Source organism: Meriones unguiculatus, chromosome 16, assembly GCF_030254825.1.
Source record: "Meriones unguiculatus strain TT.TT164.6M chromosome 16, Bangor_MerUng_6.1, whole genome shotgun sequence".
Classification (NCBI taxonomy): Eukaryota; Metazoa; Chordata; class Mammalia; order Rodentia; family Muridae; genus Meriones; species Meriones unguiculatus.
This window is the reverse complement of record NC_083363.1, coordinates 18222782-18293193: the sequence shown is the minus strand read 5'-3', so window position 1 is coordinate 18293193 and position 70412 is coordinate 18222782. Positions and strand designations below refer to the sequence as shown.

The 70412-nt window shown below is 47.3% G+C and overlaps 2 protein-coding genes and 3 long non-coding RNA genes across 6 annotated transcripts; 3 read left to right on the top strand and 2 right to left on the bottom strand.

The window, feature by feature from the left end:
• Positions 1–25273: 25273 nt before the first annotated feature.
• Positions 25274–31934, top strand: LOC110547603 (uncharacterized). The gene is made up of 4 exons (XR_002476359.2): positions 25274–26268; positions 26349–26531; positions 28072–28172; positions 31468–31934. It is a non-coding gene; the product is annotated as an uncharacterized LOC110547603 (long non-coding RNA).
• Positions 31935–34056: 2122 nt separating this feature from the next.
• Positions 34057–48485, bottom strand: LOC132648360 (uncharacterized). Its single transcript, XR_009586748.1, has 3 exons — positions 48218–48485; positions 40846–40916; positions 34057–34312 (listed from the first exon to the last, which is right to left on the bottom strand). It is a non-coding gene; the product is annotated as an uncharacterized LOC132648360 (long non-coding RNA).
• On the top strand, positions 41030–47886 carry LOC132648222 (uncharacterized). Its single transcript, XR_009586593.1, has 4 exons — positions 41030–41115; positions 44600–44681; positions 45051–45166; positions 47546–47886. It is a non-coding gene; the product is annotated as an uncharacterized LOC132648222 (long non-coding RNA).
• A 129-nt stretch (positions 48486–48614) lies between the features above and the next one.
• Positions 48615–55196, top strand: Egr2 (early growth response 2). 2 transcript variants are annotated; one of them, XM_021635250.2, is made up of 3 exons: positions 48615–48720; positions 51308–51416; positions 52762–55196. In XM_021635250.2, the coding sequence occupies exons 1-3, from the start codon at positions 48622–48624 to the stop codon at positions 53997–53999; spliced, it is 1446 nt and encodes a 481-aa protein (XP_021490925.1). In that variant the 5' UTR covers positions 48615–48621; the 3' UTR covers positions 54000–55196. The 2 variants fall into 2 exon arrangements, with proteins under 2 accessions (XP_021490925.1, XP_060225401.1); XM_060369418.1 differs by lacking the exon at positions 48615–48720 and adding an exon at positions 50899–51207.
• A 2378-nt stretch (positions 55197–57574) lies between these two features.
• On the bottom strand, positions 57575–61942 carry Ado (2-aminoethanethiol dioxygenase). The gene has a single exon (XM_021635251.2). The coding sequence runs from the start codon at positions 61644–61646 to the stop codon at positions 60876–60878; it is 771 nt and encodes a 256-aa protein (XP_021490926.1). The 5' UTR covers positions 61647–61942; the 3' UTR covers positions 57575–60875.
• Positions 61943–70412: the final 8470 nt, after the last annotated feature.

The following is a 70412-nucleotide window of genomic DNA, read 5'->3' as shown; positions in this document are numbered from 1 at the left end:
ACACATACACACACACATACACACACACACGTGTAAATGAAAATAAAATAAAATAAAAAATTTGGAAGTGTTAAGCTGGGGTGAGAGAGATCCTAACTTTCTAAATACCATGCTGTGACTTTTGCAACGACATACTTTCCCCCACCCCACTGCCTTCAACAGCCATTTTGTCAAGCTTATGTCTTAGAATGGTAATGAGTTTGGCTGTAGCGACAAGGTAGTGGGCTTCAGGGTAGTGAGAGTCACCTGAGGTCCCCAGCCTAGAAAGAGCATGAGAGGAAGAGAGAGAGAAGCCCTCGGCTGCTGGGAAGGCAGCACTGCAATACACCAACTAGCTTACTTTTTCTTCTTGTTGCATTTATAAGGTGCCCTGGCAAGAGCATCTTAAAGGAAGCAGGGTTTATTTAGCTCACAGTTCAAGTGTGCAGCTCATCGTGGTGGGAGGTCAGAGCAACAGAAAACTGAGGCAGCTGTCCCTACCCCATACGGAGTCAGAAAGCACACGCTGATGAATGCTTCTGTTCAGCTTACTTTTCCCTTTCCACACAGTCCGGTGCCCCCACAGTGGGCAGGATGCCCTACTTTAATAAACGTAATGGCGACAATCCCCCAAAGGTATGCCTAGAGCCTCGTTGCCTAGGTGACTCAATGTGTCATCAAGTTGGCTGTTTGAGAGTAACCATCGCATGGACAGGCTCCTCTCCCCGCTGTTCCCAGCCAAACAGCCACAAGCAGAGGTTTGAGGCGGCTTCAGCAAAGGGAAGAGTACACAAGGGAAGGAGAGACAACAGTGGCCAAGGCCCTGAACTTGCTTAGGCACACCTGAGGGGAAAGTGCTAACACTGCAGCTGCCACCGTCCTACTGTTTGTTAAGCAGTGCTGTGCATTTATTATGCACCTTTTGTGTAGCATTTGACAGGCCCCTTTGCCTCAAGTCACAAGCATAAGCTAAAAGACTTGAAGATGTCATCAGGCCTGTGAAATGGCTCCCTGGTTAAGGGCACCTACTGTCCAACCTAATGACCTGAGCTTTATCCCCAGAGCCCACATAGGGGAAGGAGAGAGCTGACTCACAAATTGTCCTCTGCTTGTGATACAAGTGCACTGTGACACACATACACATACCACACACACACACACACACACAGACACACACACACACACACGTACACAACATTCCTGCTTACTTCAAACATTTCCATGTCTGGCTTGTGCTCTCTTTTCCAGGATCATCTCAACTCCTAATGCTGAAGCTCTGGCCAGTGCTGATGTTGAATTCCATCTGTCTGTTCTTCCCACCTTATTCTCCTATGTGTTCAAAGGATGACTTCCCTTCTTCCTCATCTTTCCTTTTCAAATACCATCCTTTATTGCACTGTCTGTTTCTTTCTCATCTGGTCTTGCTATGTAGCCCAGGCTGTCCTAGAACTCACGGTGATCCTTTGGCCTCATGAGTTCAGGGATTACTGGTGTGTGATATCATGTCTAGCTTCATTCATTCTTCAAGGATAAGTACTCCCACCCACCCTCCCTCCTTCAGGCCTGAGCCTTGACCTTGGACTCTGGTTATATACTTTCACCATCTTTGTCTTAGAATAACTTAAACATTTATGTCTCCTTTGCTATTAAAAAAAATATATGTGCATTGGTGTTTTGCCTGCACATGCATCTTTGTGGGGGAGTCGGATCCTGGAATTACAGACAGTTGTGAGCTGCCATGTGGGTTCTGGGAATAGAAGCCAGGTCCTCTGGAAGAGCAGTCAGTGCTTTTAACCAGTGAACCATTTCTCCAGGTTCCATTGCTAATTTTTAAACTCTGAAAGTATATTGTGTTTTGAAACCTGACATGGAATCTAGGTTGTGTAGTGACAAGAAAATGTTTATCCAAGGAGAGGAACGATTTCACAAACGCTGGCACCTCCGAGGGAACGGGAAGCCTTAGATGAACCACAGTAATCATATAGATCCTGGCTGCCAAGTGAGTGCACAGTGACACTCGGAACAAGCGGGATTCTCCCACAGATGCGATTCCTCGGGTTTGGGTTGTTTTTCCGTGTGATGTAATGTGCTCAGAGCAGTTCCTCAGAAACTGCCTTCTGTTTGTTCACAGCTTCTTCAGACCTTCTGGAGGTAAACACCCCTGGCAGCCAGCACAGAATGTGAGCAGATGGGGAGGCAGGCATTTGCTTGCTGCTTGGCTTTGAGAGCTGTGCCTTTGCTCACGCAAGGGATCCGTTTAATAAATTCACTCAAAGCAAGCGGGTGTGATGGGGGAAGAGAGGACATTATGTAAGAGACAAAGTGAATATTCAAAAACTCCAGCTCCTGGTCAGATAGGCCTCAAGTCTTCTCATGTGACATAGAAGGCTTTTTTGTTAGAATTTTTCTTTTTTTTTTTTTTCAGAAAAAAAAAATGTAAAAAACATTTAAAGACAGGAGTTTCCTATGTAGCCTTGGATGGCCTCAACTCATGCTCCCTGGCCTCAGCCTCTAAAGTATTGGGATTCCTTACAAGGGTGCTCCTTGGGAGTTTTGTTCATCACTGCATATTACATCAACAGACTGAGCTTCAAGGAGCTCAGTCTTCCAGAAGGTTCGGCCTTAGGATGAAGTGCAGTGGAAACAGGACTACCAGGTGAGTGCAAGTCAAATGTGGTCTTTAAAAACAAACCACGAACTCTAACATAGATCCTGAGAAGTGGACTGTCTTAGTTAGGGTTTTATTGCTGTGAAGAGAGACATCATGACCACGGCAACTCTTACAAAGGAAAACATTTCATTGGGGCTGGCTTACAGTTCAGAGGTTTAGTCCATTCTCGTCATGGTGGGGAAGCATGGTTGTGTACAGGCAGACACGGTGCTGGAGAAGGAGGTGAGAGTTCTGCATCTGGATCCTCAGTCAGCTGGAAGAGACCTCAAAGCCTGACCCAATGAGGATCTTCCTCTGACAAGGCCACACCTCCTAATAGTGCCATTCCCTATGAGTCTATGGGGGCCATTTTTATTCAAACCACCATGGGGACCTGTCTCAAGAGCTACAAATGGAACACATCTGAATGGGCAGCTTCCAACTCAGCTACCTCACCCCGGCCCTCTTGCATCCTCTCTGAGCCTCCCTACCCTCAACCAATATCCTCTTGCTCCACTCTTGATGGCACACACTGGCCTGCCAATTCTGAACCTTGCATAAGTGAATCTTTCAGGGTCTTTTAAAGACATTAAATTACCAAGTACAAACAGGACAGGCCACATGTGGAAACTCAGGCATTTAGCAGTGTGGCTAGGGAAGAAGGGGACAAGAAATAGAAAACATGGCTGCCATGTGTCTGTGGAGCCATCAAGATGCTGTTGTTGGAGAGTTAGGATGCGGTGACAATTGTGCTGGCACAAGCCATCAAAGCTATTGATTTTTTTTTTTTTTTGAGTCAGTTGATGATTCATTTACTCCTTCCTCGCAGGCTGACAAGGCACGATGCAGAAGTCCATTTGGGCTCAGCATGTGGATGGCAAAAAATCCTAGCGGATTTCCAAGCTTCCAAATGCTGCCACACGGACAAATTGGGCTGGAAGCTGTCTGTGTCTGTCTGCTCTCGTGAGAGCATACTTCCTCTCTGGCGAAGCCCACGTGGTCACAGAACGAGGAGCCAGCCTCTGAGCAATGTTGGAAGACTGAGGGCCACAGCAGGGAAGGGCAACCCTCGGGATGGAGCCGACATCTTCTGCTGAGGTACCAGCATAACTGCGGTACCACAGAAGCTAAAGTGGGGGAACCCTTTGTAGGTTTTGCCCATTCCTACCTCCAAGGGTGCATTCCTAGCTTCTCTAGCTGAGGAGGATAAAATAGGTGGCTTGACAGAACAGCGTGGCTTAGCATTACTAATTATTTTTGTCTCGCCGTTTTCCAAAGGCTAGACTTGAAAACCAAGGTACTGCCCGAGCCGTGCTTGCCCGGAAATATGTAGGAAAGAATCTTCTATCCATCGTCAGTTTTGATTGTCCACCTGTCAGAATTTAGAGCCACTTAGGAGGCACACCCCTGGAGTGCCCATGATAGTGTTTCTAGAGAGTTTTAACCGAAGAGAGATCCCGTTGACCGAGGTCTCCAGCTGCAAAAGAGAAAGCAAGCAAGCCAAATGCCAGCATTCCTCTGCTTCCCTGCCGGGTGCAATGTGACCAGCCGCCTCACGCTGCTGCTGCTGTACCGTCCCCATCACCACGGACTGTGTCTCTTAAACCAGGAGCCAACACAAGCCCTTCCTTCCTCCAGTTGCTTTGCTAGGTATTGTTGTGAATGGTACCACACCTTCCTGGCCTGTCCCTCACTTCTGGGAGCTGTCAGCCCTCCTTGGTTTATACCGCCAACATTTTTATCCTCTGACATTCTTGTCTTTTCCCAGGTGTCTGATCAGCATCTCTTATCTTCCCGCAAGAACACCCGTCACTCTGGTCTGAACTCAGCCGATTGTGTAAGCGATGGCTCTATTTTTGAATAGGGTTACATTCCTTGGTATTGCGGTCAGGACCTCACCCAGAGGCCAAATGAGGCTCCTGTTTCATAAGGTTTGGGGGGCTATGGAGCTACAACCGGAGATTGTCCTTCAATGGGTGTTTAGTGCTTTACTTTCTCCTAGACTATGAAGCATCACTTAGGATTGGGCTGGCATGAGGCCTCACTCCTTGCAGCAAAGAGGCCGAGTAGTAAGAGCTCTAGGGTTACCTCAGAATGGGAGGGGCGGTCGGCTGTGTCATTGTTTAGTTTCTCCTCTGCGGGGTCATCATAATAATGCTGTGAGTGAGGGCTAAAAGAGGCAGTTTAGCCGGGTGTGGCAGGGCCAGCCTGGGCTAAGAGGAGTAGGAGATGTGCCTTGGCTGCACAGTGATTTCCTGTGTCAAGCAAGTAGTCAAAAAATGAGTTAGTTTATATGTCACGTGTTGAGCTCTGTACCTAGATATCCACTTGTCCCTGCATTCTCAGTGACGGAATTACAAGTAGGCATACCACAGCCAGCTTTTACATGGGTGTTAGGAATCAGTTTTAGGTCCTCAAGCTTTCAGAGAAAGTACTTTATTGACTGAGCCCATCTCCCTAGCCTCCTGGCCCCAGTTTTCCAGTTTTAAACTTATCTCCAATGGATGATTCTATTTTCTTTCTCTTTCTCCTTTCCTCTCTCCATACCCCAACATACTCCATCTCCTAGCTCAGGATAGCCTTGAATTTACTAAGAAGCTGAGTATGACCTTGAACTCCTGATCCTCCTGCCTCCACCTCTTGAGTGCTGGGATAATAGACTTTGTAGTCTTTATGGCTTTATGAAGTGCTGGGATTTGTTGCAGATTAGTTTAATTGTGTTGAAGCTAGCCTGATGGGTTATGGGTCACATATCTGAGGTTAAGGTTAACACAAGGGTGGAGATTCCCATAAGAACATCAGTGTGGGTTAAATGGTTGGAGAAAGAGCTTGAAGCACACTGTCCCCTGAGTCTGCATTGTATCCTAAGGGTGCCACTTACTGACTGGTTTCTGCACACCAGACATTATTGTAAAGTCTGTGTGAGTTTAAGTTCATTTGGTCTTCCTAACAATCCATTGAGTTAGATGCTGTTACCTGCCTCCCATTGTAGATGAGGCTACTGAAACCTAGAGAGATCACGAGATGTGCTGGCGGAGTTGAAATGGTAACTATGGCATGTTGGCTATCCCAGCATTTAAACTAAAGCCCCCAGTGAGTCTTCTGGATCTGGACCCAAATGCCTGTCTACAGTGGAGCTCTGCAAGGCGAGCCATGCTCCTTAGACTCAAGTCTATCTACTGTCCCCACATTGAACCTGCTTGGGACAACTTCAGCTGCAGAGGCTAGAATTAGTAAACAACCTTGTGTTATGCCGGATGGAAGCCAGGGCTTTGACTGACTCTTCTGTTAGAATTTCAGATGGCCTAGCCCTGGGAGCAGAAACAGAAACAGCAAAGATGGAAAAGTGACACCAAAAGGCCAGCTCAGCCTAGCTATTTTGGCAGGGATTTTTTTTTATATTTATTCATTTGCGTGTGTGTGTGTGTGTGTGTGCGCGCGTGTGCGTGTGCGCGCGTGCGCATGTGTAGGAGAGCACATGCCACTGTGTGCGTGGAGGACAACTTACTTTTGCTTTTCTCCTTCCTGGGTGTAATATGTAGGTGTCAGGCTGCCAGCCAGTGTTGGTGGCAAGCATCTTTACCCAGGGAGCCACTTTAAGGTCTGAGGAGAGATTTTGAAAACCATTAAACACCTTGGGCTTCGTCTTTATAAGTTGTGGAATCCGATGACAGTGCTGAAACTAGGTTGCATGACATGACCAAATCCTTAGTCTAGAGTGACTAGTAGGAGGAAAGCCAGGGACACTGATTGGTGGGTGCTGAGGAGAGCCCGAACAAAAAATGATAGCGTGACTAGTTGAGCAGGACTATGGGCTGCCCTCCTCATAAAGATCTGGTTTACCTTCTCCAGAAACCTAAGGAGATGAAGGATTCGAACCACTTCCCCTCCTGGGAGGTGGCTGTGCACTGTCAATGATTGACAGATCCTTGCCAGGTGAGTAATGACGTAGTCAGCGCCACTGTGTGCCAGCCCTGTGCTGAATGTTTTACCTACACTCTTAGCTGTAGTCCTCACAACAGCATGGTGAGACAGCTGGCACATTTCACAAAGGAGGAAAATGGAGCCTCGAAGAAATGAAGCAACTCGCCCTAAGACAGGAAGCCCATGGCACAGTGGAGTTGCACACATGACAAACGGATGCAAGAGTTCATGCTCTCTCCATGATGCAGTATTGTCTTGCCAGAGTGAGATGCCTCCTTGAGAATCCTTTTATTAATGCATGCACGGAATTTACACCCTTACCATTTTTCACTTTGCGACTGACTATTTGCCCGGCTCACTTATCTTTCCACAGAGTTCTATGAGTCACTTTTCAGGTTGACTACTCAGATCTGGAGCAAATATGGGCATGGACACAAGAAGAAGGCGGGTAAATTAGGGATTGGAGAAGTCTACCACCAATGAACCGACATGACCAAAATATGTTCCCCCTCTATATTCCACCTACTGTGATATTTGGGGTGACAGTAAAACCATCACCCCGTTTCTCAGAAAATAATGAGTGCTCCGCCAATTAGACAGTTAATGCACAGAAACCTTTAGGCATCAGGATAGGCATTCTTCTCTAGGAAGACACACTGTGGGTGAGGAGAGTACAGGGAAATCCCACCGGAAGACCAACATTACAGAATCCATGTGCTTCATGTGGCAATTTCAAGAATCAAGTATAATCAGCATTTCCAAGAGGGATATGCCAGCCACAGGTGGTTCCTGGATGACCACTGTTTGTTCTAATTTATTTACTTTTATTATTTTTAACTTACATCTAATTTATTAATTTGTTTGTTCTAATTAATTTACTATTATTATTATTATTATTATTATTATTATTTAGTGTACATTGATGTTTTTCCTGCATGTGTGAGGGAGTCGGATCTCCTGAAACAGTAGTTATAGATTGTTGTGAGCTGCCATGTGGGTGCTGGGACTTGAATCCACGTCCTCCTGGAAGAAAGAGCAGCCAGTGTTCTTAAACGCTGAAGCATCTCCCCAGCTCCTCACTGTTTGTGTTAATATGCACTAGAAAAGCACAAGCTCCTTCCATCTCTGTGGTTTCACAGACATTATTGCAAAGAATGGCACAAAAAAGTAGAGATCCAATGAAAGCAGCAAACAATACCTTTGCAGGTGGCTTGAATACTTGACTAGAACAAAAAGCATAAAGGTGACAGATAAGCTTCGTCTTTGGGAAGCATAACTTTATGTAACTAATGTCAATGCCTGGGTCTTGTATATATAGTGCATGCTAAATACTCATCCTAGTATCAAGGACCCGGACAGAGCATACACTTACTCCTCTAAAGCAGTGGTTCTCAACCTGTGGCCGTGACCCCTTTAAAGGGCTCGATAGCCCTTTCACAGGGGCAGCCTGAGCCCATCAGAAATATCAGATATTTACATTATGATCAGGACAGCGGCAAAGTTGCCGTTATGAAGTATCAAGGAACATCATTTTATGGGTGGGGGTTAGCGCACGAGGAGCTGTATTAAAGGGTCACAGCATCGGGAAAGCTGAGAACCGCTGCTCTAGGAGCAGGGGAGTGGGCCGTGAACTGGTGTGGGCATCTGTATTGATGAAAAACAGATGTGCTCAAAACTGCCATGAGATCTCAGTGACAGCAGCAAGAACGATGCCTCTCACAAGTGCCACAGCCGCACAGCGCAGATGTCTCTCTGCTTGCGTCCTTCCCCAATGTCCATGCAAGATGAAGCCGATCTCTGCCTTCTTCCTTCCTCCCTCCCCCCTCCTCCCCCCGTCTTCGGTCTCTCTCCCATGTTTTACAAATTGCCTGCCCGCAATATGAGACTCCTAAGTTATCCAGGTGTGTGCCACAGGGCACTGGGAAGATAAAGAATGTGTATGTGCCCGGGACAACAGCCTTAACTGGTAAATCAAGTCTGTTCTTCTCACCCCAGTGATTTCCTCTTTAAAATTCATCGTGGAGGAAGTTGTGCAACATGTGTTTTCCATTCTGGCTAGGGTTACTCTAGCTCACTCAACTCTGAGTAACAAGTGGTCCTCTTCAGCACAGTGAGGCCTTCTGACCATGAGGAGGGAAGGGGCCAGAGTACTGTGTGATGGCTCATCAGCTGCAATCAACACAGTGACCTTCAGAGGACCAGGGTGTTGTATTGTTATCAACACTCTTGAAGGGGGGTAGGTATCTGTTATGAAAAGCTGTCATATAAAAGGCTCTGGGGATAAAACAGAGACACCATGTCTCTTTCCTTGAGGACTATGGATGTGAGAACATTTATTCCAGCCAAGGGAACAGAAGATAAGGACAAGAGAGACATAGAGAAAGGGTCGTTTCTGACATGGAGCACACAGGAAAGGGGAGGGTTGAGCTCTCCCAGTTGAAAGCCTAATCAGATGAATGGCTCAGTCAGCATACTAGACTGGAGGTCCCTTTGTGGGATTTCAGTAGTCTCATGTGGAGGTTGGGGCACAGGTAGTCTGGAAAGGCAAAGTGGTGAGGAAGGCCAGGATGTGAAGAGCAGAAAACACGTGCTTCATTTCCGAGACAAGCCTGGTTTGGGTGCATGTGTTAGACAAAGCTGTGATATGGTGTGCTTTAGGGAGCCAGTGGATGACAGACTTGGAAGGAAGACTAAATGACCAGGAAGAAGAAGAAGAAGAAGAAGAAGAAGAAGAAGAAGAAGAAGAAGAAGAAGAAGAAGAAGAAGCCATTGGCATTCCAATGGGATTAGTGAGAGTGATCTCTATATTTTCTTTGGGGGACATCACTGTGGCAGGTGTTCAGCTCATGGGTTGGAGGAGGAAGAAACTGGAGATAGGAAACCAGTTGGGCGACTATTGCAAGGGCTGGGTGAGAGCTCATGAGGACCTCATCAAGGCTGTGGCCATCAGCATAGAAGAGAGAAATGATGTGAGATTTGGGGACTAAATCAGGGCTTGACAACAAGTTTGACAGAGAATTACAAGAAGGATCTCACGTGAGGGTCAGAGGGGGGTGGATGTGTCATAACCAAGGCTTAAAGGAGACATTTGAAGAATTAAACAAACTAACTGAAAACATATGTATCCCCTCATAGGAATGTTGACCCCTAAGTGTATCTTGAGGATACTGTAATGCAAGAGTATTACAGTAATGGTAGATAGTGGTGTTCTATTCTGGTTTTGAAAGGAGGGCAAGCAAACCTTAAGAAGAAAGACGGTGGAGAGTGCTTTAAACACACTGTCATTATGGAGGATTGGGAAATGAGCATTCTTTGTACTTGAATTTCAGCGCTTGCCAAGTCTATGATCAGAACTCTCTGACTTCATATTCACTCCCTAGAATGTTCACTAAGACCTATAGTCAAAACTTATCAGATCAGAGCCTCTTGTCGCAGGTCCCTGATCTCTGACAGATGGTGGGCAGCTAGGCTAGCCATCCTTCCATTCACTTATCCACCCCATCCCATCCATCTATCCCATCCTACTCATCCATTCAAGCCTCCCTCCCTCCCCATCCCTCAAAGACCTATTACATGCTCACAACAATGATGCACCAATTCTAGACATAGTTCACTATTGACATTATAGCAGAAAATAAGAAATATAAAATCCCTTCCACCTTGAACCAGCATACCAGAGGTGGAAGAAGGTAAAAACAGATGAGCAAAAGCTAATGGTGGATGGCAGTGTCACAGAGAAGAGGCCAAGATGGAGAAGGCGAAGATTGTCAGGTGAGGAAGTTGCTGTTGAAACAGGGCGCCAAGAGCAGCTTCTCCGAGAGAAAGACATTTGAGAAAGAAGAAGGCCATGGGCAAATCCAAGGAAGAGTATCCCAATGTGAGGAGGGGATGCTGAATTGAACCCATGGCAAGAATGTTTGAATAAGGAGTCCAGTTGGTATTCAGCAGAAGGAGGAGTGCCACAGGGGACAGGAAAGCATTGGATAGCTAGGTCCATCCTACATAGTCCCTTCTCAGCCAGGTTCTTCTGGAGACACTCTCTGAATTCCATAGAGTGGTCCGAAAATGGAAGATTAGAAGATGCGTTAGCTGACTGACTTTTGGGTGGGGCTTGCTTCGAAAAGAGCGGAGTGAAGAACCTGGAAGGAAGGGTTTCCTGCTGAGAAGCCTGGGGCACCTCTCCCTTTAGTGGAATCAGTCCGCGTGATGGTGCTTCCCCTCCCACCTGTGCGGTGGAGGCTGGCAGGAGGCTTGGGTCTTCCTAACAGCCTTCTCAAGGCTGATTCATTGCAGAATTACTCAACATGGATAGATTCTAAAATAAAAATAAGTTCCTTTAAGTGACTCTAAAAATGTCCCCGTGTTCTTTGAGTGCTTGCATCACAGATTGCATTTAGTTTATAGCTTCCTTGCTTTCTTTCTTACACCAAACTGCAAGGTGGGGCTGGGAGAAGGAGACTCACACAGGCTGAAGCCCGGCGAGTTCTATACTTAAATCCCATCTCCATGGCAGCCCGACAGCCCCCTGACCATGTGGAAACTGCGCACGCCTTGAAGAACAGCTTTAGATCTTTCTGCTTCTGCTTATCTAAGAGTTTGCTTTCATTTATGGAGAATTTAGTCTATCCCCCTCACGGCTGGTTACCATCAAGGTGGGAAGGGCGGCATTTTCCTTTATCTCTTTGGACGGGACAATGCGCTTGCTCTTCTAGCCGGGCTTTTTGAGCTCTTGGAAAAGACGGACAAATGCCGGGCGGGGGAGGGGCGGCAAGGAGAGCAGGCCTTGCCCGTGGTGGAGTCTGGGAACTTGTACATCAAAAGATCAACCCTCCCTTTAAAGGTGGTGTCACTATTCATGAACCAAGTGGTGAATGCCTGAGAAGGAACACAACCACGTGTTGTCATTCAAAGATAAAAAAGCCCCAGCTAGTTCCTCTCCCCTCCCCCAAACTAACCGGGAGCCCCCTGTACAAGGAAGGAGGAGGCTCTGACTCCACTTACTCTTACTGTTTATAAGCAACAGGCACGTTGTCAAAGGGCGTGCTAGTGGTCTACTTTTAGAGAACAAGCTAGTACCAACCACCTTTCTATTAATTTCGTATCATCGTTGATGAGGCAGCCTTGCCCCAGCCCTTAGCACAGATGTGTTTAATCTGAGAATGTACATTCTGAGACAGGCTCCAGTTTCTAGCAATCCATTAAAATATCTCGATTGATTGCCTGTTTTCCTGGTATAAACAGACAGTTACGTTAGGAGTCGGGGCATGAAGCTCCTTAGTCAAAAGGACTTGAGAAATGCTGTATTTATACACGATTGAAAGGGTTTTCTTTTCTCTTCTACAAGGTTCCCCAGGACTGTTAATGTTCCTTAATGGTAAAAAGGAGATAACACACTCACGGCCCAAACTTGGGTCATCCAATCCCTTTTCATACAGGGAGATTACATGACTGGTCCAGCATCAGAGCTAGAAGTCAAAAGGCTTGTCCTCTTCCAGCTCTTTCCATTTGCCCAGAGAAACACAGCATAAACAAATCTGAAAGCAGAGGTAGTCATGAATCATGACTTCGAAGGAAAAGTAAATGTCAGCTTCAAAATGTCAGCAGGTCAGTCTTGAGTCATCCCGGAAGCCTGAGTGGAAGGTGCCCAAGATAGCGCAGAGAAAGACCAAGAACCCGAGATCAAGAGCACGTTGAGACAGTGAAACTGTAAGAAGGTGAGATATGAGCAGGGAGTCTGGCAGTTTGGTGTCCATACCCAAATCTCTGTGAGATACCACACAGCACTGGAAATGCAGAGGCAAGCGAGAGTACAGAGATGAAAAGCTGGTCCTTGGTCTGGTAATTTGGAATTCTACCTTGTAAGTGTTTTTGACAACCTTTTGTCTCCTTGGTAACTTCCGCTTGCCCTCACGAGGTCTCGATCCTGCCAATCACAAATGAGAGAGCCAGCTTGTGGGTACAACTTGTAAGCTCTGCCCTGTGCCCGGGACCAAGCACAAGAGAGAAATGATGGGTTGAATCAACACTTTGAGGCTTTGAATTTTGCTGTATGTGGTGGGGGGTGGGGGGCGAGAGAATAGGAAAGGAGTTGGTGGTCCTTCTGGGTTCAACCAAAGTGGATCCAAGGTAGGCATGGGGCATGGAAGAGGTAAAGGAAGAGGCAAGGATGAGAAAGGAAGGCCTAAAGAAGTTTCTGTTTCTCCTATTTTATAAAAAGTCTGATAGGCAAAGAGAAGGTTTGACCCCTCTCGCCAGTACCTTGTAGGAACATTCAATGACAAAAAAGACTTTCTCAAGCTATAAAACAGAACGTTGGTCAGGCCCTCCATTAAAATCCCCAATGCTGAGATGCTTGTCACTGGGCTAAGGTCCTCCAAGATCAAGCATGGTGGGTTCTTTCAGTTACTTTATACACGTGGTGACCAAAATATCCTGACAGAAGCAACTGAAGGAAGGGTTTGTTTGGCTCAGAGTTCAAGGCGACAGTCTCCCATCCTAGTGGGAGCAGGCATGGTGGCAGGAGGACAGGCAGCTGGTGTCTGAAATGTTATAATTTTTAATTGTTGATGATCAGATTTGAAGTTAAGAATGCACAGGACATGATTTAATGAAGTTTCTGGTTTTGTGTTGGGCCGAATGTGGCCCTCAACTGATTGGGTATTAAAGACTGAGAAGCCGGAGCAGGCTTTGACCCTACTTCCTGGCATCTCTTCTCTACAACTGCCCAGGCTTTCCCTTTGGCCAACTCTGAATCCAAACTAGAAACCAAGAAACTACTTACACTCAAAAGATTGAAAACGACAGACATTATCTCTTACTTTACCTACCCATGAGTCTTTATTCTGTGTATAAAAGAATAAAATGAAGTGAGAAATATAAAATTCGGTTAAAAAAAAGAAAGAAAGAAAGGACAGGCATGGTAGCCCATACCTTTAGTCTTGGAAGGTAGAGGTAGGAGGATCAGGCGGTCAAGGTCATCTTTAGCTACCTAGTGCGTTCAAAGCCACTCAGGGCTACAGGAGATCCTGTTTCAAAACAACTGCAATACAAGTTGGGAAAAAAAAGAATTTTCGATAAAAATCAATATAACTGCACTCTCAAAGAAGCCTACTCTAAAATGTGGATCTTATAAAACTGCCTTGGCATTGGCTCATCAACTGACAACCCCATGCTCTAGCTAGAATTAGCAAGAGGGAGCAGCGTCCGAGAGAACTCTTTATGCTTATCTGCTGAACCTTCCTTAATTCTCTAAAATTAATTAGTAACTGCTGTGTGACTATAAGCCTTAGAGGACTTCTGCCCAATGACGTAATCCATCTCAAATGTTACACACACACACCCGTATATCTATATGTATATATCTCTATATATAATGTAGTCTGCCTTAACTATGCTGACAGCAACTAGTTTGTTTTTTTCTGAACAAAACTCAGTGGGTTCAATGTTTTCTCAAATATCCGTTATTGAGACTTTGAGTACTAAGTCTGAATACCTACAGAGAGTGCAAAGGTGCTGGTAAGTGAACCAGAGGTATTTCAGGGTTTCTGTTAGTGCACCTGCTGACATTTGCCTGTCTGTCGTGGTGATCTCACAGCAGGGCGACTTCACCCTGTTAAAGGAAGGCTGCAATCCTGACACACACGGCACAAAACCACTCCGGGGTACTCAATTTTGTTTAGTTTTAATTTGGAAATACATCCCCCTTGCTCACTGGGCTAGTCAGTTCCAGTTTAACTAGGTCTTAAGGACATGCCATTTACTAAAAAGAGATCATTGCACAAAAGTAAAAGAACAGCAACTTTGAAAGAGGTTAGTTGTTCTCTCTCTCTCTCTCTCTCTCTCTCTCTCTCTGTGTGTGTGTGTGTAGGTATGCAAGAACATGTGAAGGTGTGCATGTTAGAGGTCAGAGGTCAACAACAGGTATCTCCCTCAATCACTTCCCATGTTATTTTTTTTTTTTGTAATTAAAGTTGTTTATTATGTTTATCTATTTGTTTGTATGTGGACGTGTGTGGGTGTGCTTGTGTCACAAACTGGGGTCCAAGGACCACTTTGGGATTTTCTTGCTTTCCATCATGTGTGTCTTGAAGATGGAGCTCAGGCCCTCAGGCCTGGTGACAAGCGCCTTTCCCTGCTGAGCCATCTTGCCAGCCCCACCTTACGTTTTGAGACAGGGTCTCTCATTAAATCAGGAGCTTCCCAGTTGACTAGAATGGTTACCTACCAAGGTCCAGGCTCTTCCCCCCCAGCAGTGGCCCTACAGGCACTGCAACGCCCATCTTTGAACGTTTAAAAACACTCACTTCCTTTATGTGTACCAGTGTTCTGTTAGGCGCATACATGTAAACCACATGTGATCCTGGTCAGTGCAGGGCCAGGAGAGGGCATCAGAGCCCCTCGAACTAGAGTTACAGATGGTTGTGAGCTGCCATGTGGGTGCTGGAAACAGAACCCACGCAGCCAGTGCTCTAAACTGTTTTATTGTCTCTCCTATCCCAGGGCCCAGCTTTTTCGTTTGTTGTTTTCTACAGGGTGCCCTCTATGTAGCCCCAGCTGTCCTTCAACTCACTATGTAGAGCATGTTGGCCTTCAACTCACAGAGATACATCTGTTTCCGTCTCCTGAGTGTTGGGGTTAAAGTCATGCACCACCAGGCCTGGCCCCAGCTTTTTAAAAAGTAGGTGCACGCTTTGAACTAAGGTGAGCATGCTTGTTCAGCAAGAACTTCACTGACCACATCTCTATGGCCCCTGCTTGCTCTTATTCATAACTTTTCACCTGAATCCAGTATTGGTGACGGGTTCTATTTTGACTCATGTAAGGAATAACTGTGCAGATACAGATCTCAATAAGAGTGGATATGGCTGTGACATTCTTTCAGTTTTCATAGTTTGAAATGAAAGTGAAAATTGTTTTTAACTTTTGTACAGTTAGAAAAAAACCTTTTTTTGTTGTTGTTAAACTTCAACTAGTAAGGGCATCATTTAAAGTTGTGGAAGCACTTCGCTCAAGACTAGAAATAACTCCAATTAGAAGCATCCATTTTATTTGGTTGTTTGGTTGGTTTTGGTCTTGATTTTTAAGTGCCTGAGGTATTTGAAACACCCCTTTGTTTTACAAGCAGGTGTGACTATTAGAAAAGCAGCAGCTTCCAAACAGTGGAAAATCTCCAGATGTGCCACGCACAGGGTGGATTTGAACAAACTGTTAGAACTGGTCCTCATCAATGCTTTGATGGAATTAGTCATCACTCTCTAAAAAGAAAGAAAGGAAAAAAGCAAGCAAGAAAGCAAGAAAGCAAGAAAGAAAGAAGAAAGAAAGAAAGAAGAAAGATGATCCAGCAGAACTTCCTCATATGTCAGCTGAGATATTAATCGTTTGCCAACCTCGGAGCAGAGAAAGGATAGTCATCGAATTGGTCACTTGTCACACCTGGCAGGACATCAAGTTCAAGAGCTTTTTATGTCCGCTCAGGAATTTCATTAAAATAGCTTACTAATACAGAGGGCGCCTTCTGAGAAGTGTGGTTAGTGAACACCTTTGTGTCAGTGAGATACACAGGTTTTGGCCAATGCATACTAAATACTTTGCGGTCCTACAGGAGGTTTCAGAAAAAAAAAAAAATCTTGTTCTCATTTTCACTGTTTCTTTGCTTTGTGCTAATGGAAATTTAAGTTCAAAGGCCATGGAACCCAACTCATGCAAAGATCTGAAGCCAGGATTGGGCTCTGTGGTGTTACAGAGAATGACTGCCTCTTTTCTGAACTATTTCATCACCAAAATCATGGAAACTCCAGACCTGAACAACAGTGGCTGTTTCCAAGTTGAAGTTGTAAAAAGAGCAGACTTGGCCTCGCTTATCTCAGTACGCATCGAAATAAGAAACAGAATTCTACCCGTGGACTGACACTTAATTTGAATATTTTTCTTGTAAACCTCATTAAATATCTTCTGCTGTTCTGGCTGGCTTCCGAACTCACGGATCATTCTGAAGCTAGAATAAAATGGCTTAAAACTGTGAAGAGGGGCTGGAGAGATGGCTCAGCAATTAAGAGCACTGGCTGCTCTTCCAGGGAGGTGAGAGCTAATTCCCAGCACCCACATGGCAGCTCCCAACCGCCTGTAACTCCAGTTCCAGGCTACCTGACATCCTTACACAGATGTGCCTGCAGGCAGACATACATAAAATAAAATGAATATTACATAAAATAGAATTATTATTATTATTTTAATGTGAAGCGCTCTTTGGTCCTTTCTGCACTACACACAAGAGCTGAGGGAGTCACTCTCGCAATCAGCCCTCATCAGGGACTCACCCTCACCCAGGGCGCTCCATACAGATTAAACGCAGTTACGTGTCCACAATGGGGACAGCTTTTGAGAAAGGCCACCTCAGGTGGACTTGACACTTTATGAGTACCACGAGATGTGTTTCACAGATCAGGACAGTCAACCCCTGACCAGAAAGTCTTTGTGTGGAGTGCTTCAGGCTTAGACCTAGTCAAACGCCCTCCCTGATGCTCAGAGGACTTCACCATCTTCCATTCTTTCTCCATCAATCTCCTAATACTGTCTTTCTCTTGTCAGTTCTCTGCCCCCGTTGCATGCTCTTGAGTGCCCATGCTTCTAAAAATACATACTTAGCTTACAACATTTTCTACAGTTTGCTTCATAGACTTTTTTTTTTTTTAAGACATGGTCTCATGTATTCCAGGATGGCCTCGAACTCACTGTATATCCCTAAATGACTTAAAAATTTTGGCTTTCTTGTCTCTGTCTTTATCTCTCGGGTGCTGAGATGATAGGTGAGGATCACCTGCCTAGATTATGTGGTGATGTGCCCAAGGTTTCACTCATATACCTTAGGTAAACACTGTCACATGACTATCCCTGGCCTTTTTCTCCCTAGATTCTTTTTTATTTGTTATTATTTTGATTTTTTGAGAGAAGGATCTCGCTATGTGCTCCAGGCTGGTCTAGAATTCCCTATGTAGACTAGGTTGACCTCGAACTCACAAAGATCTGCCTGCCTCTGCCTCTGCCTCCCAAATATAGAGGTCAAAGGAGTATACTGCCACACCTGGATTTTCTGGATTTCTTAGTTCTTTAAAATGAACATCACTGATTTGGTCCTTCTTGTCATTATCTCCTAAGATATTGTGAGTTTGGGGACAATTCTATATCTATGAAAAAAAGACCATATTTGGAATTAAAGTATCCTATCGAAAGCAAATGTCATTCAAGGCTGGAGAACAGCCTTGCTGTTAGAACATGTTGCTGCTCTTGCGGAGGACCTGGGTTCTGTTACCAGCATACCTGTAACTCTGGGTCCAGGGAATCCGATGCCCGCTTCTGGACTCCCAGGGAACAAAAGCGGTGCACATACCTGCGTATGAGGAAAACACTCATAAACATAAAATAAATGAATGACTATTAAAAAAAATGTGGCATCAACCTTTTCAGCCATGTGCCCTGGAAGGTATGTAAATATCCTAGTGCTCACAAAGCTGATGCCCAAGGTCTGGGAGGGAGACACAGTGAGACCCTGGGGTTTTGTTGTTGTTGTTGTTGTTTGTTTGTTTTAATCAGACCCACCTTGAGCTCTTCACTGCAATAACTGTCTTGAGCTCGTCATTGAACTTAAGATTATTACCACACAACTAGTCCTTACATGTTTTTTGTTACATTTTATATGAACAGTTGTCCCTTGCAAAAGGATTGGTTCCAGGCTCTGCAGCAGATACAATGATCCTTAGACACTCATATAAATGCTTACACCCCCTTTGTATCTAAACATCCTCAGACCACTGATGATTCACACCATGATGTAAAGAGTTCTTATACAGTAACGTTTAGGAAATAATGACAAGTTAACGCTAATTCTGAGTATTTTGGGTCCAATTCTTTGTAAGTCAGTGGACATGGATATGGTAGAATAACTAAAATTCGTTGTGATCCCATTCCTCTACTTTAAACAAGGAACTTGTCTTTCTTTTGGCTGTTCCCCTGTGCCCAGAACATTCTCTGTACAGAAAGATAGGAAGAAGGAAGTAAGCTTTTGTTGGTCAGTTTTTTGTTACGGTTGCAAATACGTAAGGCCAACAGCTTATAAAGGGGGAAAAAAGTTTTATTTAGGCCCATAATTTCAGAGGTTTCAGTGCATAATCAGTTATCCCTGTTGCTTTGGAGTCTTGTCTAGGCTTATGACAGAGGAGCATGCCTTCCTCGTGCTGGCTCGGCAGAGAAAAAGACAGAGGGAGCTGGGCAGATGGCTCACTCAATATTGTCCCTCCTAGCCTGAGGGCTTGTGTTCGATCTTAAGAACCCATGCAAAACCCGGGGCATTGTGATATGCACTCACAATCTCCCAGTGCTTGGGGAGACAGAGACAGAGGAATTCCCAGAGCTCACTGGCCAGGCAGTCTAGCCTACTCAGACAGCTCCAGGGAAAAGGAGAGAGCCTAGACCCTAAACAAGGTGGGTGGCACTAGAGTTTTTTATTTGTACATGGACATATGTGTATCCCAACACACACACAGAAAGAGAGATACAGAGTGGCAGAGACAGAAAGAGGCAGAGAGAGAATGAAGGAGAACAAGAGAGAGGCTAAAGAGAGGCAGAGAGAGGATGAGAGAGAATGAGAGAGAACGAGAGAGACGCCAGAGAGAGGGGGGAGGCCAGAGTTCTACAACCCATTCTGACACAATTTCTAGATGACGTAACTCCTCACTTCCTCCCAGTAAATTCCACTTCCTAAATGTTCAGCCCGCACTCAACAGCAGAGCAGAATGGGAGCTGCGCCTTTAACTTGCACAGCTATGGGGGGACACAGCATCCAATGCTTCTGACAGCCTGTCCCTATCTCCGGAGCCAGTCTTCTGTGAAGGACCATTGTCTGGGGGGCACCAAGGCTTCTTGGGACATCTTTTAGAGTACCATCACCTGCGTTTGCCTTGAATCTGGAAAGTGTTGCTTACTTACTCTCACAGTGCCATAGAAGGTCGTTGGGAGGGTAAATCACGTCTTTTTTTCAGATTACAGATAATTCAAAGCCCCACAAAGATCAGAGTGATTTAAGTTAGAGACCAAAAAAACTGAAAGGGCTCTCACTATAAAAGATAATGGGATAAGCCAGGCGTGGCGGCACATGCCTGTAGTCCCAGCACTCAGGGAGGCAGAGGCAGGCAGATCTCTGTGAGTTCAAGGTCAGCCTGGTCTACAAGGAGAGTCCATGACAGCCAAGGCTACACAGAAAAACCCTGTCTCAAAAAACCAAAAAGAAAAAAAAATAAGGTAATGGATCTTCAGGACATACTTCAGGGTGTTATAAAAACATGGCTACAGACAAAATAAAGAAAAATCAAACCATGTAAACCTGTTTTCTTTAGAACCATGTTAGGATCTAACCAATGCTACCAAAGCATGGCTTTCTGATTCCACACATTGTGGTTCAAGATGAGTTCAGATTTAAGTTCATAGGAGCAGTCACAATCCGCTTTCTTGAGAGTATCTGCCCTAGAAGTCCACAGGTTCTGCATGCACACGTTATCCAGAGTCTGAAAGTGATAGACAGGAAGGCAGCCCGGGGACCATGTGGTTCTCAACCCACTCTTCTTACTAATACAAACCTGAGCATCAGAGCATCAAGGGGCTTGTGGGAGAGTTATGGAGCCAGGTCCTATGGAATAATTTTGGTCTACCCATCAAGATTGGTCCTTTTCTCTCCCGCTCCATGAACTTCAAACATCAGTTTCTCTCCCCTCAGAGTGGGAGGCCAAGCCAATGAGTTGGAGGGTGCAGGGTGTGAGAAAGACAGACTGCAGTGTTTATTCTGGAAACCTCCCTACTGGGCTTTAAGGTGACAGATTTTCATTCTCTCTCTCTCTCTCTCTCTCTCTCTCTCTCTCTCTCTCTCTGTGTGTGTGTGTGTGTGTGTGTGTACTATGTAATTGTGACTACACATGTGTGTAGTTATTAATTAATACAGTGTGTTTTGTACAGGAGTGAATTCCTGTAATTATGAATGTACATGTGTGCTGTTACAAATTAATACGTGTGTATGTGCAGATGTGTGTGTTTGTGTGTGGCACAGGCTAGGGGACAGACAATTATTTTTTACAAGACAGGTTTTCTCTGTATAGCCTTGGCTTTCCTGGGCTCGCTTTGTAGACCAGGCTGGCCTCAAAGTCACAGAGATCCACCTGCCTCTGCCTCCCTTAGTGTTAGGATACAAACATGGGCCAACTTGCAGAACTTAAAAAAAAAATTAACATGGGTTCTGGGAATCGAACCCAAATCCTCATGCTTGCTACACAAGCGTGTTACTAGCTGAGCTGTCTCTCCAGCCCAGTACCGCATCTTCAGCCTTGCCAGTGTCCTTTCCAGTCCTGCTGACCACTTGCCCTCTAGAACTGTTCAGACTTAGACATGGGGAGATTTCAAGCTATTGCCAGCTCCGGGATGCTTCATGAGGTGTTGCTGGCTGTGCTCAGCCTGGCCCATGCCCTGCTGTCAAAGACTGATGGCCTCCTTAGAATATGCCATTTGCTTTTGACCTGGACCCTAACTGCCACTGAGTTTGAATTAAGTGTCTCTGGTCTCTGGCTCCTGCCGACCCTCATTCATGAGCTGCTTTCGAAGTGCAAATGACCCTGGAAAAGTTCAGGATCTCCACTGCTTGCCATGGCGATGATGAAAACACTGCATTCCATCCACCAGAGCCAGCCTGGAGCATTCTCACTGTGCATGTGCAGGATAGCTGCGTGAGGTGATGGGTTTGCTAAGCTGTTTGATTGTGGTAGTCGGTTCATAACGGACACAAAAACTTCATGGTTGCTCACTTTGAATTTCCCCGACTGTTTGGTCAGTGATGCCACAACGGAGCTGGAAAGACACAGAGAACCCTATTTGATGGAGAGGAAAGAAAGGCCTATGACTCCGAGTGCCCAGATCATGTGGAAATGTTTTTAAGCATTTGAGGAAGAACGACTGAACCTAAGGCTGAGTAATGAGCCGCAGAAGGGGAAAGGCTGACTCTTGGGAGGCTCTGCAGGAAATCTTGCAGAGGTGAAATTTGACTGGGGTAAAAGTGCAACTGTCTGGAGGCCAGGAGGGCGGCGTGCTTCCGGTGCGGTTAGAGGAAGTGGGGCTGCAGCAGCTGGAGTCAGCCCACCCAGGGGTGATTATGAGAGGTTTTTCAGCCAGCAAAGCCCGTAAGGAGAAGCCAACATGTACCACAGCTCAACAGGAGCAGCAGACTGCCCAGCTAGAGCTACATGGGATGGCCTTTGGTCTCCAGGGAGGTGTTTGGCTGTGATAGTTCTAAAGGTACATCTGGCCCGGCAGAGTTTTCACCTGGCATCCTGAAGGCCACCTTTGTTTACCAGCATTTTAATTTTAGCCCCACCTGCTTTTTCTCTGTGAAAACGCAGAAGTGGTGAGCCAGGAAGCAGGGTGTTTGCTGAGGTAAGGGGCCATGCCCCAGAGCTAAATAGAACTATTCCAGTCTCAGCTTTTGTCACTTTGTGGGACCTCATTCAAGTCTCTGGAGCCCTGCTTCACAGAGTAAAATGAATGCTTTGATGAGAGTGACCAAGTACTTCATTTCCGTTTCTCAGACTCTTCAGTTCTCCTAAGAACTGGCCTGATGAGAGAGTTATCCATCTTGAACTGTTCCTGAATAACTCAGGCCCTTCCCTCCAGCCCCCTGACACCTCCTACAAGCTCTGCAATCGGTGTCAGGTACTGGACCTCATCTTGAAGCCACTGACTCCAGGAGGTCTGTCCTGTGAAGAACACAAACCAGGGGGAGGAGCAGCCGGCTGTCCCACTACAGTTGGGAGAATCATTCGCAATATGACTGGCTTATCCCAATTGCTTTACCATTCGACTTGGCTCCACCTGTCCGAATGTGTGAAAGAAATCACTCCAGTGTTTCTCCTTTTTGGTTTTTCCAAAAGTCAACCATCTTTCTGGCTGACTTTGTCCCCCCTTAGCTGTCGCTATGAGGTTGCTTCGACATGTCCCCTGGAAAACTCCTTCAGAGTGGTCTCTGCATAATCTGGTTAAATCCAGGAACTATGAGTGTGTGTGTGTGTGGGGGGGTGTGCTCCTGCATGCACACATGTGCAATAGCATGTGTGCAAATGTTTTTTATTCACTGACTCATCATCTCTCAGCCCCCAAGAGTCTTTTCTTTTCTCCTTGGCAAACTTTGCTTTTAACTCCCAAAGGAATTCACAAGGAGCTCCTCTGGTCAGCATTTCAGATGTTCCTTCCTTGAGCAGAATCTTTGTCCTCCTCCCGGGCTTTTCAGGCACTGCGCACCTCTTTCTTGCTGACATTTGTCACCCATTGTCATTTTTAACTTCTGGGGTGTGTGTGTGTGTGTGTGCGCAAAAGTCATAGTCTCAGTTTATGCATGCCTCTGACTAGAACATAGACTCCTGCAGGAGGAGGAAGAGACTGGAGAGGAAGGTCCTGTTTGCCAAAGCTTGCACGTTGCATACGCATACTGTGAAGATGAGTGATGGATGACATAGAGAGTGTGTGAGCATCCCTGGCAACAGGCAAGAATGAGCTCGCTGTGGCAAAACACCTCTGAGGGGACTTGCTTTCTGTTGATTCACCTGGTTCTTCCACAGCTTCACCCTGGGTGTCCAGAGTTGCTCACTAGAAGACACTGGGATCCCGGGTGATGGGTGGAGAGGAATGGCTGACTCCTGCAGGAGATGGGTTACACTGTCGTGAGAGAATGTTCTCCACAGTCCCCAGAGGGAAAGGCACAGCAGAATGGCTGTACTCAATTGGGTCTTCCCTAGGGGAAAACAAACGGCCCGGAGACTCTGCCTTCGCTTGAGAGTCAGAAGCCACAAGATAAATTCAGCAGTGGAACAGCAGGAAAATTAGAACTTTTTTTTTTCCCCTCACAGCCAGACAACTGTGCCCAACAAGCAGATGTTAAACAATGTCCTGTCTTAGGTCTGAAAATTATTGGTTCATGCTATCTTGCAAGATCCCAACATTCTCTAAAAGCTCCGGTTTTCCGTGTGATGGCTAAGGTCACCCTACAGACCTGCGCTGCTGAGTCTTTGCAGAATGTAGTGAATTCATAACTATATACATGTATGTCTATATACAATATCTACAATATTAATGGTGGCGTATCTGGCTACACTTTTCCCTGCTGGGACTAAACTGCTGTGACACTTCAGATTCTTCACAGAATGTAATCACACACACACACACACACACACACACACACATATATATATGGCCAGGGATGGGGGTGGGAGGGAAGGATAGCAGTTCACAAAGACACATTTGTGCGTTTTCACTCTCTGTCCGCTAGGGGCCTTTAAAAGAAAAGTTATCTGGAAGAATCTTGGTGTGGCCATTTTCAGGCTGACCCAGAAGTTAATCATCTCATCTATATTTCAACACAGGATAAAGTTAAACCCTTGAGAAATCTCATAGGGCCTTTAATGGCTTCCAGGAAAACTGGAGCCTGGTCATTTTAACCTAATTGTGGAGAATATAAAAATACAGTCAATTCACCAACAAATATTTATTAAGTACCTATCCTGTGATAAGCCTTGTTATACATACTTGGGGTGTGTGTATCAGTGAAGAGAAGTGGATTTTTTGTTTTGTTTTTCATTTTCTGGGGCTTGCATGTTCTATGTAGGTGGGAGAAGCACTGAACAATACATAAAACGAATAATATCTAAAATGTTAAAGGATGGCAGGTACTGTGGACAGAAAGGCAAATGAGAGTGGTGAGTGGAGTCGTTTCCTGAAGGGTGGGGGTTAGAACACGTTACGGTTTTAATATGGAAGTGTATCCCAGAAGGCTTGAGTGTTGAAGGCTTGGCCCAGCTGGCAGTGCTGTTGAGACCGAATGGTGTGGCTGTTGGCTCCATTAAGGGATCGATGCATGAGTGAGTTCACAGCTGAATGGAGGATTAAGAGGCGGGTCTAGCGGAACAACAGAAAAATGGTCAGTGGAGGGTGTGATTTTGGGGGTGTACCTTTTCCTGGGCCCCCTTTCCCCCAATCCTGAAGTGAGGTGATCAGCTCTACTAGAGTGCTGGACAGAGTGCTGGGCCCAGCACCCCAAAACTGAATGCCCTAAAATGATAAGCTAAAATAAGCCTTTCTTTCTTTTAAGTTCTTTTCTTGACTACTTTCTGGAAGTGATAGTAAACTGGCCAATAGAGGAAGAATGGCCATGGATATTCATGATGGGCCAAGCTGAGGTGGTGGTGTTTCAGCAAAGGAGGAAGGAGGATGCGGAGTTGGCCAAGTAGACTCTGGGAGAAGAACATTCGACAGGAAGGAAACAGCAAGCATGAAGCTCGTTGGGTCTTGCTTGAGGATGAAGAAGCCTGTGAGTGGAGCTGAGTGAGCATGAGGGTGAAGTGGAAGTGAGTGAGGAGAAGACCTCGAAGGCTGTGTTAGCCTGTATTCTGAGGACCTTAGAGCTGCTGCCGAGCTTTGTGAAAAGATGTGACAGTTTTGTACGATGTTTTTGGTTAGCACGTGTAGCATCTCTGTGTGTGTGTGTGTGTGCTTGTGTGTGTGCAGGTGAGCATGTGTGTATGGAGGCAAGATGTAGGCATGGGTGTCTTCCACTGTTATTTTCCACCACAGTTTTTGGAGACAGGGTCTCTTGCTGGTTTGGTTAGAGCAAATGATGAATAAGCCCTGGGAACCCAACTGTCTCCATTCTCCTTGTGGTACAGTTACAGACCCACATGCTTTTATGTGGGTGCTGGGCCTCTGGACTCAGTTCCTCATGCTAGAGCAGCAAGTGGCTTGACCCACAATTGAGCCATCTCCCCAAGCCCCAGGTATAAGGTTCTTGGTCTGTGGTCAGTTAACCCAAAAGGCTAAAGCTAACTCAGAGCACCCAGAGGAGTGTAAAACACTCTTCAGGAAAGCAGCAAGAACAAAACGGCACAGCTGAGATGGCTTAAACAATGGAAATGGATTTTCTCATAATTCTGGTAGCTAGGAGAACCAACATCAATGTGTTAGCCATGCTGGTTTCCCCTAGGCCTTTCTCCTTGGCTTGCAGACTGCCACCTTCTCAGTGTGCCCTCAAATAGTCTTTCCTGGGTGCATGCCTTCCTGGAGTGTGGGGGACAAAAATTTCCTCTTCTACAAAGGACATCAATTATATGAGGTCAGGGCCTCATTTGTGCTCCCATTTCATGTTGTCACTTCTCTTTCCAAACCCGGCTACATTCTGAGCAACCACAGCTGAGAACTTGGACATATGGATTCAGCCCAGGGCGACTAGAGTTGCCCAATCCTTCCAGGACAGACACCTTGGGAGGGCTGAGGCCTCTTTTCAAGGTAAGGTCACTTGTTTTAGAGCCGACTGTCACTGAAAACAAACAAACAAACCCAGTCTTGTTCCAGGTGGCACACAGGTCTGAGTCAGACTTACCAGGGAAAGAAAGCTACTGTGTGCCCGTTTTCACTGAAGCCTCTTCAGAGCAAGGCTTTGGAGTGCATTTGTGGGGCTGGTCGTGCCAGCAGTGGCCTTGATATGAGGCAAGACTCTACCTTGCTCCACAAACAAAGATAAAGCCAAGTGGGAAGCATGTGGATGAAGAACGGATGGTTCCTTCCTCCATCAGCATGCTCACAGAAACCAGGAAATGGAGAAGAAATTCTGCAGTGAGGTGGCTGTTTGGAGCCTGAGAGAGGTTTGACAGCCACCTGAGCTGGAGGGGGGACCTTGCATCTAGGCTCCTACCTTCTTAGCTTTGCTTCTTTTTCCATTTAGCTTGCTGGACAATACAGTCAAGAATAACAGACAAGCGACCCATTGTTCTTCCAATTTTACTTTTCGTGCAAGTAGCAAATAGCTCTTAAGTCACAGAACCTCTTGTGCGAAGCTCCGTGGGACTCTAATTTTTAGAGACTTGGAAGTAGCAAAAGGTGTGTGCTGTCATGCTACACAGAGAAGGTGAGTAATTTACGTGGAGAATGCTGATGATCTTGAGAGCTCTCTCTTTAGGGACATTGTCTTGGTGGATCTGCCAGGGTTCAGAAACTGGTCTTTAGACAGTTATCAGGATGCTTAGTCTGTTATATTGAATGATTTGCAATCACCGAAGCTATGAGACCTGTGCACAGTGAAGAATGTGTCTTATCATGAGGACTAGGCAATCCTGTCTTCCGGAAAGTCCATCTGGTTTCTGTAACATCCATGGGAAACTATGTTCTAATCAGAAGATTGTTTGGTGAGTCAGACATCTAAACAAAAGGAGTTACTTATGTGATTCAAATGTTTAGATGCAGGGACGAAAGACAGGTTTCATTCCACGAGCTCGCTTATTGATTGTTAAGGGCTTTCCAGAATGTTGAGAAATAGGTCATCTTTATAAAGCTTTTGTGGGAAAGCAACAGTTGATTAGTGATGTCTGCTGTAGCATAGAACTGGACAAAGGAGCAGGTGTGCTATGCTTGAGCCATCCTTGTTGTAAGAATATCTTACCGATAAGCCTTATGAATTGATGAGGCTATGACAACTGGAGCACAGGTGCCTGGAAAGTACTTGTAGTATTACTTCCATGTGAGACAGATCATTTGTCTGATGAATCCATCTTTTTTTTCCATTTAGAGAGAGAGAGAGAGAGAGTGTGTGTGTGTGTGTGAGAGAGAGAGAGAGGCATGGATGTTGAAGGACAGCTTGCAGGAGCTGGTTCTATCCTCCCCTCACACAGGTCTGAGGTGTTGAATTCAGGCCATCAGGTGTGGTGACAGGTGCCCTTAACTGCTGACCTATCTCTCCTGCCCTGGACTGGTCTGTTTTGGTGGGTGTGTTTAGTCCAGGCGGAGGAAGTCTTGTGGGGTTGGCATGTCTGTAAGAACCAATTCAGGCTGTCCTTCACTCTGAAGGCATTCCTACTTAGCAGATTCGAGGCTTTTGTGCAAGGAGCAGGACTATCTATTTTAAGGTTGCTGACCTCGTTTTATAAACTAAAGCTTACTCAGACCTCCAACGTGTTAAACAAATACAAGTGACAGGCAGGTTTTTCCGGAAGTTTCAACTGTCATTACGTGACAGACATTATTTTTCTGTGAAAATGTCTTAAAACACACTTTAGCGAGCCCTGGGAAAGCATGGGATATTATTATCTGAAATCATCAGGTTTGGGTTCAAGTCCTTCTTTCCAGATGTGACACAGTCTCTGGAGCTGGTGAGCGAGTGGTTTCCTTTGGAATCCACAGGACATCTGAGGCAGTGCTGGGAGAGGCATCCCCAACTCTTTCCTCATTATGTGGCATTCTTCCCACGAGACCAACACTATTTGATCATCACCTGTCCACTCCCAGTGGCCCACCCTCATCCAAACTGAGCCCACCAAAGATGACAGGCTGAGGACCCCAGCAGAGAGGCATGCCCGACTCATCTTGCCCCCATTTCACAAGTGAAACCTGGGATTAGAAAAATAATAAAAGGCCATCTCACCTGTGTTCCTTATTTATTACACATTATACAGGTATCTGGTTGCAAAACCCGAACTCCTACTCCTGTCTCTTGGTGAGCGTTTAAGGCAGAACACACTGACCCGCCTCAGCAGATAACATCGGCATTCAGAGAGTGAGTGCTCCCTCCCCAGGTGACTTCCCCTCTCCCTCCCTCCCCATCCCCCCTTGGCTGCACTCCCAGAGAAAGAGTTCAGTAGCGGAAGGGGGGGACACTCTGGTTAACAGAAAAGCACCTCACCTTTATTTAAGATGCCTGCTTCTAACGCCACTGGGGGGACAGGACATAAGGAAAATAAAACAGCACCCATTTAAAGGAGGGGGGGTCAATAGATTTTTCTAGATGGGGGAGGGGGTCTGAGAGCTGAGAGTGGAGAAATTAAGGAGTTAAGTCAGGGGGGATTCGCTGGCCCCTTCTATGCCCCCCCTTACAGTCTAAGGAGGATACCAAGTTTGTGTGGGGAGATGGCTGTTCCTTATCCAGGAAGGGAGGGGAGGATAAGATGGCACGGGGGGGGGGGGTAGGGGAGAGCAGGAGGACAGGATGCCGGGAGGGAGAGAGAAAGAGAGAATACACAAAGGTGGGGAGGCTGGAGCCAGACAGAAGAATGAGAGGAGCATGACGAGGAGAGGGACTTCTTAAAAAGGGTATAAAGTAAGATCCAAATTTAGTAGTCCCAGGCTGTCCAGCCAGTGGGATGACTTGGAAGAGCTACAGAAAGCAAGGTTGCTCTCACACCTCCACCACTGACTGTATCTCCTTGAGTGAGTCCCTCTGGGCCTTGGTTTCCTCAGCATGCCTGGAGAAGGGTCTGTGAGAGTCCAGGAACAAATCTCTCCCCACCCACCTACCCCCATCAACCCCAGTCTCTGCCCTGGGGCAGCCTTGAGTCTGTGCTGAGGAGACAGGGAGAGGAGAACAGAGCTCTTTGTGGCTGGCTGGGGACGGACAGGCAACTTGAAAGCAATGGGGGTAGAAGAATTGAAGCATTTTTGTTGTGGAGGAAAGCGTGGGCTGCAGGCAGGGAGCCAGAAGCCGCTGACATCACCATAATACTTGGATCAAGCCTCTGAGGAGTGGGCGGGAGCCTCGGGGGAGCGGACACAGTTACCTGGTAAAGGGACCAGAAGGCCTGCGTCTGGTCCAGCAGGGACAGGGACACTCGCAGGCCTCAATGGATCAGGGAACCAGTAGTCACGGATCAAAGATATGAGGAAAGCAAGCGTGTGGAGACTTTGGGAAGCTATTCAATTCCTGGATTCTTGGGGAGCTAGGCATTTGTATGGCTACCTCTAGAGGCAAAGTCCTGCATGCATTCTTGCCCCGGGGCCTGGGGTCAAACATTAGATGCTGTAGAAGCCGGCCAATCCTTTTCTGTGCCTTTCAAAGCCCACCTGGCAGAGAATGGAAAAGGAGGCCACCCCTCGGACAGGGGTGCAACAGATTCTGTACTTTTCCGATGTAGTCTCCATTAAAATGCCACAAGGCTTTAAACCTCCACTGTTGATAAGCCTCTTTCAGGGTTAAGCAGGACCCTCTTCCCAGAGACTTCTTTTTGCAAACAATAGTTTTCATCTCTCCCTAGGGATTTCCAAGTGCTAACATTCTGGGCTATCAACTCGGACATCCTTTCCTAGACTTCCTTTGGGCCTAGATACAACACCTGAATCCCTCTCAACTCAGGACCCTACTCAGACCTTACCAACTGATTGGAATCAGCTCTTGAGATCAACTCAGCCACCCTTAGCTTAGGGTATATATATATATATATATCACTAAACGTTTGCTTTGGGGGCAGGAAAGAGGGGGTGGGGCGGGGACAGCAAGCTGGGAGAGGCCGAGGCAAGGCTTTATTTTTGGTGTCATTTGTTTTTCTTTCTGTTAGTAACTTCCCTTCAGCTTTCCCCCAGAGCTTTCTTCATCTTTGGGCTCTGCTGATCTGGCCACCCTTTCCCAAGAGTTATCAGAATGAGCAGATCAGTCAGACTTGGATTCTGAGGTGGTGGGCTGGCTACTTGAGGACTGGGAACTGTTCCTTTGCCTTCAGGGAGCTGGCTTGTCTCAGCGCTTAGGAGACCCCTGGAGTATGCTTTTCCTTCATCACAACCTTGTCAGATTTTATACCCCACTTTCTACAGCCTCCTCAGCAATGGGGACTTCTTCGCCTCAGAGACAGCTCCATTTTGCTGCACAAGGGCCTACATGATTAGCAACACGGTCGGCTCATCTCAGGTTGAAATCTCTTTGCTTGACAAGTTCATCCATCAGCACCACTTCAAAATCTCCATGCCTATTTCCACTTTTCCCATAACAATCTTTCAGGTTGCTTTAAAATAGCTATGAGGGGTTCCCTAAAATTTGTCACCCTTAGGTGAGATATCCTTGGTGTTTTTTGTTCTTTCTTTCTTTCTTTCTTTCTTTCTTTCTTTCTTTCTTTCTTTCTTTCTTTCTTTCTTTCTTTCTTTCTTCCTTATTCCATGAGTCAAGGCACAGAGCTTCCTTATGCTGAGTGACCTCTTGCCTCCAGGGTATTAGCAACCTCCAGTAACTGGTATCCTCTATAGTGATATGTGTTTCCTGAACTGAATTGATTATTTGGTCTTGCAATCCAGCAATTAGCCTTCTGTCTATCCAAAGAGTTATGCTTGCTTCTGGAATGCTGCTTTGTGCTAAGTGTGTGGTTGGTTGGTTGGCTGCAGCCTTTAGATTTGTTTCACAGAATCTGCTACACATCCTGTATCCAATCCGCAGGAATTTTAATACAAACCATTGCTGCTGCTAAACAGAAATATGTGTTTGACTGTCGTTTTTGTATGGGATCTGTGTTGGCCCTGGCCACAGTGTTAAGTCCTTCAGAGATCTTATAGTGTGAGTCTTATTTATCCAACACACACTCGTTGTTAGCTTCAATATGCAGCGCACAATTTGTCGGTATCAGAATTTTGTAGAGTTTTGGCATTTGTCCAATATTTTACACAGCATATCACTTGCATAATGAACATAAAGTTCTGTATGAGCATCTTAGTTGTGCTATTAACTTAAAATTATAAAAATTTAAATTCTAAAATAAGTAAGCACCAATAAGCACACGGAAAAGTTATATCACTAGTCAGTGGGCAAATAAAACTCAAAACCAACTGTAAATAGCCAGGTTGAGCAGCGTGTACTTAAAGGGCTGAGAGGCAGGAGGATTACGAATTCATGGTGATCCAGGGCTACATGGAGACCTGTCTCCAAAAATAAATAAAAATAAAATGATGTAAAAAGAAAACTGGTATCATTCAGCTTCTGGTCTGGAGGAAACCAATTTAAAGCCGGTGGCTTTTGGTGGACTACCCTTCAACTCTTGCCCCAAGCGACCCATAATGAGCTCTCACATCTCTCCTCTTTCTGTCTTGCTCACACTTAGAATACCAGGAGTCCAGCAATCACTGCACACGGCAGCTACTTTTTGGCAGATTCGGAGCCCATCTAGAGTACGGGTGGCAAGTGATGGCACCACCAATGAGGCGGACACCGGCTGTCTCATCTCTCAAGAAGACGTGTTGAATGATCGGATCGTGGATCATCTAAATTATGCCCCGTGCAGTCTAACACATAATAGAACCTAGAAGGGATTTGCCACACCAGGAGTTAATTAGACTTCTGGTTCCCAAGGTGCCGTGGAACGTCTCTTGACTTTGTGCTCATTAAGTTTTACTGTAATGAGGGGTTGGATGCCTTTACTTCTCATTAGAATATACCGTGAGAAGTTAAGTTGCCTGATCATTGTTGTATTCCCATTGCTACAATATACCTGGATCAAATAATATTAAGAGCCCAATAAATACTTTATGAATAAATAAGTTAATAGTTGCTCATATTTTACATTCAAGTTTGCAGACAAGTAACGAAGAAACCATACATAGTAGTGCTTGTGAGCATTGCTGCTGAGTCAGGCTACTTATATTTGTTCAAGCTTTGTAATGTTGACAAAAACAGCTTCTGGAAATAATACTTTTCTCTAATCTTTAAAGTGTAGATGGAAAGAGTGCTTATCTCAAAGATAGTGTGATAGCTGAGATGACTTTTTAAAAATTCTTCAAGCTCAGACCCCAAATAAAGTAATTAGTGGAATCACTTCTCAGATACTCAGATCCTTGATGTCTTTATGACAATTTTATATATAATTAAATGTTTCTTTAAAAAAACCATGCTTTCAATGGATATGTATTACCCAGAAGTCTTTATTGTTTAACTGTTAGGTAGGAAAAGCCTAGTGAATCTGATCAGTTTCAGGGACTTCCTGAAGCTAGTTTTACATGTTTACCTTCTGACTTAAAGAGCTTTCCTGCAGAATGGAATGTTTCAGTCTCAGTTCAGAGGAAACTGGTACACAACGCTTAGAGAGCAAATGCCGATGGTAAAATGACAATCAAGCCCCTTTGCCCACTGAGGCATTTAATCAGCTTCCATTGAAGATTTGCCAACTTGGATGAACACAACTGGGTGCACATTGGAACTAGGTGACTAACAGAGTCAGACTGTAGACGTGTGTCTGGTGCCATTTCCTATTCTCCTACAGGAAGTTTAGTTACATACAGTTGTGTGGCAATACATGGTTGCTTATATAAAAGGAAGTTACCTCTTTTGGAGTAGCTACGAAGCATGGGTGTTGAGTTTTTAATGGTTTTGGAGGAAGTGCTGTTAGGTTAGGCTAGGAGATTTGGTTTAGAAAGAACTGCTTCTGGCAGTCTTGCTCCCCGTGGCCAGGACTGTGCACTCTCACCTTCTCAACTCAGCTTGGGTTCTGTGGGGCTCCTGTTCCAGTGCTGATGTGTTCTGTGAGAAGACTCTCCCTAGGGAGATGCAACATACAAGTCTATCCACCCCGGACAGGGAACCCATAACAGATCAAAGTATAGACATCACCAAAATCCAGTTTGGTGAAAGAATAGGGGCGTGGTTATATACAGGTGCAGAAATGACCGAAAGACAACTGCATCATCAAAATAGACTGTCCTTTTCAGGTACCCCAGTTGATCTAAAACTCTTCCGCACTGCTAGGCTGGTTTCTGCTTCTTCCAGGCAGCTGGCCACAGCGTCTTCTTTGCAGCTTTTCTTCCCTAGATGTCTTTCTTCCTTTCTTTCCTTCCTTCCTTCCTTCCTTCCTTCCTTCCTTCCTTCCTTCCTTCCTTCCTTCCTTCCTTCCTTCCTTCCTTTTCTTTCCTTCTTTTCTTTCTCTTTTAAATTAAGCTCAGCTTCTCTGAGTCTCTGAGACTTTATAGTTCTGTTAATGTTAGTCTCTCAGAGAGCTCTCGGCTTTTATTTTTTACCCTGGCAGGGAGGTGTATAGTGAATCTGGTCACATTCAGAGATTTCCTGAAGCTAATTTGTTTACCTTCCTGCTTAAGGAGCTTTCCTGCAGGATGGAATGGATGTTTCAATCTCTGGAGGAAACTGTGTTCTAAACATTAGGAATCTGAGCTGGGAGAGCAATTTACCAAGTGGCAAAGTCATGGTACACCACAAATACCACAGATGATTTTAGGTTGTTCTTGAGATTTATGGAACTGATTTCTGGTACACTTATATATATCTTTTCTCTTTGGACTTCACAACATTTTTAGTTTTACTGTGGTGTCCATTATTGCATGTATTGTAATTTATTTAGATGGATTTGGGCTGAATGGAGTTTTGTTTTGTTTTTTTTTTCTTTTTTGAAAAATGTGGCACCATCTGTTAGTTCACCAAGAATTAACTGCCTGGTCTTATGGTAGGCAAAAGGTCAGCTTTGGAAGAAATGGCCAAATAGTCTTCTGAAGTGGTTGGAAAAATTCAACCTCAAACCTGTAGTAAACAGGCTCCAGCTGCCGCAGATTTTCACTGATACTTGGTATCTACAGTTCCTAATCTTGTGGCTATTCTGGAGACTATGTAGCGGCATTTCACCATGGTTTTAATTGCTATTTCTCTGATGACTAATGATACTGAGATATTTTTATGTGTATTGGCCATAAACATCATTATTTTGTGAAGTATCTTTGCAAGTCTTTTGCCAATTTAAAGTCAATTTATTGGGATGGGAAGGAGCTCAGTCTGTTTGGTGCCTGCAAAACAAACATTAGGACCCAGAACCCACATGAAAAGCTCCACAGACTTGCGCATCATGTCTGTAACTCTAGGTCTTGTGGGTGGGGGATACATACAGGTAGATCAGCTCATCGGTCAGCCAGTCTAGATGAGTTGATGAGCCTCAGGTTTACCTATAGGACCTGTTTAAAAAAAAGGAAAATGGGGCTCAATCAAGGAGTGACACCCAGCATCAACCTTAGGCTTTCGGATATATATATATATATATATCTCCATACTAACAAATACACACATCACACATACATACACAATGACTCGGTTGGGGGGGGAACCCAACTGTTTATCTGTTAAACATTGATCCAAAGGAGAGTCATCTCCCCCTCCCACCCCTGTACCACTTTCCAGTCCAGGGTGGCCTCAAATTCACTATCCTCCTGCCTCTGCCTCTTTTAAGCGCTGAGGTGGCAGTTGTGTGCCACCATGCCCATCTGGTAATTTTAGACACAAGCATTTTTTTTAAAAATATCAAACTCCTCCTCCATGGCCTGGCTTTTCATTCTCTTAACGCATCTTTTGACTTACATTAAGTTTTACATTTTAATGGAGTCTAAGTAATTTCCCTCCACCTTTAATGGGCCATGAAGATTTATGCCCATCTCAAGATCAAAAACAAAACAAATCGAAAAAAGTTTGCTTATGTTATCTTTATTGGTTTCACTTTGTCTTTGAGATGCCCCATTATTCTTGTCATTCCACAATTTTATTCCACTGAATCTCCTAACCCTAGCTGATCTTCTTTTCTGAGACATGGTCTCCACAGCCCAGGCTACTAGAAAACGACTCTTCATCTCTTTGAAAGAAAGTCACTGTGTGCAGCTCTGCGTCCCCCTTTCTCCATGGCTCTATCAATGACGTGGGACCCTTCCACACAGGGTACATGTCCATTTTTTGTACTTGTTTGTGTAGTCAATAGCTTAAGGCAACTGTACATCAGTACAATGGATATCAATACAGACCCACAGATGGCTTTATGCTTTGGCTTATGACCCAATGCTATTTTGTTGTTGCTCAAGTGTTTCAGCTTTGGTCTTAGAAGTGTCAGCTGATTCCTGTACCCTTTTGACATACTTTCATCGCTGTGGTTTTAAAAATCTATGTTCTTGTTTTCTGACCCAACAAGATACTCCAGACTCATTGGCATGTTGCCTCCTCCGTTTTTGGAAGGATCCCTGGTTGCTTGCATACGAGGTTAGTATAGGACACCAAGATCTGGGTGTCAGCTGGGTTTGGCTACATGTTTTTTTGACATCAAGGTATCTTGATAAAAGCACAAGTATTGTCTTTCTCTATAATGCTTCTGCATCATCCTGTCCATGATTTTCCTCTAGACCACATAAAAGGTTAGTTGAAGTGTCTCAAGCTGCCCATCACATCTCATAATTCCCTGTTTGGCTCATTGTTTCCTTCTCTTCCACCTCCTTCTCTCTTTCATCCTGCCGTTTTCTGTAGCACCCTGTTCCCATTCAATAATAGTCTGTCTCTAATCCAGATTTTTACTTGATTATATCTGGAAAACAGTTTTCACTAGCATATCTTCTCAAGGTTTGTAAGCAAGTTATTATTATTATTATTGCTCTTCCTACTATTAGGTCACTCATAAATTGGTCTACCTCAGCAGCTGGTGGCTTTGCTGACACATTGGCCCCCAAGCCTTGAGGCTCAGTCAGGTTGTTTCACTTTAAGGCAGAGCTTTAGACCACTGCTTAATAACTTTGGAGTCATCTTTTGGGTTCCTCCATCATGTTTATTTATAAGCTGGCTGTGAAGAGCCTGCTTCAGCCGCAGGTAAGCAATGAGCTGGTCTCCACACAGACTCCCTCAGCAGACACTTCCCTTCATTGGCTGAAAACTCCAAAATACTGTCTATTTGTACAGTTTCATTTTGGTTATGCAAATGACATAGGTTTCAATTTTTTCATTAACAATATAGTTTTCTCTTGAAATGCTTATATTTATTCTCTCACATATGTGGTGGTGGGGTGTCAGAGGTCCGTGCTGGAGGTTTCCCTCAGTCTCTCTCCACCTTATTCTTTGAGACAGAGTCTTTCACAGAACCCGAAGGTCACCAGGGGGCTAGAATGACCAGCTAAGTACCCCCCAGACATCTGCCGCTCCTGCCATACCAGGGGTGGACTACAGGTGCTCATTCTGCTCTTTATATGGGTGCGGGAGATTTGCACTCAGATCCTTAGGCTCTTGAAGTGAACACTTTCCCCAATGAGCTATTTCCTCAGACCCTTTATTTAGTAAGATGAAGAGGACTACGAAGTAAACAGGAATACAAAATACAGTAATGACCCAAGCTGGAGAGACTAATGTTTGACCCAGGTAGAATGCTGGCAGGGCTGGAGCCTTCTAAAGTCACAGACTGGACTGTGAATTCACTAACATCCATCACTATGTAGCAATAGACCGTAAGTTTGGGACATCACATGTCCAGTGATACTGGTAGCAAGGTGGAAGCTACTGGTCTGAGGAACGTGATAACTGGAGACAATCTTTGAGACCGATTTGTGGGGACCACAACAGCTCCCGCTGATTGGCACAGGACAGCCATCCCACGTGGTGAGAGGGTCATGACACAGATGCTCTGTTCAAAAGTGGGGAACCGTGAACCCCTTCCTGGCACAGCCTTCTGACTCTGAGGTCTGGGGATAAATGACTACGCCAGACGTGACTCACTGCAGTTTGGAAATTCTCAGCTGCAGCCTGCACTTTAAGAAAAATTATTATTATCATCTCTGACTAATAACTAGCAAACCCAAAAGTGAAAAAATAACTCTGTGGGAGATGAAGAGAAAGTTCTTAAAAAAAAAAAAAAAACAACTTCATAACGAGCTTGAAGCACAAGAAGACAGAAGTAGAGAAATACAAGCAGCAAGCCTTAAAATATTAACTGCGTAATTATGCCAGTTAACATGCAGTTGTATCTATGTCCACTGCATTTGTGACCAATAGCATGAAAGCTGGTGGCCATGGCCGGAGATGAAGTTAATTAAAATCACTGAGGCAGAACCAATACAATATCCATTCTTTTTTTTAAAAAAAAATCTTTTTTCTTTCTTTTTTTTTTTTTAATTCTTTGAGGGCTAAACAATCTATTTCTTATTTTGAAATTATTCCAAACGGAGACTGAGCCGGGAGCATGGACACGTTTTCTTCCTATCAAGTCGCTGTGGCTTTGTTGCATTTCTCGGTTGAGCCATGGTCCGCACAGAAGGTGGAGTCGGATATGATGTTAGACCCAGTTATTCCAATTTCCTGGTCTCTAATCCTAAAACAAAAGGCTACCCTGTTGTGAAGAGGGTTTTCCCCAGATCCCCAAATTCAGCCACTGAAGTCCAGGTATACTGTGGGGTCGCACTCCAAGCAGAGGCCCTGTGGAGGGGTAAACTGAGGCAGCAACTAAAGGAAGCAGCTACCCCGAGAGGACGGTGGGAACAGGCCACAGCTGTGGAGGAACCAGTGACCAGGTTTCTCCATTGGCCAAGGAAAGCCCATCTTTGGGGACCTGCCAAATCATGGGGTGTGGAGGGTTCTCTCTACGTCCAGTTGTGTAAACTTTTCTTTAGAACATTTACTTGTTTATATGTTTATGTGTATAGGTGTTTTGTCTGAATGGACGTCTGTACACCAAGTGCATGCAGAGGCCAGAAGAAGAAATCAGTTTTCCTGGAGCAGGAGTTACAACAGACCATGGGAGGCGGCAATACGGGTGCTGGGAGTTGAACCCAGATCCTCTGGAAGATCATCCTGTGCCCTTAACTGCTGAGCCATCCCTCCAACCTCTCTATAGCCTTGAACTCTTCAAAGCTGAACTCTTATTTCTTATCCATTGACTAGATAAACCAGACAAATGCGATTGGGGACACAACTCCTCCTCCCCCTCCTCCTCCTCCTCCTCCTCCTCCCCCTCCTCCCCCTCCCCCTCCTCCTCCTCCTCCTCCTCCTGGAGCCACATAGCACATTTTGATACAGTGTCTATGAAGCTATTCTCAGAGTTTTCTTCAGGGTTAAGAACACTTAGCTGCTGCTAAATATGGTACCCTTTACTTTTGTGTGGTGTATGCAAATACTGTTTTTTAGTCTTGTGGCCGAATCAACAGTCTTTGCTCAGAAAAAAAAAAAAAAAAAAAAAACTGAAGATGATAGATACACGAAGAACTTGCATTTATGAATCTGCATCTACAGGGGCTGGACTCTGTCGGTCTCCAGGTAAATTCTCAGAGTCCACTGATGCTACCAAATGGCTGCTTAGGATGCGTTCCCTGTTAGTAAAGATCCATCATTCGGTTAATGCATTGGTTGATGCTTAGGGGAGTATCCCTCACAGGCGATCCCAGTATATTTAGTATAGACAGGTGCACCAATTATGAAGGGAAGGAACAATAAATAATCATGTGATTTTTTTTCCACACTCATGCCTGTCCCCACCCCTCCTCAAGCCTGTAGCAGTGTTCCGAACATATCTGATGGTACCTACCCTGCCTTGTGCGCTTTATTTGTACACTGCCTGCAAGAGTCCAGGGTTCTCATTCATCTTTTATTCTGTGTAAATTCTTACACCAGCCTCTACACCCTACAGGTCTCAATTGGATGTTGCCAAGATCGCCCCTCCCCCTGGGCCTAACAGATGACAGTAGTGTTACTGTCAACCGTAAGAGACTCCTGACATTTTAGATATTTTTGAACTGTGGTGATCAAATTTTTGACTTGCTTCTTTGCAAGCCCACTCTCCCTTTGCATCATGTACTGATCTGTGTGTGCGTGCATTTTTAAATAACCAGGCCGCAATTAAGCCAATCTATTCTTGATTTTTCTAAAAATTATATAAATTATAGTTTCCTTTCTATAGTCCAAATTAAAATACACCATTGAAATTAAAGTGAACCTACGGGAGTGCTATTAGCATATTCAAAGCCAAGTGTTGATAATAATGGTGTTTACTTACCGAAATTTAGCAGTATTCATTCAAAAACAACATGCTGCCCTAAGTGCCATCGAGGAAATAATGCACGTTGCTTTATGGTTCTGAACCCTAATTAGTCGGGAACAAAACAACTCCTGTGCCTCTTATTAACCCTTTCCTTCCTGTTATTTTCTGTGTTAACCTTAAGCAGAACACCATTCGGAAGGTGTTTTGTGTTACTGAACTCCCGGGGACTGGCCTAGTGGTTGAAAGAGGGTGATCAACCTTTCTTTATCACAGTGAGAAGAGGTCCAGGTGGGTGCCCTTGGCTCTCTCTTCCTCATTAGCATTGCCCCTATTTATATCTGGACGTGGGCTTGCCTTCTTTGTGTGCAAATGCCTTGGCAAATGAACAAGCCAAGTAACAGGAGTTAATCCAAAGGATTTCAAGGAAAAAAAATTTTCCTCCCGGGATCATCCAACCTCCTCCTAGGAGAAAGCACAGCCTGGTTCCTTTGTGGGAGAAAGGCCTCTTCCTCCTTTTTACACCATCAAGGATGGTGATGGTTGAGACAGCAGCCCTTGTATACCCCCCCACACACACATGCACATACACAGAGTCAGTGCCAGACAATAGGAGACTGCCAGTGTGGTCAGGGCCTGAGATGCTACATAGACCCTGTAACAGTCAGAGGATGCTGGGACTCAGAGAGCCAAAGTGACCAAGGTGAAGCTGTAGACCCCAAGCCTACCTGGGGTCTACATCGCTCTTGCATCCATTCGTTTAACAAACTCTGACTCATTCTGCTCTCTTCCAGCACGGCCACGAACAGTGGGGACTCAGTGGTGGTCAAGATGAGGGAGGTCTTTACCCTCATGGGGCTGAGGTTCACTACGTGTGAACCCCGAGTGAGAAAATGGGGCCTGATAGTGGGCACGGTGACGGTGATGAGTAGAGAGGGCTGAGAAGAAAAGGCTTACACAGGTGAACGAGACCTGGGCACAGGGCGATCAGTAGGTAAAATCTAGACCAGTGCTTGTCAACCTTCCCAAGGCTGCCCCCCCGCTTTAATACTTACGGTGACTCCCCCCCACCCTAAAATTATCTTTGTTGCTGCCTCATAACTGTAGCTTTGCTACTGTTATGAATCCTAACTGTGTTTGCCGATGGTCTTGGGTGACCCCTGCGAGAAGATCCATCGACCCACACGTTGAAAACCTGTGGTCTAGCCAGAAGGGGCAGCCACTGCACAGGTTCTGTGACAGGAAGAGGCAGGATGGTGGCTCTCAGGAAGGTGAGTCCTCTAGAGCAGCATGGAGGAGCTGGTAGATTACACAGCAGGGAAACAAGTTAGAGTAGGGGCCAAGTCGTAGCCAGAGATGCTAACGATACTGTGACCTTCTCTGAGAACACCACGCACAGGTTAACTGGGTGTGGAAAAAGCAAAACCATTAAGGTTCTCTGTTAGAAAGCTGCTCGGCTTGTCCCCTCCCTCTGGTCAGGCTGGTCACCCCAGTTGAGACGCAGCCACACTTAAGCCACCCCACACAGATGACAATCTCTCGTATGTAATTGCACCACAGGCTGATAACCAAGAAGGTGGCAATCACTGAGTCAGTGCCAGCCTCAGAAGTGGGACAAGTGACGACTCCCGTGGATAGAACTGAGGAGTCGTGGGACCCAGAATCGCCTCTAAATCCCTATGAGGCCAAGATCTGACTGGCTGGTGGCTGCTCACCCATTACCTTTGTAGTACTAGTTCTTGCCATTGTAGATACCAAGATGCCGGGGTATGAACGGGGTCGGTCAGTCACCGCTGTGGAGAAGCAAACACATGACCTAAATGATAACTGGCCATCTGCCATCTCAGTGTCTCAGGCATTGCACAAGCATTCATATGCCTGGACCTTCCCAACCGGTCTTCGGCCTCCCATTTCACAGACTGAAAGTCAAGTTCGGCCTCCAGGGCTGTGGTGGAGAATGCTGCTGCTCCCTCTATAGCTGTGTGGCTCTGGGTAAGTCACCCGTGTTCTTTTGGGTTCACTAGGCTTCCCTGGGTGGCTGGGGGTAGGGAGGGTAGGCATGGCTTGTCAAGGTAAAGAGGTTGTCTGAAAAGCATTAAGGCAGGAGAAGGGGGCCTTGGCAAGGGTCGAGTAGCATCTAAAACGTACTCTTAGGCTTTCCAACTGTGGGGAAAGCCTGGGCAATGCAGAAGTTCATCAACGCGTTGCTTCAGATAGAAAAATGGACCAAGAGCTCCAAATTCCAAGACTGGCTCTGAGAACTGAGATTTTTGTCCACAGGGGAACAGAAAAGGCCAAGGGCGATAGTCCAGTCGATGACTGGTTCTTCCAACATTGTGACTAAACCCTTTCAAGTCTCCCAAGGAGAAAACAAAATAAAATTCATAATGAAAAGGGTGGGGGGTGTTGTCTATCTCTGAGGAATGCCTTGTGAGAGTAGACACTGGAATGAGTTATCAAAGCACGTCTGCTATTCTTCCTCTGATGGCCTTAGGAGAGATACCTACCCAAGTGTGGGTGGTGCAAATGGGATTCTGGCTGAAGCTGGGGGGGGGGGAGAAGACGCTACAAACTGAGTCTTCCCTTTTTTGGTTCCTAGAATAAACCCACAAGATCTTCCAGAGAGTTTTGTTCACCGACACTTTCCAAGCACGTATCGTGTTATCTGCACGCAGAGGGCGCTTGATAACTATCCCACTGACGAGATTAAGGGACACAGTCAGTTTGCCTGTGTGTTCGGAGGTGTTACAAGCCTGTGTTTCCACACTCACTGGCTCTGGCTGCCTGCCTGCTTATCCACAGCCCCTTAGAGCGGACCTTGGAGAGATGAGTCAAGTGGGCTGAGGCTTAAATATTACTAGGTAGCTTTCTCCTGAGCATGCAGGCACATCCACGCTCACCCGCACACGCATGCACACATTTACATGAGCTCTCTCTCTCTCTCTCTCTCTCTCTCTCTCTCTCTCTCTCACACACACACACACACACACACTCGCGCACAGAGAGAGAGAAAGAGAGCTCCCTCTGGACAGGTGAATTTGTCATTATTTTCAAACACATGGTGATGAAATGCCTGTGTAATAGGACACAGTGCTCTGTAAAGGTCTTACTCATCCCTAGTGTTTTACAGATGTAAGGCCATCAACCACTGGGGGCATTTCTTCAGTGTTCTTTCATGAGAGGCAATCAGAGAGAAGAATCTAAAGTGCTCTCACTACCCTCTCTCTCTCTCTCCTTTCAAAGCTCCCATGGACTGTTGCCTGAAAAATCCTGTTTATAAAAAGCAAACTCCGGGCTGGACGTCACCAGGCCCCTGGGGTAAACACTGCCTGTGTGCTTACAAGACCATTGACTGAAATTGTCCTGTGAGTCAGGGATGACCCTAATGAAACCACACTGGCCTATCAGCCACAGCAGCCTCAGAGCAGAAACACACGTTTTTGTCAATTGCCGGGAGTGTGACTCTGTGTCTAGCCTGTTTTTTTTTGTTTTTTTTTTTTAGCATCAAGAGAAGCAAGAGAGGCAGGGACTAGCCCCAAAGGCACCATTCTCTGGGGAATCCTTGTTCTGCAGTATGGAAAGGAGCACTCAGATCTGCACCAGCAGCCCCTAATATAAGGAGGTGGGAAAGACATCACTTGGAAGGAGGCTTGGGATTTGTCAGCAAGCAAACAGGTCCAATTCAAACAAAGGCTCTGCCTAGGTCCTAGAATCAGCTGGGCTTCCTCTCCTACCCTGAGCCACATTGAACCCCTGCAGACTAGCAACTACTCTGGTTGACAGCAACTGGAGATCTCTCACAGTGCTCTAGCCAAGGGTAGAGTCAGTCACTCCTGTCCCCATCTTGAAGATGAGAAAAACAGAGGGAGTTGGCCTATCTCGTCACACAGGCTAGGTGGGGTGAGTATCGGGAACCACAGGGTTAGACCGCTTGGGTTCACAACTTGACAATGTCCATTGCGTTAGAACAGGGGGTTGGACTTCAGTGACTTGGTTTCTGCCCCTTTCAAGTGAAGAGAATAATATTTGCTTCCTGAAATGATGGGCGAAACAAAAGGAATCAGGCACCATCAACAGTAGAATGCTTAGTGCTTGCTCTTTGGTACTCAATAATACAAACTATCATCACCATCATCATCATCAATTATATTGTGAGCATCCCTGTTATGGACACACAGTAAATAAGTGTTTTTTCTAACCTTCCGCTTTTCCCTTTACCCAGTTTGGCACCGAGTGCCAGGTTTGTGCATTCCCTCTGCATCTTCTTCCTACATCCCCCGCAGGGTTCTCGTTCAAAATAGTGAAAGCTCAGACTGTCTTTCTAAAGCCCGTGGCCACATAGGCTGTTATTTAGTGTTCCTATAGGCATGAGGGAATGTCATGTCTCCTTGTCTTTGCAGCATCTGACTAAGAAGTATCAGGAGATACGGGGATGAAAAGCCTTCCCACCGTGGAAGGCTAGTGCGATGGGAAGGCAGAAAGCTCAACTGCTTTCTCCTTGAATCATCCATCAACTCCAAATAATGCCATTACCAAGTGACGGAAAAGGGACTGGAAAGAGGTCTCTCAGTTCCTTGTCCTGTGTTCTTTGCATTCTTCAGGCTCCTTGCTTGTAGCAGAGAAGACTCGGGAAGAAAGAAAGGGCCTAGCTAGTGCTTCCAGGCAGACCTCGCCTTAGTGGTCCTGTGCTGGTGGCCACGGCATTCACAGTGGCCTCTACCCTGGCTGCCAGGAGATGAGCGGCTTTTACTTCATGCAAGGGGAGCTATCTGAATTTTCTTTAGAGGAGGCTCCTGGGGGTCCTTGCCTCGCTCTGAAGTATGACATCTCTAAGGGAAGCGGACATAGCAGGCAGGAAGACCAGCAGAACTAATTAGGAGTTATCTGTGAGGTCTCTCTCACTGCCAGGAAGACACCATGTTCCCACGCAGAAGCCTGCTGGCTGGAACACAGAGAGCCATCATACTTCTGAGCTCAGGTGACTTCCACAGTTTGAGAAAGCGGTAGTGTAGAAAACGCGGGGAACGATCCTAGAACACAAGCCTCATTCACAGGGCACACCGAGGCAGGACGTGCTCTGTAGAGTGGACTGGAATTCACTATACATCCCAGGCTGGCACCAAATTCGGCAGCTTCCTGCCTCAGCTTCCTGAGTGCTGAGGCTGTAAGACTGTACAACTCATCTCCTAAATTTTAAGTCACTTTGAGAGTCCCAACCTTTTCCTTGAAGCACAGTGCAGTTGTTATGTATTTTTATCCCTCTGGGGGGGAAAGTGTATGTAATTAGGCCACCTTAAATGTATATAACTGGGCTTCCTGAGCTTAGATGATGTGTTTTTTTGTTTGTTTGTTTGTTTGTTTTTTTCCCAAAGCTACAATGTGTTTTAAAGTATCTTACAAAAACTTCTACCTCTGGGGTTCTCTTTCTTCCTCACAACCTTCTCAGTAATGGTGAATTCATTATTCTTGGAAGCAGAAACTCAGAATTTGGAAGAAGTACCATGAATCCTTCCTTCCTCAATATCTGAAGAAAAGCCACCCTTCTGCTTTTATCTGATGTGAGTTGGGTTTCACACGAGCTCAGAACACAGCTCTGGGATCAACAGAGCAGAGTCCATATTCTGCTTCTGCATCTTGCTGGGATGACCTGGGCAGGTCACACACCTTTCTGCACCTTCGTCCCCTCGCCTGTGAAGCAGGAAAGAATAGCCATGTTTCTTCCAAGCTGATTATGAGGAACATGGTGCTGAACCTAGAAAGATAAAGTAGTGTCTGGTGCATAGCATTCAGTCACGGAAATAATTTAATGAGTAATAATTATTGGATATTTTAATATGCACCAGTAATGTGCTATCGGCTTCGTATCACTGTATCATCACAATAACTCAATGGTCATTTCCATTGAGTTCATTCCATTCACTTTCCAGATGAAGAAACCAGGACGGAGCAGCTAAGGATGTGTTGAAGCATACACAGCCGGGGAGTGGTGACATTTAGGATTTGAACGGAAAACCAGAACCCATCATCCTAACCATAATAAATGGTGAGATTATTCAGTTGGAATACAAAAACTGTTTGTGTTTAAATGCTATGAAACAATTGCTTTGACATAGATGCTCTGCCTTGCCTGATCCTTTCGTAAACATAAAACCCAAAATTTCATGAGTCAGAAGTTAGTTGGAAAAGAAAAAAAAATTACTGCCCATAACCTGGCGATATAAACAGGCTAGTAAAATTAAGCAGGGATGGGTTCTGTAGCTGTAATGACCTTTATTTTTCATGTGCAAGTATATATTCAATACACTAAATATATAAGTGTAATACAAAAGCACAGAGAAAGATGATTTGGAAGGAGGGTTTGGTTTTGAATTCTTATGACCAGAATGACCCGCTGTCATTTGCTAAGTTGGGCCCTGGGTTGAAGTGTACCAGTCTTCAACAATAGTGCAAATGGGTACATCCATTTACCTTTTAGTAAAGGTAGTAAGGATAGTAAAGTGATCTGTAGATTTGACATGATGTCTCACTGCTTCACTTTACGCACGCTTTCATTTTATATGGGACAAAACTCACACTGTCTATCATTTCCTTATTGACAACCGAGGAATGTATTTCATTACAACTGTCACAGGGACACAGTGCTGATGTCAGTAAGTGTTTCTGTATATTCTCCTGGATAAAATCTTGTTGGCAAGGTCTTATTCATCTGCAGAAACTGAGTGGCAGAAAACCAAACCAAACCAAACCAAACCAAACCAAACCAAAAAAAACCCTCAAATGTAAAAAACTGTAATGCCACTGCCATTTTCCAGGAAAACAAACAAACAAACAAACAAACAAAACAAAAAAAAAAACCCCACAAAAAAACAGAAGAGAAAGAGGAGCACTGTGAAGGATTAGAGCCTTCTAGAGTACTCTATATTGGCTACCCCAGTCCCAATGCTCGAGTGTTGGCTGACCTAGAAATGCCTGCCCACACTGGACTTTCTCTACACAAACCTTGCTTTCTCCCATCTCAAGGCCTTCCTCCACCAGCCTTCTTCCCCAAACACTCTTTCCACAGGTCTTACCCCCTCCCCTAATCCTTGTATGTCCTTCAGATCTGTGATTTATGAGGTCCGCAGCCATGAAACCCCACTGGATCTTTTGTCTCTGTTTTGTGGAGAGCAAACACAGTCACTGTGGTGATGAGTTCCCATGCTATACCAGGCAAACTCGATGGGGTTGGGGACGGGACCTGGCTGTAGGCACCATTGTATCCCCAGAGTTTAGGACAGTGCTGGAAACAGGATGGATCTTTGAGAAGTGTTTTTAAAGCCTCTTGAGCCAGCACTGATACATCCATCTACAAAACATGACCATAAAGGTCTTCTCCTGGACCGTATTACCTAAGCCCATGGCATGTCTTTACAGCTGTGTTAGGCATGACCTGAGCTAGGCTTATAACCCACAGGTTTTCAGATTTGTCTTGAGATACTGGATGTAGGGAACTATTTACCAGTTTCCCTAGCACCCAGGGATCCTTTAAGATGATTTGGCAGTTAGCATTCATCTGGCTCTCAAAGGCCACATGCTCTGACTTGGAGGCCACCTGACTTGGAGACCTAGTCCTTGCTTGTGTCTACATTAAGGGGGATTCTAACTTACCTGTATCTCCCCCCTCCACCAGCAGTCACAGGTGGGACGGAAATGACATCACAGAGTCCGTGAAGGTAGTCAAACATGTTTCTTTGCACATCAAAATGCAGGTGGTAAATGATTTGATGCGTCTCCTGAGTACTGTGGACGAGAGCTGTAGGACTGGAAGGAAGTCCAGTGCCACCCTCACAGGGTAATTCTCAGGACCTTCCAGCCAGCTCCCAACTGCCCATGGGCCACCTCACCCCTGCCCCAGGAGCAAGCCTGCCCCCAAGAAGCCTCCTTGCTTCCCTTTTCACAGCAAATGTGAACCCGGCAGCAAGTTACTCATCTCGACTAGTGATATGTTTTGGAGTATTTCATTTACACGGTCCATTTGACAACACTTCATTTTTTTTTAAATGCCACCTGTTGTATTTTTATCCAAACGCAAAAAGTTCGAATGCTTCAAAGTCGGGACCCTGGTTTCACCTTTGTATTCCACTCCCACGTCTCTCCTCAGGCTTCTTCCTCTCCTCAGCACAGAATCACACCTCTGCCTTCCTCTTACCCCTCCTTGCCTCCAGGAAGGATACTGTGGGGTTGGGTTCTCTTAAGACAGCAGCATTAATATGCTGGTTCTGTGCCAGCTTGGTCATTCCTTCCATCACACAGGTCTGCAGAGTCCCTACAGTGAAATTCTCCCCCTCCCGGCAGGGGTCCACCTGTAACAGCCCCCCCTCTCTTGCTTTGCCCCCACCCCACCCCATCCCCGTCTGGCTCTACTTTTCCTCCGAAATGCCAGAGCAAGATGAAATTCATGAAGGTGACGCGGTCTCTCACCGGCTGAGCCAGGCTTTCAGCACTCAACCGGCCGACCTTCTGACAGTCCCGAGAGCCCCACGCAGCGACCAGCGCAAGAGAGCTTGGACTCTGAAGACCCTGGAGCCGGTCTGAGCCGGACCAATCACCAGCTGCCGGACTTTTGGGCAAGTGCTTTTAGCTTTTCTGAACTCATCCGTCTACGCCCGTGGCTGGTTTGAAATTTGTGCTCTGGATTTCGCTCCATCATCTAAGCTGCCTTTATTTAAGGGTTTGGACTTTTTGTACTTAGAGAGAGACACTTTTTTTTTTTTTTAAAGGAAAGGGAGGAAGATAGGAGGGAAGAAGAAAGTAAAGGTAAGACTACTGGAAGCTATCACAGACGCTCCCCCCGCCCCTCCCCCCCCCCCCCAGGATGTTCTGGAAGAACTGGGAGAGGGACTGGCCCTAGGCACCCCTCAGAGCCTGGCCTGCGAGGCCTGGGGAGGCTGGCGTCTACTAGCACCTGCCCCTCCCCCACCCCCACCCCCAGCTAGGTCCAGCGACGCTCTTAAGGGAGGGTGAGAGTTCCTGGAAGGCTGGGCTTCCACAGGCTCCCCCGAACACCCCCCCCCACTTTCTGGACTCCCTGACGGCGCGAACCCCTTTCTCTTACCCCCACTGGCCTCCCGCGCGAAGGTTGGTAGCGGCCACCGGCCAGCTTCCCGCGCGCTCCACCAGCCCCACCCAGGTCGGGCGTCCTGCCCTCGGCGGGCTCCCTTCTCCGGGCTCGGTCCGCCGCCCGGGAGCTCCCCCTCGGGGCTGCGCGAGGTGGCAGCCCGCGGGGTGTCGGCAGCACCAGGGGAGAGGGGCGGCTGCCGCTGCAATCCACCCGCCCACGTGCCCCGACGGCAGCGGAGCGCCAGCAGTCGTCAGGCCCGCGCCTAGACGCGGGTGGGTAGCCTCACCTTGGGGGCCGGCCTGGAGGGGGGGACCGTAACCCGAGCCCCGCCGTCGGAACCTCTATTTGCATAACCCGACCCCCCCTCTACCCCCCTTTCTCCCCCACCCAGGCCGGAGATGAGAGTCGGGCTCCCCTCCGAGGCGTCGTCTTGCCCGTGGTCGGCGCGGGGGCCGCGGGACCGGCCGGAGCGCAGGCGGAGCGCGCTGGCGCACGTGGTAAGAGCGCGGCCCTCTCTCCCCTTGTATTCTCTCGCTTCGGAACGGGGCCCCGCAGGGCTCTTCAGACAGGGGGGGGGGAACACCCACGAGGGGTCCCACCCTCGGTGAGCTTTCTCTCCCGCCCCAGTTTGCGTTCGATTCCCCCAACTGGCAGGAGAGAGCGCGCGCAGCGCGATGGAGAAACTTTCCCAGATTTGCTTTGGGGCGTTTGAAGTCCGGGCGGAGGACGATTCCCGGGACCACGACTCCTGCGGCGGGCGTGGGGGGGGCAAGACAACTCCGGGGGACGCTGGGGTGTGTGGGTGGGGTCCCCTGACCAGCGGACCCCAAGCTGGGCAGCAGCCGGCGCGCGGCGGCCGCGGGCAGCGCAGGTGCAGGGCGGGAGAGCGCCTGCAGCGCCGCGCTCCGTCCACGGCGTGGCGCCCTGGCTCCTGCCCGCCGGGCAGCCTGGCGGCTCCGAGCAGCCCGGGCCAGCAACAGAAGAGCCCGGACTGGGACCGGAGCCCTTCTCGGTCACATTTTGGAGCTGAGAAGGGCAGGGCAGGTTCCCAGCCTGCGTCACGGATCCCAGGCTAACACAGGGCCCGGGAGCCTCTGGCTTGGGAACCCGGCCCGGGCGCGTCTGGGGCAGGCTGGGCGCGTAGGGGAGGTGGGAGCCGAGTGTCCGGAGAGCCGGCACGAGCCACTGTTTAGGCCTCTGAAAAGTTTTTATTTTTTGGGAATTTAACAGGAAGGTTTCTACTGGAAGGGTTTGCGTTATTTATTTATTTATTTGCCTAGGGGTGTTCGTGTGGGGACCCCCCCCCCCCAGGCGACTCGGAAACCGTGCTATTTATTGTCACTCAGCAGGCTCTAAACGAGGGAGAGGGAGACTGCTCCCGGGGTAGACCTGGGGCGCGGGGGATAGGATGCGGCCCTGGAAAGTATACACATAGAGATGGGGGTCGCGGGGGGCCTATGAAGGTGAGGGCAGAGCCTGGCCAGGGTGCCCCGTCTGGCGCCTGGGGAGCCTCTTGGCTCAGGCGAGCGCACGCCCTCGCGCTGTCAAGAGGGAGGCGTGTGGTGTGTAGCGTAAGGGGTGGGAGTGGGGGGTATAAGAGGGCAGCGGAGGAGGGAAGAGTGTGTAGCGGAAGTGGAGCGTGTGTGTGTGTGTGTGTGCGTGTGCGCGCGCGCGTGTGTGCATGTGCGCGCGCGCGCGCCGGCGAGGGTGAGTGTCCAAGTCTCCATCTGGTGTGCCCCCACGCAGCGGACCGCCCAGACACGCCGGGAAGGGCGCCCGCTCCGCGCGGCAGCTGGAGGGGGGCGGGGAGCGCGCGGGCAGAGAGGAAGGGGGCGCCTCGGCTCCCTCCAGAAGCTCCCGCCGCTCCCCGGCTCCATCCTCTCCTCTAACCCCTACCCTCAAGTTACCCAAAATACTTAAACAAACAAACAGCCCAGACCTGTTCCGTTTTCGCTCTTGTATAAATAGCACAGACTTTCCAAAAAAGCAAGACCGCATTCACTCTTATCACCAGACACTACTTTCCACCGTGTAATTCAGAAAAAGGCAGTCAGCTTCCGTGAATGCCGGTAGCTTTTTTCTTCTTCTTCTTTATTCTTTTTTTTTTTTTCAGTCACTTTTTTTTGCTTGCGGTTTTGAGCTGCCAAGAAAAGTGAAGGAGGGGTTTGACTGTAGTGTCTCGGCTCCGCTCGGTTTCTTTCCGAAGTTTAATTTTCCGGAATGGCTCCCAAACAAGGGCCGGGGAGGCGGAGCCGCCGCCACCGGATCCTCTCCTTTTTTGGAAAGTCTCCGGGAACCGGAATTCCTCCCCGCCCCGAAGAGACCGAGCTGCCACGGCGGCCCGCGCGCGTTCACCCGCGGCCGCCTCTCCGGGGTCGGCGATCGCACCCTCCCCGGCCTGAGCTCTGCAGCCCGGAGGCTCGGCTGCAGGCGGGGGCCGGGAGGTCCCCCCCCATACCACACCGGGGGCCCCTGTCCACTGCTGGCGAACGGTGGGAGGCGAGCTCGGCGGAGCCCGCGGAGCCAAGCCCGTATGCAAATTGGCCATGTGACGGCAAAAGCTGCTGGCCCGGCCCTGTTCCTCAGTCCATATATGGGCAGCGACGTCACGGGTCTTGAAGACCTGCCCATAAATACTGGGAGCCTAACACTTTCCGTCTGAGAGAGCCGCGATTGATTAATAGCTGGGCGAGGGGACACACTGACTGTTATAATAACACCACACCAGCAGCTCCTGGCTCCCCAACAGCCGGATCCCAGGCAGGAGAGAGTCAGTGGCAGAGAGTCATTTTTCTTCCTTAAAGAAGCCAACAACTTGCTTGCTAGTTTTATTTCTGTTAATCTTCTTTTCTTTTTTTTCCTTTTGGCTTGTGTGGTGGTAGTGGTGGTGGTGGTGGTCTTTTTCTAAGTGTGGAGGGCCAAAGGAGATACCGAGCCAGGCTCAGCCCGACCCCTCTCCAAAAACGGCTTCTCTGGCACTCCAGGTAGCGAGGGAGTTGGGTCTCCAGGTTGTGCGAGGAGCAAATGATGACCGCCAAGGCCGTAGACAAAATCCCAGTAACTCTCAGTGGTTTTATGCACCAGCTGCCTGACAGCCTCTACCCTGTGGAAGACCTCGCCGCCTCGTCGGTGACCATCTTCCCCAATGGTGAACTGGGAGGCCCCTTCGACCAGATGAACGGAGTGGCCGGAGGTAAGCCGCGTGTCCTCTTCGGGGCTGGTGGGTGGGGCGGTGGGTGTGCGGGGCTTGAAGGGGAGAGTGGGCGCTTGGGGTGGACGGCGGCGCCAAGCACGCCGGCCCCGAAGACTGGAAGTGAGCGCGGGAGGAGCGGGAAGGAACGAGGGACCAGGGCGCCCCGCGTTGTGCGCGCCGGCAGGCGCACCTGGTCACCGAGAAGTCAAGCTTGGGCTGGGCGCAGAGTTCAGGCGGCACCCCTCCGGGGCTTCCCGGCTGGAAGCGGGTCCGCCGGTGGGCCCCTGCGCGTCTGGAGTGGGGTTAAAGTGCCAGGAAAGTTGGGGAGTCCGGGAGAGCGCCGCGCGTCTGGAGAGCTCAGCGGCCGGGGAGCGCCGGGGAAGCGCGCGGGCAGCGCTCTCGGGGCAGAGCCCACTCCGGGAGCACCTCGGAGCGCGCGGCGCTTCGGCTGCGGCGGGGAGGCGCCACCCCACTTGCGCATCGCCCCGGAGTGAATGGGGTTAGCGAGGCGAGGCGGGGGAGCAGGGCCAGTCCCCAGCGGAAAGCGGCCCCGAGACTGCAGAGGGAGGCCCGCGCGGGCACCAGCGTGCGCCTGGGTTCCTTGGCGAGGCGCTGTGAGGTCGTCTCCCTCAGCCCCCGCGCCTCCCTCGAAGCTCGGCCTCTGGTCTGAGGCTGGGGCAGAGGACGCGAGGGGGTCGGGCATGGCTGAGGATGTTGGGATGGAAGGGAAACCTAGACTCCTTCCTCCGCAGCCCGAGAACCCATTGGCAGTCGTCAGCTGAAGCGCAGCGGGAGAGGGAGGGGGAGATGACACCAGGAATTAGCAGCGGGAACATCACCCACCCACTTACCCGTTCTGGGGTTCCCCTCTGCCGCGGTTGGCACCTTCTCTGCACCGCCTGGGATTGGTCGGCTCTTTAGTGGTGTCTGCATCATTGCCTCGGCAGCAGGCAGTGGGACCACAAAGCGAAGGAATGGGAGCGAAGTCCGAGGCAGATGGGAAATTGTTTGATATTGTCGCTATTATTGGATATTTTTATTGGGGACTAGAGTCACAGATGGCTGGGGGATAGAAGGGGGAGGGGCACGTCCTGCTTTCTCGGAGATTGGTTTTGAATCCCAGACTCTGGAGAACTTTTTACTGTCTCCAGGCCTCAGTTTCCCTACCTTTTGGACCTTGAGCTAGCCCTATAGTGTTGGAATCCTGAAATGGGGGTGGCTGTGTGTGTGTGTGTGTGTGTGTGTGTGTGTGTGAGAGAGAGAGAGAGAGAGAGAGAGAGAGAGAGAATTGGTTCTTGCCTGCATTTTCATTACTGCACCTCTTTCCTGCCCTTTTCCTCCCCAGATGGCATGATCAACATTGACATGACTGGAGAGAAGAGGCCCTTGGATCTCCCATATCCTAGTAGCTTTGCTCCCATCTCTGCGCCTAGAAACCAGACCTTTACTTACATGGGCAAATTCTCCATCGACCCTCAGTACCCTGGTGCCAGCTGCTACCCAGAAGGCATCATCAATATTGTGAGTGCCGGCATCTTGCAAGGGGTCACCCCTCCAGCGTCAACCACAGCCTCGTCCAGCGTCTCCTCTGCTCCCCCACTGGCCACAGGACCCCTGGGCGTGTGTACCATGTCCCAGACCCAGCCTGAACTGGACCACCTCTACTCCCCCCCACCTCCTCCTCCTCCTTACTCGGGCTGTGCTGGAGATCTGTACCAGGACCCTTCAGCGTTCCTGTCACCACCCACCACGTCCACCTCCTCTCTGGCCTACCAGCCACCCCCTTCTTACCCATCCCCGAAGCCAGCCATGGACCCAGGTCTCATTCCTATGATTCCAGACTATCCTGGATTTTTCCCATCTCCGTGCCAGAGAGATCCGCATGGCTCCGCTGGCCCCGATCGGAAGCCGTTTCCCTGCCCTCTGGACTCCCTGCGGGTCCCCCCTCCACTCACGCCACTGTCTACCATCCGCAATTTTACTCTGGGGGGCCCCGGTGCTGGGGTCACGGGACCAGGGGCAAGTGGAGGCAGTGAGGGACCCCGACTGCCCGGCGGTGGCTCGGCAGCAGTGACTGCTACCCCCTATAACCCGCACCACCTGCCCCTGCGGCCCATCCTGCGACCCCGGAAGTACCCTAACAGGCCCAGCAAAACGCCAGTGCACGAAAGGCCCTACCCCTGCCCGGCAGAGGGCTGTGACAGGAGGTTCTCACGGTCGGACGAGCTGACCCGGCACATCCGAATCCACACGGGCCACAAACCCTTCCAGTGTCGCATCTGCATGCGCAACTTCAGCCGAAGCGACCACCTCACCACTCACATCCGCACCCACACCGGGGAGAAGCCCTTTGCCTGTGACTATTGCGGCCGCAAGTTTGCCAGGAGTGACGAAAGGAAGCGCCACACCAAGATCCACCTTCGACAGAAGGAGCGGAAGAGCAGCGCCCCGTCTTCGTCTGTGTCTGCGCAGCCTTCAGCCTCCGGCCCTCCCGGGGGCTCACAGGCCGGGGCCAGCCTGTGCGGGAACAGCACCCTCGGAGGACCACTGGCCTCTTGCACCTCTCGGACCAGGACACCCTGAGACGGAGCTCCACGCCGGCTTCTCCACGCCCCACAAAGGCCCTCCGTCCACTCGAGCCGCACAACACTACCACCCTTCCCTGTTCCTCCCCGTCATCTCTCTTGTGATAGTGGACAGAGGACCTCGACGGAGCCCAGCCCTGCCCCACCTTCTCACACAAAAAAACGCCTTCCCAAAAACTTAGGCTATTTAACTTCCTTAGGGGAGTTGACTACTCCAAGCAATGGGGAGCCAGAAGAGGGCTGGGTGAGCGCCTCTGGCCAAGAGGGCTGTGGTCTGACCCTGCCCCAGAGATGTCTGATTAGGTTTTGCTAGGCCTTCTTCCCTTTATTTTGACCCTGGATGCCAGGCGTGTTCTGAGACCTTCTCTACAATAAGTTGGGAGCTGCTGGTTCTTTTGAGTGAGGACAGCAAGAAAGACTGAGCAAAACTGCCACTGCACTTTATGGCTTGGGGCCGACTTGGGGTGGGGGGTACGACACAGTGAGCAGAGCCGGGTCTGAGCTGCGGGCGTTCTGTGACCCTAGGGCAGTGAATTGGAGTTTATCTAGCCGTCCCAACCGTTAAGCAATATGTACTAAAAACTCAGAGAACAGAAGTGCAATGATGGGAGGGACAAAGCAATGTTGCTCCTTTTCTTTTTTGTTGAGAAACAAAGATTATTTTTCCAGTGTATATCCATTCAGATTTTGTGTATTTTTGATGTGCACTGTTCTCCAAGTTCTGAACCTTTGGGAAAAAAAAATGTAAAGCATTTATGGTCTCTTGAAGTGAGTCAAAGGTTAACTTATTTAAAGGGGGATGTACATAGGATGCATGCAGTTGTGTCGTGTCCTCCATGCCTTGTGTGGTGTGGGCAGTGTTACAGGGTCTGCATGTATACAGGATGCCTTACTATGGAAAAAAAATAAATCACTCCCTGGGGTTAAGTATGGCTGTATATATCTGCCTATTAATATTTGGAAGTTTTTTAGAAAGTATATTTTTGTATGCTCTGTTTTGTGACTTAAAGTGTTACCTTTGTAGTCAAATTTCAGAAGAGAATGTGCATAATGTCACTGCAGCTGATTTGTTTGGTTATTAGCTCTTAATAGTTGTGGAAAAAAATAAACAATCTATTCTAACATAAAACCACTAACTGGAGTTCAGATAACGGACGGTTTATGACTATGGTGTAAATAAATACTTTCAACAATATTTTTGCTGCAGAAATCATTTACAAAGCTCTCGCTGGGTGGAACGGCTATTCACCTCTGAGAACCAGGAACGGAAGGCCACTCAAGCCAGGGGCCCAGGACAGGCCCTCTGTGTTTTCTTGCTGGCCTGTGGCTACCAGGGCTCACTCTCACCTCCATTCATAAGCCATAGCTAGTCTACAGGGATTTCCCCGTTGAATTAGTGTAAAAGTGAGGTTTTCTGACTTACCAGCCGTACAGCTCCTCTCTGCTCCCGAGTGGGCTCCGGAAAGTAAATACTTACAAACAAGTGGCTAGTCAGAGACGACAACCTCAGAGCTGCGTCTAGAATTCTGACTATAGCTTGGAGCTCAGTCAAGTTGTAGCTTTGTGGAAAGTGTGGCAGTGTGGTCACACTGGAAATGACTTTTGGGTTCCAGGATTAATCGTACGACCACAGAAAACTTTTTCAAAAAGAGCTATCATCCCTTCAGATCAAAATTGCTCAGATACTGCTGTTGACAGCATTAATGGGCAGCTGCAGGAATTACCCCAGGACTCATTTCTCTCCAGGCCTGGCTTTTCATGATTGCCCATATTTGGAGGGATCATTTGTCACAAGTTCGGTGGATCTAGAAGTGATTCTCAAAAGAGCATGTAAGACGGGTGAACAACAGGCCGTAAAACTCCAAGGTAACCTGAAGTTAAAAGGTAAGTTGCCTCCCCCAAGATAAAATGTAATGGTTTGCAAAATAATACACTATAAGGTTTACTGGGATCTTTTTGTATTTTCTTTTAAACACAAAATAATCTGACCTACCCACTTATCTTACAGAGCCAACAGATCATGTCTCTGTTAGCATCTCTGAAAATCTGGACCTAAGCACTTGCTTCTTATGTAATATGATCTGCTGGTGCAGTCACTGCTTTGTCTCGGCAGAAAACTCCTTCCCCTGCTTCTGGTCCCGCTGAAGTCCCTCAAGCTGATGGCTGCTAACCAAGGGCTTGTATTTTAGAGTAGCGGTCAGATCTTTGGCCCTAAGCAGCACGAGGATTTGAGATTCAATTTACGGAGGCGCTTTTCCCCCCTGAATCTCCTTCCTTCATCCCTATTTCATGGATGTAGAAACTTCTTTCCAGAACTCCTAAATAGAGGTTTCAAAACCTTGAGTGTGGGATGTTTTCCTTGCCTTGCAATTTCCCACTGAATTCAGGCTTGCCAACTGTCAAGAGTATTTGTTGTTTATCCAACATTGGCATATAAAGCAATGCCACGCTGTGGCAACTTTCAAACAAATACTTGCCCTCCTGAAAAACTTTCATTATAGAAAGATCTAGTACACCCAAATTTTGTACAGTTCTTTACCATCTTCCTAAACAATTTAGAGCATCTTCAATTAACCTAAGCCACAATTTTAAACGCAGGACTAAACATTTAAAAAACATGAAGAGCTCTCATGCTAAAGACAGCAGTTATGTAATTAGTTTCGTGCTGGTGTGGTGGCAAACCTCATCAATGAGCTGTAAGAATTAGTAAACCTGTTTGCTCAGGGCCACCCCGTGTCTTTTGCCCCCAGATGCTAACATAGCAGCTCAGTCAGTATCTTTAACCAATTTCTTTCTCAGCTTAAAGCATTCATGGCCAAATTTGAAGACCCTTAAAAAATGTGCCTAAGAAACTAGCACAGATAAGTTTAGTTCTTTCGGTCTCTTGCCCTGCACTTTAAGGGACACAACTACAAATGTTTCAGTTGCTTTTTGTGGAGAGTGATTCCTTAAGGACTCATGCCTCTGAGGTTTGATTTGTATCACAGTTGATTAAACCTAAATAACTTTCTCAAGCCAGGTTATTTAATTTCAATATCCTCATTGCTAATTAGATCAAGGCAAATTATTTTGTTTCTCCACTGTTGTAACTCTTCAGTGTGTACGGAAGCAGGTAGGCAGAGATGGGTAAAACCCTGCCAGTCCAAACCACAACCACCAAATCCATAAGGGAAGACAACAAGGTCACGAGATGAAAATACTTAAGTCTTGAGTGTTTTTCCCCCTTTTCAGAATGAGTTAATGTTGTTTTCATGCTGTTTTTCTTCGGTTAAATATGGCCTTTCTTTAGGTTAAAGCGGCCTTTTCTGTTACAGCGAAATCATGTAATTAGACATTAAATACTATCAGATGTGTTTTCAGTTGTCTTGTTTCAAAGACCACTCTCAAGAAAACAAACTAATTTAAAGTTTAATAAATTAATAAATTAAGGTCTTTGGAAATCTGTAGGTCACTGGCTTTTGGTACAATACAATCTTATGGAATAAACTGTGAGCTTTCAACAATTAAAATATAGTTATCATCAGAGGTAATATTTTCCTTCTCCACTTTGCAATAACCAACATTATTTCCACATAATTTTAAACATGCCTTTATTTCCCGTAAGTACACAGATTTTACTCAGAAACGAAAACACCCCTGCATTTAAAGACTGGGTGCCATTAACAAATGATCTCCTTCTTTGACAGCAGCAACCTCAGCGCAATGGACCAATGAGCATCTGGAGCATCTGGATTGTGTGGAACCATAAGCTTTGAATTTGAGCTTGCAGTCACAGGAGTAAATGCTGAACAGCAACGGCAGAGGTCTGAACTTGGAATACACTGTTTCTCTGCCGATCAGGAGAACTAAAGCACTGGGCTCATTTGTAACAGGAGTTGGCAAAGTCCTCCCCAGATGTCAAGATCAAGGAATCTACAAGACAATGCAAGGGGGGGTGAAAGTATACATTTTGACAGAGGGACTCTCCTCATGTCAAAGAACTCACTCCTATTGATAAAACACATTACTTAAAAAGCAGGCCTTTTCACTTAACCAGCAGCAATGTGGTATGAAACCCATCAATTCTCTCAGGAGTAGGAAGGTACAAAAAAAAAAAAATCTTACAATGAAGTAGTCACTGAAATAACTATGAAATTTAAAAGCTTCAGAGTATTTAGACAGACAATATCTTATCCAAATATCAGACAGTTTCTCATCCATGAGCTATAGTTATTTATTGCATTTATTACTCATCAAAAAAAGTGCTGATACCATTGTGCTCATTGGTCTTTCCAAAGGAAAGGAGACGGTAACTTTAATCCCAGTTTCTAGACCACAATCTATAGTGTAGACATATGTGGAAACACAACGGCAGCAGTTATAGCTAATAGTTTATGCATAGAAGTGCAAGGATTTTTCTGCACATTTTGCCTTAGTAATGAGCATATTCTTTCTATAGTGGCTCATTAAAATGTTACACTGTTTTCAGCATAAATTTACTCAATGTATCAGTGAAACAACAGTTCCACTGTTCTTACTGAACCAATGAGGAGCATAGTATTGCTGTTTTAGCCCAGAACAGTTTCAGTTATTCTTTTGAAAAGCACCTTAGGTTTTTTTCCTTCTAAATTGCTTGTAATCAACCTTTAACTTTTCCCCTCCTCTTTTGCAATAAAGGCTTTCATGATAATTTTTATTACTAGCCTCGCTGCAGGATAGGTTTCTACAGGCTAGTTTAAAGTACCCTAGAATATGCTATACGACTCTCAACAACCTTTGCTGCAATTCAGAAACTGTGTGTGGCTGAGAACCACGCCCATCACTATTCTATTAAAAAAATTATCAAGTTTAAAACCATCACTTCCTACCTAGACTTTCCAATGAGTGGCTCAAAGAACTGTTCCACAGGGATCCAAGGACATTTAAACTCCACAAGGGGAAACCTGAACTCTAGCAGCCCTGGTGGAAGCCCTTGCTGTTGGACCTGTGTTAGGTTTAAAACAGGTTTTCACTGTCCTGTTGTTTTCACTTTGATTAAAATGAAACAAAACCCCATAAGCCAAAGGACCAACAATTTGCGTTTTTGGTGGTACTTTAACAACTGGACTGTGAACAAACACCCCTTCAGCCTAGGACTGTGTAACCTGGATACGTGGAGTCAAAAGCAGTTTCCCTACCGGGTCAACAAACACTTGCCACCCGTGATAGTTAAATCTCCATTTATTACAGATATTAGAATTCTATTGCCACACAAGCCATCAAGAGGGCTTAGAAGACAGCTGGGCACATTTCATTTCTACAGTTTGTTTTTATGAAAAGACCTGCGATAAAAAGGAAGCCTGTGAATAGTAGAAAAGGAGAACCCGTGCTCCATGGCCAGAAGCTATGGTGTCAACACATCTGTAAACATGGTAAAGACGGTAATGCGTGGACAGAACTACAGCAGTTTGGTGCAAGAGTTGGCACAAGGGTGTAATCTCCAATCTTGATGCCCTTAGATGGCTAAATTCTCAGTTGTCTATCCCCTTCATGCATTATATATGTGTGTGCATGTACACACACACATTTATTTATAGCCATTTAAGTTCCTCTTAAATTCACTACGTAGTCAGGAATGACACTGAAGGGCTCCTCCTGCCTCCACTTCCTAAATGCTGGAGCTGTAGGTGTGCACCACACTTGGTTTCTGCGGTGCTGGGGGTCGAGCCCAGGGCTTCTTGCCTGCTGGGCAAGCAGCCTACACCCAGAGCCCCTCCCACAGTACTACCCTCCACCTGTTCAGAAAGGGGCGACAGGTGCCAGCACTGGCTTAAGGGAGTTCTGGGATAGTACCCCCAGCAACACAGCTGGATCTGCAGGGTCCTGGGAGAGAGAGAAAAAAAGCAAAACAAAAGAGCAACAACAAAACTCATCAGAGTACCCTTCTCTCCTTTCACAGGAAGACACTGGAAGTAAATAGAGTATGGAATTCAATAGGTGGCCAAGGGCTGCACATTCAGTTATTTGGAAGCATGCCAGATTCAGCTCCTCTGAACCTTCTGGTTAGAAACCACATAATTATTATCATCTTTGAGGTGCATAAAGAAAAGTCACTTGAGGATAATAGTCTGTAAAGGTGACTCCCCAACAACAATCTATTGAAATGACAGATCAGGAGACTCATGGGGGAGGAGCTCTACGGGCCTGACCTCAGGGAGTTCACAGATGTGAACTTACTGAAGGCTACCTGAGTACACCAGATGTGGCTAGCAAGCAAGGGGAGGTTCGAAATTATCAACACCCATGGTTATGAGGGTGAATCCCAGTGCTGGAAAGAGGTCTTTTCAGAACTGCCCGGTTTAGAAACTCAATATGGTTTTGTAGGAACTCTATTTGTTTTTGGGTGTGTGTGTTTAAACCAAACCAATGACTTGAACTAAAAAAACAAATCGGGGTCATGCACAATGAGTAATAAACTATTAAGGAGCAAGAGGTCATGTGGGCAGGAGAAAACAAATTTCAAGTCACCAAGGGGAGAAGGGGTTCAAATACCTTAGTGTATTTTGTAGGGAATGAGAAACAAGAATATTTTCTTTATGGCTTTAGGATGGAAGCGCTTTTGGGTCCCCTGCCCCACTCACTCCCTTAAATCAAAGCCTTGGTGGCAGTGACAGTACCAGGAAGCAACCTAGCCTCCCGCCCACCCACCCTATAACCGTGCCCAGTGGCTGTACTCCAGTGGGCCGTGCTCCCCAAGGTCGCCCAAGATGAGGCACTGCTCACTCCAGTAGATCCATCCATCAGGCGAGTGGGGTAGAGGGAGAAGAGCCCTTATGGTAGGTCGCTGGCAGCCAGGCCTTTCTTGTGCAGGGCAGGGCACAGCTTTGGCCCACAGTTCCCGGGGGCGGCAGGAGCCTCAAGGCAGGACCTTGGGGCCTGGATAGGGCTCTCCCTCGCACCAGAAGTCATCGGCCTGTGGGGTCTCCAGGAGCCACACTTCTCGGGGAAGGTCGCAGGCAGAGTTGGAAGCCTCCTTCGGTCTGATGGGCTCCAGCACACGGTAATAGTGGCAGTCCCGGCCGTCTTCTGGGTCGTAGGGTGGGGCCAGGATGTCCAGGAAGGCGGCTGGCCCGTCCACCGCATCAATCTGGTGCAGGTTGTCCCGGTGCGGCGTGAGCACGCAGGGCCCGCTGGCCTCGGTGTACTCGGCCCGGGAGCGCAGCACGCCGGGCCGCACGGCCTCCCTCTCCCGGGGCTGCAGCGGCGGCTCGAACTGCTGTTCAGGCGGCGGCGACCTCGGCCCGGCGCCGGCCTCCAGCTTGTCCATGCAGCTGATGCGTACCGTGCCGTACAGCACCTTGAGCATGCCGTGCATGCCCGGGTGGTCGTGCAACGGGATGCACGTGCCGCTCTTGAGCAGGAACACCCCCAGGCTGAAGCCCTCGGTCTCGTAGATGTGCATGTAGGTGACCGGCGGCAGGTTGCGGGGCAGCGGCTGTGGCAGCGCTTTGCGCGGCGCGATGTTGAGGTCCTCGGCGCGCACCTGGGTCAGCAGGGTCTTCAGCTGGTTCAGGTTCTCCGGGAAGCCGGGCGCGGGGGCATCAGAGCCCGTTGCGCCGCCGCGGAAGGTGAGGCAAGCCTGGCGAGCGATGCGCTGGATCAGGGAGGCCATGTTGTCGCGGGGCATGCTCGGCGCTTCCTGCGCGGCTCGTGGCCGGCCCGCTCCGCCTCTGCGCCGCCCCTTGCGGTCTCCGGCGGCCGCCACGGCTGCCCGTAGCCCCGCGCCAGGCGGGAGGCCCCGCAACCACCGGCCGGCGGGGCGCGCGGGGCCGCCCGGCACTGCCGCCCCGCTAGCGAGCCAACGGTCGGGCGCCTGCCCGCGCGCTGAGGCGAGTGCGCACGCGCGCGGCCGCGGTCCGCACTTACGCTCGGGGTACCGGTTGGCGCTGCGCGGGCCGTGCCAGGCGCTGCCTCATGCGCGGAGCTCCATTCACTCGGCCCGCACCGACGACGACAGCCGGGCGCGGCGGGCGCACCCGCAAGGCACGCTGGAACTTGTAGTCCGAGGCTGCGGCTGCGCGCTGTGCGAACTCGTCCTGCGGAGACGGGAAACCGGGACTTTTAAGACGCCGCAGAAAGCCAAGCCCCACGTCCTCCAGAGCTTCAGGGTGTTTTCTTGTTTGATGAGACTTAACGATTATTGGAACGGATAGAGCCATCCAACTACAACTCCCGGCATCCCCGCAGGCGGGGTGACACACTTCCGGCAGCTGTCCCGAGCCTGGTGGAGGCTTTTGGCCGCTGGGAGGAACGGGGCGAGAGGGTCGTTCACCTTCTTCCTGGTGCTGCCAGGGCCTGCTGGGTCACTCCGGGTCACCTTTGACCCTTGCTCCTTGAGAATGAGGCTTCGGGGTCAACCTCAACAACTCGTGGGCCACAATGGGTGCATCGCGGAGATCCGGGGATGGCGCTTCTGTACTTCTGTTTTTTAGTTGGTCGATAGGGTCGAGCGGTAATCTAAGCGGTCACTCAGCACAGCTGGGCGCAGCTGTCGTTTGCCGCGGGGCCTGATGACGCCGCTCCTTGACCTACTGATGGTGGGGCCATTTGATATGGCCAGGGTTCCGTATACTAGCGGTTATCCATCCCTGGAGCGCCTGAGAAACCATTTGAAGAGGAAGGGGCTTTTTGTCAGCGTACTGATTGCCGCTGTCATGAGTCTCTAGTGCAGTGCAACCATCGGGCCAGTGTAGGAAAGTTTACCCCAGAGTGAGTAACTATTCACTGGACTCTTTACAGAGGTAGATGGCAGCTGGAAAAAGAAGACAGCAGCTACCAAGATTTTAAACCCTAACCCCGAGTTTAAGATCTTCTTGGCCTTTCAAAGCTAACCATGGGTTTCTTGTGCATTTTGTAACTGCAGTGGCCCAGAAAATCCTCTCCAGTGAAGCAGGCATACATTGTAGAGGGCTATGTAACCTAGCCAGGAAGTACAGTAGTCCAGGTGCCTTGTTAAGATAATGGCTATTATCTTAACCTCGTAGAAACTCCTAAGAAGTAGACACAAAGGTGATTATTCCCCTCTGTACTTGAGGGAATAAGTGCCGGGGCATATGTAGAAGAGCAGCAAATGCAGCCTAAGGAAACAAAAGTTTGAATTGATGTAACTGGAACCAGCGTGCGGCAAAGACTTAGCTTCTCCACCTTAGTGTGCCGCGTTCAAGCTGTGTGTCTTTCCTAACGTCCCCACTTCGTTCATTCCCAGAATGCTGGTTTTGGTGTAACCAGACGTCTGAACCACCGTTTTTCACCTGGGTAACTTAAAAGATGATTCTAGAAGTTACATCCCAGGGTTTCTGATCCAGGAGAGTTGAAGGGAAAGATAGGGTTCTGGTTGGGACATCCTCCCTGAAGTGGTTCTAGATTCAGCATCTTGTGGGGGTCATTGTGAGATCCATAAATGGTGAGCCAACTCCTCATAGCAGGTGAGTGTGAGTCAGAGCAACTGTTCCCGATGGAAAAGGACCCTAAAGACAGTTGGCCAGCAGGACGTGGTGGCACCCCGCCTGTAATCCCAGCATTTGGGGGAAGCAGAAGCAGGCAGATGTGAGTTCCAGACCTGCCTCCTCTACAAAATGAGTCAGGACAGACAAGGCTACAAGGAGAAACTCTGTCTCAAAAAACGAAAACAAACAAACAGAAACAAAAAAGAAAAAAAAGGTTGGTTGGCCTTTAGAAGTTGGTGGTGTGCCATTGGTAAATGCTCTGTTGAAGGTCGCTGTGCAAGGAAATCCCATGCAGTTTATTTGTAAGTAAGGACTATTTAAGCGAAAGTCCTTTCCTTTTGTTTACAAATACAGAGTTACTTACTGGTTTTTACTTGTATTAAAGCATAATTAGTGGGAGGTATAGGTGTCACAGAACCCAGACTTGAACAGCATACAGGTGTGCTTGAATTCCACGTGTCCGTTCTTAATAGTTGTCTGTATTTACATAAACGAAGCTACGTATTTCATCTGTAAATTGGAAAGATGAGATACATGTGCAAATACCAGTGACACCTTTGATAACATAGTAACTGCTTCAGGACAATAGGTATCATTAAGATTTTCAATGGCTACAATCAAGTTACCCTCTAAAGACCAAAAGGTTTAAGCCCTCGGTGAGTGCTGACAAGGAATGTGGCCCTGTCAGTTTCAGAGCCAAGTTTTGAAAGGTTATTTTTTTGCAACAATTTATTCAGTTTCCATTCATAGACTCCTCCCTTTTCTCCTGATTCCAACTCCCCTTCTTCCTTCTTCCCTCCCCTATTCCTCAAAAAAAGGGGAGCCCTCCCCTACTAACCCACCCCAGCTCATCAGATTGTGTCAGGACTGTCGTCTGACGAGGTAGCCCCACCAGGAAGTGATCATAAAGCAGGCAAGAGTCCATGTTGGAGACAGACCCTGCTCCCCTTACTAGGAAACCCAGGTGAAGCTGGGCTGTTCATCAGCTACATCTGTGTAAGAGAGCTTTGGTCCAGTCCGTGCATGGTCCTTGGTTGGGTGTTTCAGTCTCCACAAGACACTCTAGGCCCTGGTTAGTTGGCTCTTTTTATTTTTATTTTTTATTGTTTTGGTTGGTTGAATGGGTAAATGCCTCCAACTCAGGCCCTCACTGTTCGTCTTTTCCTTGAAGAGTTCACATTTTTCAGACTACCTGCATAAGAAACACTGGGGCTGTTTGTCCAAAGTGCTGTTCCCAAATTACATTAATGTCTGTATCCGAATCTGTTGTGGGTAGAAATTTTGGAGATCCAGTGGGTGTCGGCAGGGCACATGGTACTTTATAAGTCACAGGGAGGCGACTTCCATAATTTCGTTTGCTGCTGTCGTTTGGAGCTGTACTAATGAAGGATACTGGACCTAAGGGGGTTTACCTGTAAGAAGCGCTTTGCTTGGCTTTCTGTTACGGCCATAGCATAGGCTGAGTGGGATTCTGTATTAATAGCCTTTAAAAATATTCTTTATTTTTCATTTCTTTGTCTTGCTGTAAGTAGAGTGAAGACCAAAAGAAGTGCAGAAAAAAAGAGATGATAGCAAAAGTGAGGAAAATGCATGGCAGAAATGTTTGGAGAAGTTTGGAATATATTGTCAATAAATAGCATCTGGTGGGTACAAAGTATTTCTCTAAGCTTTGGAGGTTCAAGGAGGGACAAGGTTTATTTCCCAAGGAATTTACTACAACTGTGCCTCTCCCCAAGAGCGTATGTTGACCACACAATACCAAAATGCATACATCCAAGGTAGTTGGAGAGTGCTTTAGGAGGCAGATAGATTGTGTAGCCCCATGGTGACACTGGTGGCTTTATAAGAAGATGACAATTGGGTTGACAAGCCCCCTATTTCTCACTATGTGATACTACCCTCTGTCATGTTAAGATGTAGCAGGAAGGGCCTTGCCAGATGGTATCCTGCTCTCAGACTTTCCAGCCTCCAGACTATAAGGAATAACTTCATTTATAAATTCCTCAGTCTGGCACTGTTATAGCAGCAGATAATAGAGAAGGCAGGGTGTTCCAGAGTACAAAGACATGAATGTGAGATTTCTTACCAATATAAACATATGGAGACAACTGAAGAGGGTAATAGGATGATATGGTGTTTGTGTGTGGTGTTTTACTTTACCATTCAGTTATAAGACTGATGGGTAAGAACTGGGCTTGTCCCAAGTTTCAGAAAATCAGCAATGGGAAAATATTAGAGCATGGCAGTTAAGAGTCTCAACAGCTAAGAGCACCAGATGTTCTTTCAGAGGACCTGGGTTCAATTCCCAGCACCCATATGGTTGTTGACAAACATCTGTAACTCCAGTCCCAGGGGATGTGACCATCTCCTTTGGCCTTGCAGGTACTGCAGGCGGTATTGTACAGCATACAGACAGACAAAGCACCCACACACTTAAATGTTGTTTCTTAAATGATGTCTGTGGCTCAGGTAAAATGGTACTTTGCAATTCAGGACAGTTGTGTGTTCAAGGAAACAGTGCAGTGTTCCCCCCCCCCCCCAGACAGTGTTCACCCGAGAACCTCTCATTTCATGCTATGTCATGAAAAACAACATTAAGGATCTCTGGCCCTGTGGGTCTGCAGAGGGGTGCTTAAAGCTATCCATGCTGCTGAGGAGCTGGATATTAGGACACAGCCTGTCACACTATGACTGGCCAAGAAGGAACTTGATTCCTACAAAGGAAAGAGAAGGTTTCAGGGCTATTGGGAGTTGAGGGTCTTGGGTGGAGATGACAGTGGAGAGGTGGGCAAGGACTGGCTTGTGACTGCTTTCCAACTATGGAAGGAGGTTGGAGTGTGTTACGAGTACAGCAGGAACCTCTAGAGTGTGTGGGTTGGAAAGGGGCTTAAGCAGCTTCATTTGTTTAGTTTTTAAACAGGAGAAATGGCTGATGGGGCAAGTGTAGAGAACCCTAATTTGATGGAGTGGTTCTGGGGAGATGGTGTAAAGATGAAAATGCAGCTTCGCAGGTACAGCCAGCAGGGCTTTCTGGCGAGCAGTCTGTTTTGAAGTCTATGCTACGCGTTCCCCCTTTCACAAGCTGACAGCTTTGTGGTGATAGGTAAGACTGTGAAAGCTGACATCCCACCTTCTGTCCACAGCTATTGAATTTAGGAAGGGGGGAAGCAAACAGAAGCGTGAATAAAACAAATTCTGTTTTCTTCAAGTGCTTCATTTATGGGGAAGCCTCTGGGAGAGCCCCCAGCGGTGTCTGTTTAGCTCACTGCCCTCTGCTGGGGCTGCATTGGTCTTTGGGAATAGGCTGTTCTTTTGTTTTTCATCCTTCTCCTCTTCAGTTTGCAAAGACTCCTGTTCCTTTATTTGCAAGATAACCTCCCAACTCTTACACAGATCTTTCCCTACAATCCGTTCTGTGTATCTCTTGCTCATGCTGGGACTCAGGTGGAAAAGTGCCACATTATTAGCACATAACTGCTAACATTTCCTCAGTCTTAGACATCTATTTAGACTGCTTTAGTCATACCTAAATATTTGGGGTTCACACTGTATTCATTTTCCTTTCCAGATTTTAATATATGTTAGTTTTCTCCTCCTGTAGTATCAATAAATACCAAGTTGTAAGAAAAATAATTAATTGCCAAATCAGAAGTGGCCTTGTGAGTGTTCAGGTGTCATCTGATTTCACTAGAATGACCCCCATCCCACGGTGGGTGGTTTTTGGGAGCCCATGCTCATGTTTCCTTCTAGCATCTTTAGCCAGCACAGGGAAAGAGGCCATTCTGAGCACAATGCAGGCAAAAACAAACATTTTCTGCATTCTGTTTACTTAAATGACACCATTTCAGGCCTCACCTCAGGCTACCTCCACTAAAATCCTCCCCAGGAACTCCTTTACCCTGGCTTCCTTTAGCTCTCTTGGCTCTCCATGATGCTGGTGTGGAAGCTGCTGACTTCCATATTCTAAGCTTAGAGACATTCAGTTTTGGGTGATCATTACACCAATACACCTCCTATGTCTATGGTGTCACATAAGCTGCAGACACCAATTCCAGGCTGATTCTGTAGATCGGGGTGTCTTGCTCTTTTCCCACTTGTGACCTCTTTTGGACAAATTTTACACCACCCCTGAGTATAAGGTATAGAAACTTGGTATATAAGCCAAATATTTACTTTATTTCAGAAAGACTTTTATTTCAAAACAATTCTTAAGCTAGGTGTGGTGGCTCTCTCCTGTAATCCCATCACTTGAGAGGCTGAGGCAGGAGGATCACCAAGGGGTGCAGGGTAGCCTGGGGTACAAAATGAGACCTGCCCTTAAAAAGCTCACAAGGGAAAAAAACCAAAAAACTTTGCAATCCATGTGATTTTCAACTTTCGTTAAAGTGGAAAGCAAATTTGTTAATGAGGTGGCTGTGTTTATTTACTTTTACATAAAGGACTGAATTCTGGCTGAATATTTAATGCTGAAGGACATAGCTTCTCCCAACAGTTTTCAGAATTGGTAGATACTTTTGTTTCTTAATTGTTGGTGCTTAGAATGCCACTTTGCATAAGAAAGCAACATAAAATGGCAGAAGTACTTTCAGAATTTTGTCAGAAATCACTGAGCATTCTACCTCACTTCTAACCCAATATTTACTTTCAAATCTTTTTTTTTTTAAATGAAGATCAAGTCAATGACTCAAATAGCAAGTTTTAAAATCCAGCAGCATAATCTAAAGATTATAATCTGAAATGTGTTGAGGTACATGGTTGAAACTATGAAGAGACTCTGTTTTCCCTAGTGAAGCGATTGTTCCCAGTAGAGCAGAAAATGCTGTGTGTATAGTGAAAACGCTGTGCTTGTTTTCACACAGTAGACACGACTCTGAGCCTGGTGTTGGGGTGGCGCTCATTGGTGGTATAGGGTGTGGTGACGTTCAGAGAGCTCACTGGTGGTCAGGACCAAGGCTGCAGTGACATCATCCAGTGCAATACAGGAGGGCACTTCCAGGAACACCCTGTCCTGATTAAGCGTTTGTTTTTGAGGTAGTTTTTGGTCATTGTGCATTCAGAAATTTTACCATGTTTTTCATGCTCGCCTCCTGCATCTGCTTATGCAAACCTCTCTGAGGTCACAACGCACAGTTTAAGGAGCTGGACTGTGGACTTGTGAGTGTAGGGTGGGGATCCGGAAGACCTTCAGCTGATTCCTTTCCCTTCCTCAGCAGCTTATTTCAGGCAATGGAAAATAAGGGGAAAGGGAATGAAAATGAAGTGGGTTTGCAGGCAGAGGTGAGGTGAGATGCACCCACAAATTGTTAAAGAAGAGAAAGTTCATTGTTCTGCACAGCCCAACATGCTGCCAAAGGCCGGTGTACTGGCTAGTTTTATGTCAACTTGACACAAGCTAGAGTCATCGGAGGAGGAAGCTTCAGTTGAGAAAATGCTTCTGTAAGATGGGGCTGTAGGCAAGCCTGTAGGACATTTTTTAAACTCATGACTGATGGGGGAAGGCCCCACCCACTGTGGGTGGTGCCATCCCTGACCTGTTGGTTCTGGGTTCAGTAAGAAAGCAAGCCATGAGGAGCAAGCCAGTAAGCAAGCAGTACCCCTCCAGGGCCTCTGCATCCGTTCCTGCCTCCAGGTTCCTGCCTGTCGTGAATTCCTATCCTGGCTTCCTTCAGTGATGGTCTACAATAGAAGTGTGAATCCAAAAACCAGCTCCCCTCCCATCCCCACTTCAACTTGCTTTTGGTTCTGGTGTTTCTTCACAGCAATAGTAACCCTGGCTAAGACAGACAGGTATGCCCCTTTGAGAGGGAATTTTCAAGTTCAGTAGCCCACTCATCAGCTTGATATTGGAGAGGTTGTCCTCTTGTGCTTTAAGCAGTGTGACTATTATGAGACCCAAAATAGTCACAAACTGTAAATTAAATTCAAACACATCTTAAGTCTCTTAAATACTCACCCTCTCCATGCTTTTTGTTTTTCTTCTCCCCAAGAAGACATGAGCCATCTCCACCTCCTCCGCTTTCCCATCTGTCCTTTTCCTCCTGCCTGAAGTTGAGATTATTTTTTTAAACTTCTATTTATTTTAATTAATGGATTTTAAACACAAGTGGTGAAACAGTTGATGTTCAGCTTTAAGAGGCAGTGAAAGGGAAAATCGACTTCTGTGTCAGGAAATGTGTGTGTTTGTGAATGGCGGCTGGAAAAGGGCAGGCTGGGGTTCCTGAGAGCTGTGAGCTTGCAGGTGAAGAGTTGAAGGTTGAAAGTGCTCTTTGAAATACAGCTGTTCTTTATTGGGAGCTGCCCTTTTCTAAGGGATGCTTATAAGTATTTCTACAAGGTCATGGACTGTGCACTTAGGGTCAGATTCCCTAGGATTAAGATAGCAACCTAATTTTCTCTCTCTCTCTCTCTCTCTCTCTCTCTCTCTCTCTCTCTCTGACAGTGTTTCTCCCTGTATAGCCTTGGTTGTCCTGGCCTCACTTTGCAGACCAGGTTAGCCTCAAACCTACAGAGATCCACCTGCCTTTGCCTTCCTAGAAGCATGCACCACCTCAACCGCCTTGCAGCCTAATTCTTTAAACATTCTGATTGGTGAAATCCACAGTTCCTCCTTAGACAGGATTTTGTCTGTCCCCACCCCCAACACAGGTGTGTGTGTGTGTGTGTGTGTGTGTGTGTGTGTGTGTGTGTGTGCGCGCGCGCGCGCATAATCTGTACCCTTGCTAATTCACCTTAAAATATATTTGGTGCATTTGGAAGACTTATCATACACAGTTATCTTATTCATGTGTTTCTTTCTGAAATAACCTTGTGGGCATTTTGCGAGAGCCATGTTTCCCAGCTTTTGGTGAGCTTGACTCTGAGAGCTAGGGTGCCTTACAATCATTGGTCACCAAAGACACCCTAAGCCACTGGCTTCCAAGTTCATTGACTCACTCCCAAGAAAAAGA

What these genes read in the sequence shown, in the direction of transcription:
- Ado (XM_021635251.2), bottom strand. Translation starts at nt 61,646, where the DNA reads ATGCCCCGCGACAACATGGCCTCCCTGATCCAGCGCATCGCTCGCCAG.
- Egr2 (XM_021635250.2), top strand. Translation starts at nt 48,622, where the DNA reads ATGAGAGTCGGGCTCCCCTCCGAGGCGTCGTCTTGCCCGTGGTCGGCG. An exon ending in GGAGCGCGCTGGCGCACGTG is followed by an intron (nt 48,721 to 51,307) that starts GTAAGAGCGCGG and finishes TTTATGCACCAG; the next exon opens with CTGCCTGACAGCCTCTACCC. An exon ending in GATGAACGGAGTGGCCGGAG is followed by an intron (nt 51,417 to 52,761) that starts GTAAGCCGCGTG and finishes TTTCCTCCCCAG; the next exon opens with ATGGCATGATCAACATTGAC.